Source organism: Nymphaea colorata, chromosome 6 (assembly GCF_008831285.2).
Source record: "Nymphaea colorata isolate Beijing-Zhang1983 chromosome 6, ASM883128v2, whole genome shotgun sequence".
Taxonomy (NCBI): Eukaryota; Viridiplantae; Streptophyta; class Magnoliopsida; order Nymphaeales; family Nymphaeaceae; genus Nymphaea; species Nymphaea colorata.
Window position 1 is genome coordinate 2480110 of NC_045143.1, and position 71050 is coordinate 2551159.

At 39.4% G+C, this 71050-nt stretch overlaps 5 protein-coding genes and 1 long non-coding RNA gene across 8 annotated transcripts in view; all 6 read left to right on the plus strand.

Moving 5' to 3' along the window:
* The first annotated feature begins 296 nt into the window (after positions 1-296).
* Positions 297-8355, plus strand: LOC116256273 (probable WRKY transcription factor 57). Its single transcript, XM_031632592.2, has 3 exons — positions 297-693; positions 2013-2252; positions 7756-8355. Exons 1-3 carry the CDS (start codon positions 344-346, stop codon positions 7922-7924), a joined length of 759 nt encoding a protein of 252 aa, XP_031488452.1. The 5' UTR covers positions 297-343; the 3' UTR covers positions 7925-8355.
* An 11050-nt stretch (positions 8356-19405) lies between these two features.
* On the plus strand, positions 19406-37302 carry LOC116256084 (protein GIGANTEA). 2 transcript variants are annotated; one of them, XM_031632252.2, is made up of 16 exons: positions 19406-19668; positions 19779-19832; positions 20863-21244; positions 21967-22038; positions 22187-22241; positions 22375-22517; positions 22707-22981; positions 25515-25573; positions 28380-28620; positions 28699-28849; positions 32943-33152; positions 33424-34968; positions 36009-36077; positions 36210-36428; positions 36687-36779; positions 36869-37302. In XM_031632252.2, exons 3-16 carry the CDS (start codon positions 21158-21160, stop codon positions 37166-37168), a joined length of 3519 nt encoding a protein of 1172 aa, XP_031488112.1. In that variant the 5' UTR covers positions 19406-19668; positions 19779-19832; positions 20863-21157; the 3' UTR covers positions 37169-37302. The 2 variants fall into 2 exon arrangements, with proteins under 2 accessions (XP_031488112.1, XP_049934335.1); XM_050078378.1 differs by lacking the exons at positions 19406-19668; positions 19779-19832; positions 20863-21244; ... (2 more) ...; positions 22375-22517; positions 22707-22981 and adding an exon at positions 23216-23310.
* A 7356-nt stretch (positions 37303-44658) lies between these two features.
* Positions 44659-48705, plus strand: LOC116255822 (protein BRASSINOSTEROID INSENSITIVE 1-like). Its single transcript, XM_031631854.2, has one exon. It carries the CDS (start codon positions 44806-44808, stop codon positions 48340-48342), a length of 3537 nt encoding a protein of 1178 aa, XP_031487714.1. The 5' UTR covers positions 44659-44805; the 3' UTR covers positions 48343-48705.
* Positions 48706-52123: 3418 nt separating this feature from the next.
* LOC116255419 (uncharacterized) lies at positions 52124-56474 on the plus strand. Of its 2 annotated transcripts, XM_031631222.2 has the most exons (4): positions 52124-52333; positions 52430-52557; positions 53439-53519; positions 55567-56474. In XM_031631222.2, the coding sequence occupies exons 2-4, from the start codon at positions 52453-52455 to the stop codon at positions 56050-56052; spliced, it is 672 nt and encodes a 223-aa protein (XP_031487082.1). In that variant the 5' UTR covers positions 52124-52333; positions 52430-52452; the 3' UTR covers positions 56053-56474. The 2 variants fall into 2 exon arrangements, with proteins under 2 accessions (XP_031487082.1, XP_031487080.1); XM_031631220.2 differs by having other exon boundaries at positions 52125-52557.
* An 8021-nt stretch (positions 56475-64495) lies between these two features.
* On the plus strand, positions 64496-69658 carry LOC116256364 (uncharacterized). The gene is made up of 2 exons (XM_031632717.2): positions 64496-65583; positions 69281-69658. Exons 1-2 carry the CDS (start codon positions 65033-65035, stop codon positions 69348-69350), a joined length of 621 nt encoding a protein of 206 aa, XP_031488577.1. The 5' UTR covers positions 64496-65032; the 3' UTR covers positions 69351-69658.
* A 1000-nt stretch (positions 69659-70658) lies between these two features.
* LOC116255421 (uncharacterized) overlaps positions 70659-71050 on the plus strand; it is a 3599-nt gene continuing 3207 nt past the window's right edge. The window contains exon 1 of the long non-coding RNA XR_004172857.2: positions 70659-71050. This exon is cut by the window's right edge and continues 304 nt beyond it. This is a non-coding gene — a long non-coding RNA (uncharacterized LOC116255421).

Below are 71050 nucleotides of genomic sequence, written 5' to 3' on the forward strand. Positions count from 1 at the left end.
CCGGCACTTTTTCTGTTCCGGTAAGAAAAGAGTCGGTGGTGGTTTGGAAGGTCAGGGAAAGTGAGGTATGAAAAAATGTTTTTGATATTGAAAAGAAAGAGAGCAGAATTAAAGACGGACGGAGATTTTAGGGTTGTATTGTATTATTCTCATACGCGCTTTGAGTACGTATGTTTACTGACCCTTCCATCTATAGAGAGAGAGAGAGAGAGTGGGCCTACCATGGGAGTGATCAGGAGCCGTGTATCACTTTGCCGCGGGAGAGAGAGAGATGGACCTATGAAGATAGGGCCTTATCATATTTCAATAAGAGAGAGAGAGAGAGAGAAGAGAGAGAAAGAGAATGTTTCAGAATCAAGAAGGGTGCTACGAGGATCCTTCTACCACCGGAGATGGGTATCACCAGTTCGTGAGGGTGGAAAATGGAGGGCATCTTCTCGGCGGCTACCACCACCACGCCGCTGCTTCTTCTGCGGTGATGGCGGCAGACTATGTCGGCGTTGGAGGAGGAGGCGAGGCTTTTCCGGCGCAGGCGGGCGGCTGGCGGGGACCTTGCAGCGGCATGGAGAAGTTTGCGGGAATGGTAGGGGAGGAAGGAGGGGGTGCAGGGTGCAATCCCCTTCTCGTGGCTGCCAAGGAGATGGGATCGGCTAGATTTGCCTTTCTTCAGAAACACTCCACTGATTTTCCTTGGTAATCTCTCTCTGTCATATTCTCTCTTCCTCTACTGTGATTCTTCTGCTCAGCTATCGTCTTCAGTTCTTGCTGTACTCTCTCCCTCTATCTGATGAGGTGCACGGAATCCTATGAGGTCTCCCCTCTTCCTCTAGCGCAGTGGGTATCTGAAAGGAAGACTGTCTCACGAGGCACGCACAATCCCACCCAGCAGCTGCTGTCTCGTCGAGTCCAACCACACTAACTAAACTAGAAAACAATGACACGGAGCACGAGAGGGACAGAAGAAGACGGCAGATCCACTAGTTGCAGCGTCGTTTCTCTTTCTCTGCAGATGTCTTAAAACACGATCCCACTGGTACAGTACGGACACAAACGCAGAAGACGCGTCTCCCTCTCTCCATCCCTCCCTCCCTCTATGTCTATGTGGGCTCGTTCTTTTTATCACTGAAACCTTGAAGCAAGTCATGGAGACAAAAATCCACTGGACTCTATCGCCATCAACACAATTAGAGCTGATCTCTCTCTCTCTCTCTCTCTGCGTAGAAGTCTGTCACAAAACACAAACCCTGCCATGTGTCCTCAACAACATCACAATCCTAACGGCTCTCTCTCTCCTTCAGCCTTGTTAAGTCTGCCGAAAGACACAGATTAACGCTACCAATGGCACCATCAAGAACACCATAATTCAAAGATCTCTCTCTCTCTCTCTCTCTCTCTCTCTCTCTCTCTCTCTCTCTCTCTCTCTCTGAACCTTGCAAATCCGCAGAAAAACATAAAGACTAGCATGTGCCATCAAAAACACCATAATTCAAGCAGATTTCTCTCTCGGTTTCTCTCTCCCTCTCTCTCTCGCATGGACAAAGTAGCATATGCTCCCTGACTTACCATCCTTCTCTTTACATGGCCCAGACCGGGCCGCAGCGGGTTATATCGTCATCATCATAGGCGATTTCACGTCACAATTCCTAAGCATCTTACTTCGTGACGATCTCCCTCACATATGCCCTCGTTCTGCCGAGAGACTGTAAAGCAACCGATCTGCCCAACTCCACCTTCCAAAGCAAACAAAAATCTCTCAACAGTCCATATTAAGGGAAACAGTTTCTCTCTTCTCTGCGTGTGTGCCTGTAAAATAATTTTTTTTCTTTTAAAAAAAAAGGCTATCGAAGCATGCAAATGATAGATGTCTACCGTAAATATGAATCCCATAGAAGTTCCAACGCCACTACGAGAACATGCAAGAGACGTGGTACCAACATAAAATCCGGATGTAGATGAATTGAAAGAAAAGAATAAAAAAAAAAACAGTGATAAAAGAACTGCTTGCGTTACAGGTCGTGGGGAGAAGAAGGGGGTGATCCTCACCATGTCGCCAACAAACGAACTGCACCTGCGGCTCACGACCACCATCGTTTGGCAGCTGCACCCATGAAGATGAAGAAGGTGAAGGCCAGGAGGAAGGTGAGGGAGCCAAGATTCTGCTTCAAGACCATGAGCGACATTGATGTCTTAGATGATGGCTACAAGTGGAGGAAGTACGGCCAAAAGGTTGTCAAGAACACCCAACACCCCAGGTATCTGTGCTCTTCCCAATATTTTCCACCTTCTTTCTCATGCCTTCATATGCACAGTTCTTCCTTTTAGTTGCAACCTTCTGTGCTTTTCCCCATATTTTCCACCTTGTTTCTCATGCCTTCATATGCACAGTTCTTCCTCTTAGTTGCAAACTTCTTATTAAAAAAGCTTCAGGGTTCTCTCTCTCTCTCTCTCTCTCTTATATATATATATATATATATATATATATATAATGACTTGATCATGCATGATATCTGAAACGCCAATTTCTATATCCGCCAAAAGGAATTTGATGCATACTGATGGTCTTATAATCAAATCTTTCCAAAATATGTAGTACTGTTATTCCGATGTATCTGAACCACAAATTTTCATTGAATGCCATATCTGAGCACTTGTGTGTTTTTTTTCCTGGTATCACCCAAAAATTATAAAATATCTCGTGAATTTAAACAGAATGAGGTCTACTCCCACCTATGGTCATTTAACCTGAACTTGTTAAACAGCTTGCCTTGTGGTCAATGATTTTCGGGACGGAGACTCTCTTGATCACTTGGGACTCTGTGCTGAAGCATATAAATGATTTTTCTTTACCGTCATCAGTAGGTTTGTCCTGCTAGAGATCCATCTTGTGAAAAGTTATATGAAAATAAAATATTCTTTCCCGGGTAATGAATCCATCGGATAAAAGTGGACGAGTAATATTATACACTTGTTCGCTTTTTCCACAGCGCCAGCAAAGACATGTAGGTTAAAAAAGGGGAGTAAAAGAATAGATTTTATTCCACAAGCCCAGGGCTTCTCTTTCTTTCTTTCTCCTTTTGAAACGAAGAGTGAAAAGATGATGGTGTTCTTTCTTCTTTCCTTTTTATCCTCCTTTTACCTTTTGTTAGAATCTAATGACTTGGAAAGGTGCATTCTTGTTGAATCTTGTTCCAGTTGGTGCAAAAATGCCGTCGCTCGAACTGAAGTTTTCTTTCTTTCTTTTTTTTTTTTGGCAAGAATTAGAAGGATAGGCATGTGCCTTGCGGTTTATGTGGATCATTAATTTTATCTTTTTGAGCCTGCGGATTTGTTTATGGTTACTTGTTCACTGAATTCATGCTTTGGTTTTCGTTGATAAAAAAAAAAAGAAAAGAAAAGAAAATAACCTGTAATCATTCGTTATAAGCTCGAGAAGGACCTTAGATGATTCCTACTTTTCACTGAATAAATAGATTTATTATAATGAATATCTGTGGTTATAATCATGAAGTGGCTAATGGTTAGGTGCTACTCTACCTGTGGTTGAAATCTAGCTAGGTGTTCACCTGAGCATGTGGCCTCATTTTGAACCTGAGGGAAGACACACACATATATATAAGATTCATACAATATATTGATACAGAAATTGTATGGACTGTATGGATCATTATTTATTTTCTATTATGTGAGATTTAATAGACAAGATCCGTGGTGAGAGAATAAAAAAATATATGGGTATTCGAATTTTAAGCATGTCTCAACTGCTTATTTCATTTTTCACATTCCATACATTTATTCATTGCATATAGTATATGAACCATGTAAATGATTTGTTTTCTAAAACTGTGACATGCCCCATTTGGTTAAGAAGAACAAGTTGTGTAATGAAAATCATAAGTGATTCATAATAATAACTTAGTGGTTCATATGAAGCTGGTTATTTAGGCACAATTTGGTTTAGAAGACTCAGTTCACTTGATGCACAATTGACTACCTGAAAACTATTTCCTTTAGCTAGATATGTGTATATTTGTATGCGTGCGAGTTTGAACTGAATGTATTAACATAAACAAACATCCGGCTCTCCTTGGAAACCAAAATAACTCTCTCATCTCTTGTAACAATGCGCTATTTCGAGGTTGTACTCGCTTCTCCTTAGGACCTTCACAAATGAATGTCGGTATTGCATCTAGCTTTACACCTCTCGATTTTCCGACAGATCATGGCCTTTTGTTTTCTTTTATACGAGGGAAAGCTCCAACTATTTGGTGGTTGTACTCACTTCCAGTTGAAAATAATAATAATAAAAGAGAATAGAATCGCCTCTTGATTATTTATTCCTCTCATCAATTTCCAGATATATTGATGACCTTTCCATTTTCTTTTATTTGATGGTACAGCTTGAAAATAGGGTGTTCTCTAGAGAGAGAGAGAGAGATCCCTAGCCATGTGGGTCTCCGTCCAATCACAGATGTAATGTATTAGATAGATGTGCACAATGCTTGATGCAAACCTAGGTGTATATATATATATATATAAGAGATATGGTGAACTCATCTAGCCACTACGTGAAATGTGTTAGACAGAGAAGTCCAGGAATTATATAGGAATTTTCCTAACTAATATTTTAGTTTTTTTCTCTCACCACATTGCCATGTTTCATTCTAGGAGTGGATTCATAGGTGAGTACTAAAAGTTTTAGGTATTTGAGTTTTTAATTCTTGTCAGTTCCTATATTCTGGCCATTTCAGGAGTAGGTTTTGCATTTTCAGGAAAGACTTTGATAACTAATTTCTACAGCCTAACAGCACATTTTTATGCAATTACAGCACCCCAGGTTGTGAATAATCCTCACTGTAGGGTCTTCATTGTGCGCACACTTTATTTTTTCATCGACTTAGAACTTTGTGAGCAGAAACTATTCCATGGGTCATTTTTATACCTTATGTACTTTTGTGCTTTTGTCATTTCCATGTACTTGGTGTATTAAAGCATATTATATATGATACAGTTATACATGCGGTTCACTTGCCCACCGGTGCTTGGATGTGACCTTTTTTTTTAAACATTTTGAAAGGGCTATGTAAAGCTTCTGGGGAGTGGGGAGTGTTTGGATGACACCTTTAAGACGTGTTTGAGTGATTGGTTGAAATGGCCTTTTTTTCTGATGAACCCAATCATAGCAAAATAGCATTTTCAAAGAGAGTGAATAACCTCCCCTCCCCCTGCCCACGCAGGTTGTTCACATAAAATGTCGCATTGATCAAGTTCTAAAAACTGATTAAAAAACTAAATTGTCACAATACCTTGATTTTATGACAAAATGTCAACTTTTAAAGGTGTCTCTAAGCACAACCTTGAGATCTTTTACTTAAAGGGGCCTTTGATTACCTCTGGTATGCTCTAATCACAACATTTCATATGTTTCATCTCCGTGAATCTGCTCTATTTTCATATTCTTAGAGATATTGAGATTCACGGGATTAATATCGGGCATCCCCCTCAATCTATATCAGTCAAACTTTTGGGGGCATAAATAGTAACTTTCGAATATTAAGTTTGGATCAGTTAAAGTATCTTTCGATTACTGTATCATATATATTGTTGAGGATTCCTTGCTAAACTAACAACTCTATACTCTTCTTTACCCCCCTTCGCATCCTTGGGCTTAACCTTAGCTTGGGTGAAGAACAGTACTTGAATTGGCAGCTTTAGAGTTCATTGATAGAACCCAAGATTTTAACATGAATTTGTAAAAGAGTTAGTGGGCAGTTGATCATAAGTTCGAATATCAATACTGTTAATTATGATTTCCTATTGTTTGAGCAGCACTTCACTTGCTTGCATGAAAACTCTTGGAGGGTATAAGTGGTCTCTACCTTATCACTTAACACTGTTCTTGGGTAGAAAATTTTTGAACGTTTAAATGGTCTCTTCCTTATAACTTAGTACAGCTCTAGCTTCAAGAAAGTTCTCAGGGGTTTAAAGCTTCTTCACTTTATAAATACACTGCTAAGAAAACCATCGTAGATATAGCACGTAAAACCAGTAAAAAGTTGCAAAAGGATACACAAATCTCCTACTTTAAAAGAGTTAGGATTGATGGGTTTTGCCTTTAGATACAACGCAGGTAGTTTCTTAGTTCAAATTTTGAACTTCATTGCATGCATTAGAAGAAGTAGACTTCTGCTGAGAAAGGAACGAAGAAAGAAAAAAAGTGTCTTTCATCTCAAGAATACAATAAAAAAACACAGTGATCCATTAGTACTATCACCCGCTACCTTGGAGCTTAGGTTAAAACTGATCATCTTTTGCATATATGAATACTCTTGGAGTAGCAATGGGTTCTTCTAAACAAAAAGAATTCTGCCGAGAAAGATGGCACCACCTGCAGTTGAGTTTGGATAAGATCGATCCGTCGGTCAATGGAAAAGTGGATCTTCTTTTTTCAAAAAACTAGAAAATTCAATGTTTGAAAAGGCGACTTTTCGCGGGCATAACTAACGAAAGCAGAGTCATTCTTTTCGTGTATATAAAAAAGCAACAAGTGGAGGTGACACGGTCGATGTGACCTCACAACGAGCATGCTATTCATCAATCACACTGAGCACTCTGATATTATTCACTTGTCAAAAGGGTTGCTGCTGGTCTGACATCAAAAAAAATGGCCCGACCGAAGCATTCCTTTTTCTCCTCTTCTTGCCTTCCCCACCTTCCATGAACTCAACCTCACCCAAGTAAAATAAATATCTCGTGTAATTTTTGGGCGCTTCTTTTTCAGCGTGGCTGATAATGTGGCTCATTGTGTTCTATATATATATATATATATATATTATACAGAATGCTTACATGATAATGTTGATTCTCCTATTTGAGTTCATGATTAGAATACGGAGGTCTCTTTTCCAGTTATGGCGCACATATTAGTACCAACAACAGAAACGTTTATCTTACTATGAGATGAGGACATTGAGGTTTATAAATGTATACGATGCATTATAATTGATCAATGTGAAGATATATAAGAAATTAAAACAACAAACTGTGATGGCTATGGGTTCATTTTCATATTTGATATCGTCTTTTATTTGAAGAAGTGTTCGTTCATTTTTCCTATATCTATTTCTTCAAAGCCGTAATGCAGTTTTGCTTTAGAGCACCGCAGGTGGAAAAACAAGCCTGCAGCACCGGAGGGGAGTTGCAAAGGATCTTAGGGTTAAAATGATTAATGTTGTGAACATGAGAAGGCTAATCAAATCTGATCAGAGGCTGCTGATTCATCGAATCGGTCAATCACTGGTTCACTTAATTAATCAGCTATGAATTGGCAAAGAAAGATCATTATGTACACTTGACTTGTTTTGAAAAATGAATAATATATAACAATTCATTAAAAAGAAGAAAGAACTTCACAATATAAAAAAAATAATGAAAAGTAAACAGTGTATATGATTGGCATAACGAGTCGAATCTGATTTGCATCCATTGAATTTGAATCAACAAAATTATTCTGGCCGGTTAACCCCAGTTTTTACAATAACATTAAAAACTTAATCCAAGTTAATTTCTCTCTTGACATTATGTAAACCATGGCACTCATCTTGAGTTTGCATCTTAATGATCTGCACTATCTTAGCATCATGTGGGCATCTCTTTCATCACTGATGAGCAAAATGAAGGGATAAAGAAAGAACTATGTCTATACATACACACATGCCAAGACAAAGAACTCAGGCAAGCAATCTTATGACCATGCAGGAGTTATTACCGTTGCACTCAAGACAATTGCCGTGTGAAGAAGCGTGTGGAAAGGCTGGCTGAGGACCCGAGGATGGTGATCACAACTTATGAGGGGAGGCATTGCCATTCACCATCCCATGACATGGAGAATTCGCCATCATCATCTCACATGAGTTTCTTTGGATAACATGCTTAATTTGACTCTATTTGATCAAAAATAGGTCCAGATCAGAACCAAAATCCCTTTATTATTGTGTTTCTACTACCTTTTATCATTTTCAGAATACAAACGTACGTTCGTCATATGAGAAATATTGGCGTCACATGAAACGTAACCAAGTTCTTGAACTCTAGGTCTTAACAGAATACTTGTGAATGAGTTCATGAGCTTGGTCATGTTTCACATGATCCCAAACGTAGCTTCATTTGTTATAAAGTACCCATACTTGATTTTCCATTCTTTTTCTACTGTACCTTTCTACTTACATGATCTTGAGTGATGGTAGAGATCTAGTTCATGAACTCTGTCGCTTAATTCATGTTCCCCATGTTCCCCTTAGTGTTAAGTTAGATTTGTAAGAAAATATCGTGACACTGTGTGGTTAATATATTGCTGCATTTTGGCTGTTAATTTGTTTTATTTTGTATTTTCAAAGCACGATGATGTTGTTGTGATTCAAATGATGGTAGTCCTGCCCCCGCCGAGTATGTTTGATTCGTTGTTCCTGTGCTGGAATGGAACACGCTGTTTCATTTCTGGGTCATTAATGTCTCATGAATCTATTTAAAGACGGGGTACTAGTTTTCTAGTATTTCATGTATCTTTCTCAATCTTTAGGGTAAGTTAATATGACACTCACATACTGTCCTTGCTGCCAAACAATGCCCTTGAGTGAGGTGAACGAACAAAACTTCGTCACAGATTCGCAGAATATCTTTCTGCACTTTTCAAGTTTTCAACATTTTCCCACATGCCAAAGAACTCGAAGAATGCTGGCATTTTTCTTTGATTTATGCTTCTACGACTCTCGTTCTGATAATAGCTAAGAATGATGTTCAGTTCTCGTGTTGCCGGAACAGCAAATTAAACACTCTCTTAAGAGTATCAAGTGCCAACATGAGTTTTAGATCCTTGATGACGAGTTAATTAAAATATGTAAGACATAAAATCGTATATGCCAGACAACACAGAGTTCACTCTTTCTGGTCTTTTCTAGTGCATTCAAAGAGAGAATAATGAAAATCGAGGTTGTATGATAATCTAGTATATATGCATGTTTATGTAAACTTTATTAAAGTTCTTACTTTTTAATTAAAAATAGATATATGCCAGTTTTGTACCCAGATACTGTGCAATCAGATTCCGTTTATCCTTTTGAAAAGGGATTGGCTTGTCTACTTGATAATAGCCAGGTTGATTTTCTTTTCTGACTTTTGCTGGGAAAAAGGATCATTCATGAGCACCGGCTTCAAGTTCGTTTCCTCAGCTTTTATCATTACATGATCCGGCATATATAACTTAAACTAGGCTTTAGTGAAACCCCACATCCTGCCAAGTTTTTATTCTAATTGGAAATGTTAAGTTCGGCCATGAACTTTATCTCTAGGAATCTATGTTTGTAACATGCAGAGCGTAGTATAGCTGATCGGCCTGAGTTGTGTGTTGTCTATTGTTTTTAGTTTGATTCTCATATATGCTACTTCTTTGAACTACAAACGGTGGCATGTGTGACACTCGAGTTGAATGGTATACCATACACCTCGACCTCTCACTTAGGTAGGCAGCAGGTTCCCTCCTGCTCACTCGAACTTGCCGTCTTTTTTGAGAGGCAAGTCTCGCAATCAATGATTTGAGCACTTAAATGTGTCCATCAAGAACAAGAAGCCTAAGCTCTCCCACTCTTAACATCTATGATCTAGGACTGCATCTGCTTTCGCAAACAGTTGATGCCCATAAGAATTAAACAAGTGAGTAAGCCACTAATAGTGGGCGAAGGAGCTCCTGTTATGGAGGGTTGGGTTCAAACTCGATGCAAGATCGAACATCAACTCTGCCAGGTTCAACTTTTTGGTGAGCATTAACAACTAAAGATAACAAAAACATTACTATTATATCGCGCCGATGTGCATCCCTACTGCCAACTAATAACAAACTATACAAATCGTTCCATTGCGGTGTTTTCTTCCACTACAATTATACATTGTAGGGTAATCTTTTGAGCTCAAAACGATCATAAACTAAAGCGGTCTTTCCTACACTGATCGCAAATAGACCAATCAAAGATCACATGACAAAGATAAACTAAAAACACAAGACATATAATCACTAGCTCAGTTATCCATAAGAACATTGATGCTCCCTCCCTTATGCTGAGATTCGAAAAGCAAGTCACTCGATGAAAGTGCACGAGGTATCCAATCCATCAATATATTGATAGCAGTTGTACAACAGAAGGGAAATATTCCCACCAACTTGAGATCCGTGACTAGCAACCGGATTGAAAAGAACTCATGCTTTCTTGTATCGTGTGGAATATTGTCTCACTTGGGGAAGTACATTACTGTATAAATTCTACTATTCTTTTTGGATGCATGTAAAGGAAAATGAATAGGACGGACCAAGCCAACCTGACAGGAAGATGCCAGGCTCGGGCCTTCATGATTCGTCCTGCCGAGTCCAGAAACACGCTTTCAGTGGGTCAAAAGGAGCATGCACGGCCTAGGTCGGCTAGGTCGTGCTGTTCATGAGGGTCGGCCTTGGGCGTGCTTTCGTCATGGTACTGTTTATTCTCCATGGGAGGACAGAAAAAACTTTCAAGCATTTTGAGGAGATGAAAATGCGCTCAAACTTCTGAATGGTCGATCGAAAATATTAAAACAACCTTTTGATGATTGAATGCAAGTTCATCAATCGTGCCCTTATCATACCCTTAAGTGGACATTTGATAAGAAAAACATAATGTTTCTGGAATTCATGTTCTTATTGCACTCATTGGAAGAAGAAGGCAATGTTCCTGTTTTGAACAAACAAGATGGTTGTGTCCATCTTTTGATTGATAAATTTATAAACCACAGTCACATCATTTTTTTCTAAAACAAGAGTATAGTGCTTTTAAATTATATCTTTTGATAGCTTGTATTCCAAAAGCACATTTATGTTCTTATCAAACACCCTTTAGGGTGACTACTTTTTTCACTTGGAAAAGTAAACTTCATACATCTTCTTCAACTCAACTGTTTTAAGAAAAATATTTTGCCAAGTCTGTGAAAGTTAGCCCTTCCAAAGTATGACAATGACCAATCATTAGACTAATCTCCCAAGATATTGGGGTAATAATGGATAGGGTAGAGGCTAGTAGCCGTTGAGTTTATGAACCGGCAACTTCATCTACAAAAGGTATGCACTCGTATGCAAGTTGAAGAATATTACTCCAAAATGATAGAGGAAAGAGTTGGGGTTTTGACTCTTTTGTTCATGTATCATTTTCCTCACGAACGTGTTCTCATTGGATAAAGATTTATCGGTCGAGTTAGAAATCTAAGATCCCAACCAAATTAATCAATTCTTGACTTGGAAACACTTTCCTAAATCAAGCCAAACAATGAAAACCTGACTTCTTTTCCAAGGCAATGAGGAAATTGCACTACCCAAATCCAGCATCGCCATTAAAATGCCTCAACATGCCGATTTTTTGCTTAGGAAAACCACAAACGAGTACTGCGTGTTGGAAAGAGAAGTCAATGAAAAGTATGATGACATGCCCTTGATTTTGAAGACCGAGCCGGATTGACCCTTGGCTCGGCCTGGTCTCCGTTTTCTCGTCTCGAGGCTAGACTTGGCAGAGACGGGTCCAAGCCTACTAAGCCAGATTATCTCAGGCCACGATGCAACTGGGTCCACTTGGAGAGGCGAGCCCTGCCAAACAGATTCTGCTAGGGCTTTGTGATCTTCTTGCCGGATTGAGCGCGCAAAGAAGAAGGCTCACTTGGCAGCCTTCTAGCCAGCTTTATTTGTTCGTACCAAAGGGTGTCCTGCCATTTCTGCTCTTCCAAAAAAACTTTTCTCTAGGTCAATTGCAGGTCCAGGCACTGTCGGAGACTTTTGATTAATTAATTTTTCCAAGTCAAATCCATATATAGTTGTCATATATCTTTTCTAAAGTTTATTCTTTATATAATAATTACATATCAACTTTTTCAAATTATAAAAATCTTTTGATTGATATCATGAAAGGGTGTATAAATTCTCATTTTAAACAGAAACTTTGTGTTCTTCACAACTAGAAAATTTTACAAGCCCACCAAAATGAGCGATTAGAACAAAAACAGTCAATAATTTTTTGCTTTTGAGAATGGTTCGTCGTTCTATATAATTCTCATAGACATTTGCTTATGAAAGTTAAAGGTTGAAATAAGTGAGTAATTTATAAAATTAATGTTTTCTCTAAAATGAAAGGAAGATAAAAGAAGAGAAAACATCGTCGTCAACCCGAGCCCTCGCCGACCATTGAGATAGCGAGGGTCGAGACGTTGACGCTCCTTGGTTGAGATGTCGTCATGGTTGACACCATCAAGCGTTGCTGGACGGCAGAGAAAGAAAGAGTTGCGCGGACGGCACAAAACATGTACATCAAAAGAAAAAAGGGTATGGGATATTTTGGAAATTATTGAAGAAGAAATATCTTTTTTAGTCTTTTCATTTTTTATACTTTTTTTTATTAATTCAGAATATTTTCATTATTAATCATACTAAAATTAAGAATGAAGTGCATAATAGCATCTTCTTGTTCAAGAAGCTCTTCTCCTTTCTCTCTTGCTCTTGGTGTTAATAACGATTTTTAAATTTAGGTAGAAAACCGTACAACCATGAATTAAAGTGTCGCACATCTACCTTTTATAGTCCATAAAAATCATGCAAATTGACGACAAGACTTTCACTTAGTTAAAAATAATGCATGAAAATTAAGAATGAGGTGCATAGTTATTGGGCAGTTGGCCGAACATCGTTGTGCTGACTCATGTTATAAGGCGAGCATCAGTTCCTCAAGAAGCTATTCTTCATTCTCTCCTCATATTCATCATGGTACAACTATCAACTAAAGTGTGATACATCTACTTTTTACAATGCAAATTTACGACAAAATAGTATGATTCACACACTTGTTGGGTAACCTTTCACAATTTTTAAACGCTTTTATGGGAGCTTGGTTTACAAATGAATACGATATAAACATATTAGTGGCTTAAAAAATGGTTTAGTAAAGAACCTCGTTAATGAATATGAATTGCAAAAAACTGCCTCTGCACAATCTTTGCCTTCGAACAAGTTCTAAAATTTGGAAATCTTCATCTTTGGAAGACCGTGATCTTTTAGTTTTAAAGCGTTTAGGCTTTTGGAAAAAGGTTCTTCTCTTTCTCTCGTCGTTGATGGAAGCATCGCGAACTCACAAGGAAAAGGAAATGAACGCAGGAGAAGATACAAAAGGTCGTTTTCAACGTCCATCAATGAAAATCATGACGGGAAAGGAATTAAAGGAATCGAGATCGAGAAATCATCATTTCCAGATTTTATAATGCCTGAAAAAGTGGGAAGCAAAGAAGCTTTTCGGTGAAAAGCCTAATGCCAAACAGAACCAGTGCATGATATCGTGACAAGAATAATCAAAAATTTCATCTGATAGTCAATGAAAGCAAAAGGTTATACAAAATAGAATCAAAATTCTAGTGATCATTAAAAACCACCCACGTGTTTAAGTAATGTCTCAAGATTGGTTGAAGGAGCACTTGTTTAAAAATAATCATATATAAATGTTTAAAAATAATCACAAAAATAAAATAAAAAATTAAAAGATTGGTCTAGGCAACTGCCCACACCAGTCACCATGTGGCCACTGCTCACTAATTCCAAATATGTTGTAAAAAATTAAAAACTTTTTGCATTGGAGCACCCTGATAAAGGTTTATATAGTTTTATATCTTATTTTTGGAATCAGTGTGAAATATTTTAGATCTTTTCAGTATGAATCTAATAAATATCTGACATCCGATTTCCTATACAATCCAAGATAAAACTCACTAACAAATTAGGATCCAGATCTGATGAAGTGGTAAACATTGCTGGAAGACATAACTTCAACTTTCTAGCTGACTAAATGGTGGAAAATTTTGTTACGAGGTAGTTGAAAATCAATGGTGAGAAAGACAAGTTCTCTACATACAAACACGATCAATCACGTCCTTCTCACTCGAATTGTATCAAATCGAAATTCCAGAAGAACCCCAAAAGCGCTCTGGGGATGTTGATGGGTGGAGAAGTCGCGGGTTCGTCAACCTGGATCCCAATCCGTTCACTTGGATCCGGTTGAAAGGGATCTGGTGGATACTAACTGAATTCGGATCTGGTATGTAAATATGTGACTAAATCCAAGTTTGAGGTCTGACAATGATCCAACCTTATTTGAGTCCACACCTGTTCGATCTGGATTCACTATTTAAAAAATCCAAATCCAAATCCAAATCCAATTAACAAACAATAAACAATAAATAGTCTTGTCTGGTGTGCCACTCCATCACTCCACATTCATCAATTAAAATATTGTTATAGTGGCAATTATTCCGCACCACATGAAACATAATATATTCATTAATATCCCAACAAGTCGGAAGTGAATCTTGACCAGGCTGCAATTGCCTTTCCGATTACCCAAGTGCCCTCGGATTGAACCCCACTTTCATTGACTAGCGAAAAAGCATTTAATCAATGAAGCCGTTGTCTTAAACTTTGTTTAAAAAAATGCAATTGGGCTTGAGCTCACAATCATGGAGATAATAATCCACAAACTAAGGATACAATCGGGTCCGTTGGATCGCCTCAGATCATTTTTCCGGCAGTTTTGGAACCCTAAGTTTCGCCGGAACAAAAACTCCGGCAACAAAGTGACGGACTTAAAACTTGATTTGGACTTATATTTAAACAATATTATTTGAACATAGCCGGACTTTTGTACCAGATCCAACCCATTTGCAGCCCTAATAAAGTCCATCGGCCGGTGGAGATGCGCCCTGTGGCTTTTAAGTATTGCAGCCTGCCATGCCGACTTCTGTCACATCAAAAAGTGTAAAGCCAAATGGCATCACGAGCTTCTAGAGTCTTCTTTCTTTTTGTTCTTCTTCTTCACTTTCTTTATTTACAATCACCAAACTTCTGAAATATCTTAATCCATGCGACATGTCATCTCTTTCTGTATTTTCAATTACCAAACTTATGAAATATCTTTATCAACGCCACATACCCTTTCATGGATGCAATTCGTAGGTTTATCTTCGTGTTTGACAAGGGACAGAGAGAACTAACGAGATTTAAACGTCTTGGTGTTGGATTTGATTTGATGTGATCTGTGTACTTCAAACTTAGATTCAAAGAGGATCAGTGAACACAATGTTTCAATTCATAGAACACTAAAATAACTTGTTGAAAGAAAATTTTATGTTTTTCATATTTTACTCTCTTTCACACAAAAAGGCAACTGACATCATTTTTTAACCTATTCCTGACATTTTTAATTAGGGTTGAATGCTTCAAGTTTAAACTGCAAAAGAAGAATTCAAAAGAAGAAGTAAAATTGATTCAACATTATATTTTGGACATGTATTATCAGATTATGAAATGCATTCAAATATAGACATAAAGGTGCATATAAAATCTGAATACACATAAAGCGGACACGGTCTTTTCCAGTCTAACGACAAAAACTTCTCTTGAATATATTTTCACGTTCAAATCGAACCCCATTTGAACAAGTGATGCTCACTGTTTGTTCCATAAAAGGGAAAAGAAGAGAAAAAAATGGAGGATAGACACTAAAGGCAAATTCGTACACGACATGGAAAAGTGGCACCATTGATATTTTCAAAAACATTTCAAAAAATTTTTAAATAAAAATATCGCTCAAATTTCAGTTGTATTCCACCTTTTTACCTTGATTTCAGATCACTGCTCATGATTTTTTGTTTTTTCAATGTGCTAGCAACTAAATAAAAGAAGCCTCGTCTTGAAACAAGCGAAAAAAAATTATGTTTTTCCAAAACGCTCTTTAACTTTTATAAAGGAAAAGGGATGCCATCAATATCTGCGTCCTTAAATCTTAATAAATCCAGAAAAACGAAAAGTTGACAACGGTTGGTGAAAGTGGAGCTCGTATGAGGAAAATGAAAATATGAGGCCGATCTCTGTAATTACGTCGAAAAGTTGATCCTCCCAATGAAAAAATTCGCGAAAATATCTCCCATCATCTGTCGAGACAACGCGCCACGTCACGCACACTGATGGCAAGTGGCGCGAAGACCGCCAAGTTGGGCACGATGATGATGCGAGGCTGCGAGAGCATGTCTAACATGACATGGTGGCCATGCCATCATCAAGAGCGAACATGCATCCGTGAGATCGCTGGGAGATATAAAACCTATGCCCAAGGGATGCCACGTGTCACGATCGCGATAATGGATCCGAAGCTGGGAGCTGATTGGGTAAAGCGGGGCGCTTTGAAAACGCCAGATATTTCCCTGGTCCCCCACCGCTCGGGCCAACCGGAGCCACCGATTTTGCGCCACTTCAGCAACCGGCGCAATCTTGACCACACATTTAAACCGGGTCCCCGGGACCGCTACTCGCCCCTCGCAGATCTGGTATCCGAACAATTTACATTTAAAGCATCAAATAAATCACCGATTTTTGTATGGAATGACATTTTATCAAAAAAAAAAAATTATGAACAAAATCAAGTGGATCAGCCAATTCACCGGTCTAGTTGAATCGGTCGTGAATCTATCAAGAACATTTAAAATTGAAATGGCTATGGAAAGAACAATGTAAATAGACTTGATATATCTAAAAACTGATCCAATTTTAAATCTGGATCTGGTAAAAAAAAATGGGGCACTAATACTAATCAGATTTGGATTTGATATGTGGTTTTATGACGACGTTTAAACTTAAATATGGTATTCAACTAAGATCTGATAAATATAATTGAGCATCGAGTCTGAGTCTGAATTTGAATCCAATAAAGTTGAAGTTTCGTATAAAGACCGAACACATCCGAAATCCGAAGTGTTGCGCATCGCTCGTTTAAAGTTCTAATGAACCATTTGAGGCAATTAAGACCAAGCACTTGGTGAGGAAGGAAGACCGTCGAAAGTGGAGCGTAGAAGAGAATGTGACCGGTGATAACGAATGGCGGTGGTGGTTCCACCGGACTACCTTTTTGGGCTTTGTCACATCACTCTAGTGACCCACCCACCCAGCATTAAGAGGCAGCTTCAGACTGAGCCCAGCTCTGGGCTCGTCTTCTCCTACTTTTGAGTCCGGACGACTCGGGTTTCAAAAAAGGACGCGTTTGTCCTCATGCACGGACCATGTGGAGTCCATTTCATGCATGCCTACAAAAGAAGTTCCGCGATTGAGTACAAAAAAAAAAAAAAACAAGGCCATGTGTGTCCCGACGCGACGGGTGTGATGCAACTAATTAGGTGAGTAGCAGGTGGCTGGTTAGTTACATGTATGTCTCGAGGGGTAGGGGTGAAGTCTAGCACGAGTTCAGTTAGCTCGAGCTCGGCTTGACTAATGAAACCACAATTTTGATTCGACTCGAACTCGAGAATAACTCGACAGAAGCAGTTCGAGCTCAACTCGGCAGTTACGTGTGGAGTTGGAGCTCGACTCAACAAAATTGTTTGGTTAAAATTGATATTCATCGTTACGTGTTGAGCTCGAGCTCGACAAACTCGTTTGAATATATCAACTTGATTAAGGCTCGAGTTTGACTCGACAGTTATATGTTGAGGTCGAACTCAACTCGATTATTTGAACAAGTCGACTCATTAAGCAAATGACTCTGCTCGAACTCCCAATCATTGTTACGACGCAACTAATGAATGGTGTTTGAGTGTTTCACGACCCAACCGAACGATGGAGTCTTTAATACCATGGTGGTTTCTTCTCATTAAAATATTAAAAAATGGCAATGCATAGAATAAATGGATTTAAAAAGGAGTGGGGATTTTATATTATTGGGATTATTGACACATTTATTTTTTATTACCTTCTTTACTGGCTTTACGTCTCCTTGCATACGCTAGATAAGGGTTTCAAGTCATCATGTTAAGGAGAAAGACAAAAAAATAAAAAAATAAATGGTTCCATCTAGTCCTTATTTTAAGTTGAATGGTTGAGTATTTTGCTTGTACACAAACACTGGGGAAAAAGTTGGAAGGGCTCTTTCGTTAATCCCTATACAACCGAAAGGCTACCACCTAACCTCAATTATCTCTTCGTCTTTTTTCCCCAAAAGGAGTTGACGCTTGAACCTGGATAAGAATTCAGGTGCTCTGGAAATAGAAGACAAAACATCACGGATCTCGAGTCCTCTTTTTTTTAATGGAATCCGCACTTAATTGTCCAATAACTTGGGATCTGAAGTCCAAATATCTAAAATATCTTTGAAAATCCAAGATATTTGCTGCATCTGTTCCTCAACAGATTGTTTATTTGGCCACAAGTCATCGTCTAATTTAATAGCATACACGCTATCTAGCCATTTGAAAAGTTTTACAAATTTAAGTTGCCAAAAGTTTTACAAAAGTTTTTTATTTTTCTTTCACTTTTAGTTTTTAAAAATTTTAAAAAATTATCGTATTTTTTTTTTCAAGCTCTCCATATTATACCTGAGAAAAAACTCGTCGTTTAAAGCTCCGAAACGTTATTTGTGACTATGATAAATACCGAATGAACTTACCTTAAAATGATGTCGAACCCATATCGTCTTTATTATGGAAGAACTAATCAACTTTTTATAAGAACCAAATCCCAATAAGCTTTAAACAAATTAAACCAAGTTTGAGTTGCTAAGCCCATGTGTGAACCCTAACAAGGACTAAGATCAATTTTTTCGAGCCAGCTATCAACAAACATAGAATGTCAATCAACGGGTCGTATTCTAATCGGATATCTAATTCAACCATTTTGAATCAGTTGGATGTCGAAAAAAAAAAAGTTTTAAAAGCTGAACAAACAAACAGATCAGAATTCAGATTTGGTTTTTGGGGAACAATAGTGGATCAGGTTTGACTTTGAACTCGAATTTGTTTTCATTTTTGATCGGATAAAATATATTTTGCATGCCTAGCCCGTTAACCTTTTTGTGTATAACAATATTAACTTAACCTTTGAGACCATATATCCTAACTAGCTTGACTATCAAACACGGGATCAGGATTGAGTTGCACTGGATCCACCAGTGAAGTCGGATCTGAAATTCAACATGGAAACTATTGGATTGATGGAAGGTACAGGTGGTTTGAATCCAACAGAATTATCAAATTTTATTCCTCCAAAAAATGTCTCCATAAAAACCGGAGGAAAAACAGAAAAATTAGCTGCTGGGGTCACCGACTCACCGTGCTCGTCCTCTAGTATAAAATGCTTTGCCGCGTTTCTCGTTCTTTCGGTGCGACGTGGCTGTTCCCGCGTGACCAGATGCACCGCACCCGACTGTTGAAGAATGGGACGATGATGATGATGGGGCGAGGATGATGGACGTCGATGCATGTGCAGCATCATGGGAGAAAATATCAACGCCACGTCAGGAGGGATCCTTTGGGACGTCGTGGGTGAACGCTGAGCTGCCAAATGATTTGCACCCCCAAAAACCGAATCAAAAGAAGGGCGAGGGGAGACCCAAGCCGCGGCGCCAACGCCTTAGATGTCCTGAAAAATATGAGATAAACCTCGATAATTTTTTCTTTTTCCTCTGTGGCTTTGCTCGTTTTGCTTCATCGGAGAGAGAGAGAGAGAGAGAGATAGCGAGAGAGCGAGCGCAGTTAAGGAGAAAAGAAGGGGTCCGGAAACCCTAGAGTCTTTGCTTCCCGAGGAAGGTAGACGAGGCTAGTCTCTCGTCGCAGATGTTTTTATTTCTTGATTTGCTTGATTTTCCTTTATTTTGCCGAGAGCTGATGGAATTTTCTGGTCTGCGAGATGGTTTCAGTGGCGGAGAGAAGGAGGCGGTAGCAAGGTCGGATTACGGAGAGTCGGCGATGCTGTATGTGCTTTTATTTTTCATTTTTTGGTTGATGAAGTTTTTCTTTTCCTGGGGAAACATTTTAAAGTCGTGTTTCTTGACTCGGTTGGGAAAAGGAATGCGTGTGTTTTGATTTGCTTTTAGAATCTTTTGGTTTTTCCTTTTTTTTTTTTTTTTACACATAGACACATACATGAGAGGACATAGAATATGAGTTTGGGAATACTGTGATACAGGGCTAATTAAGGTTTTTGCTACAAGGATAACGAGTCGTTTTTTTTTTTTCTCTGCCGTCCGGTTGAGAAGGAAAATAAATAGAGCAACTCTTCGGAGTTGTCAGGAGTTGAATGTGAATTGTGTTCCTCATTTTAGATCTGTTTGCCAAGCAAATCTCTTAGGATCCAGATAAAAGTGTACTTTTTGGGGGTCAACTGAGTTATTAATTTTCTCTTTATCTTTTACTGCCGTTATTTGTCCAAAATTTTGCATTTCTGATACTCGTTGAATCTTGGCTGGTTATTGAAAATAACATTATTGACAAATTCATGTTTATATAGAGAATGTTCTTTTTCCTTTTTTAGGTGAATAGTTAGATTTTTTACAACATTCCCATTTACTATGATTTATGTTTCTTGCCTTCAGTAGAAATAAGGCTCTCAGCATGGTTTCTTTTCTCTCATGATCCCTGCTGTTCTTTTTTCTATGATTTTGGAATTATGATAGTTTCTTTATCTATCTAGATTGTTCAGAAACTGATGCTCCTTCATTTAAATACGGGAATTGAAGTTCCCTTGGATTGCTTCCTTAGGAATGTCCAGGCTAGTGCTCTCACTTGTGGGAGCCGGAGCTTCTTGCATTCTCCTTCTTGGTCGGTCACTGGTGCTGTCCGTGTGATGATAGTTTCCATTTCACAATTTTGTTTGCAGAGGCTTTTATTAATTTTGATGTTGAACTATAGTGTGAATCTTTTCTTGCTGTGCTAAATTTGTTGCTGAGATAATATTGCTCCTCATTTTGTTTAATTGGTTTGTAATGGCACAAACTTTTCCAGGTACTTTTAAGATTCGAATCCATTATCATGGTCAGAGATTAATTGGAGAAATGATATGAAGAAATAGAAAAGTAGGAAGTTTGGTGGTTAGTTCTATTTGAATAGATTGGCAAAGTAATAAATTTGGGGGTAATTATTCTTCTTGCTCCCTTTCTCAAAGAGTTGAGGTGCGACTAATTTGACCAGTTTTGGAGTTATGTATTACGACAACGGTTGATCTGGAACATAGGTGGCTGTTCAGGGACATTTTGTTGTTTAATTTCCCCGTTAAGAAGAATCAGTTTAGGGAAAAGTAATGTCTGCTTCATGTAAAAGGTGGATTGATGGCCTCCAGTTCTCATCCCTCTTCTGGCCTCCTCCACCAGATGAGAAACAACGACAGGTACCAACTAGTTTTTTCATGATTCTATGGTGGTTACGATTGTTATGCATGATGTTCATTAGTTCTTGCTCCTGATTTTCTTATGTGGTGGCTAGATTTAGGCCTGCCATATGGGTTTGAAGAAAGTTGGTCTAAGACTAATTTTACCTGGCATGTCTATGTAGTTTCCAAGGTTGAACTCAACAATCAATGGACTGACAGACTTGCACCCTCACTCCCATAGTAAAAGGATAGAGCTATACGTTGTACACAGTATTTTTTACTATGAAAAAAATGCATCTCTAAAGAGAAATAAATTTTGCTCCGCTGCAGGTGGACTGGATCTGATTTAAGGTTTTTTTGTTGTAGTGGATCTGATTTTGGCCCAACCTCTGATGCCTTTTGCTGTACTGGATCCAATTTCATTCATAAAACTACTTAGCTTTTAACAAAAGTTTCATTCATCAAAATAAGTTACTTACAAGGCACTAAACTGTAATAAGTTTCACTTTTAATATGCAAAAGTGATAATTAATAATATCGAGAAGTTATTCCTAAAATAACTCTAGTTCTAATGCTAAATAATAACATAATCAAGCTAAACTAAAAATTCAATCATAGAGATTAAATCATCAAATTAATTGCTAACCTAATACCTTCTCTGCAACTCTGCACATTCTTCGTTCTTTTTACGCTAGGCTTTATGCATTAAGGCCTAAGGCAATTGTGGTTTTACCTTTCAGGCGCAGGTTATGGCTTATGTTGAGTATATTGCTCAGTTTACTTCAGAGCAATTTCCAGAAGATATTGGAGAGGTAATTATTCTTTTTTCATTTTTCAGTTGAAAAATTTGATGAATTTCTGTTTCATGCCCCTTCACTCTGAGTTTGGGTGATCCTATTTTGCAATTATGTTTGTTTAGTTGGTAGATGTTGATTTATTGTCTCTGAAAATTCTTTGCAGATAATACGGAAGCGATACCCTAGCAAAAATGTTTGTCTTCTAGATGACGTACTGGGTAATGCAACCAAAGCCTTTTCAATCCATATTTCCTTGAGCTTTAGGGTTCACGTGTTGTCATTTTGCTGCGAGGTCCTTGTTTTCTTTAATCTTATTATCAAGGTGCACTAAATATGAAATATCCTTTCCAGCAATCTTTGTACTTCATCATCCAGAGCATGGACATGCTGTTATTCATCCAATACTTTCTTGTATAATTGATGGGACATTGATGTATGACAAGAATTATCCTCCATTCAGCTCTTTCATTACATTATTCAGCCCAAGAAGTGAGGTATGGATTTCAGTACCAAAATCATTTTTGTCATAGTATTTTCTCTAAAATGAACATATCTGATTGGGGAGATTGAGGACCAGCATCCACTAGGGCATATGAAGTTCTTTCATTTGCATTTTTAGTCATCATTTTTAAAGTGTTACATCCTTACATGTCCACATATCAAATGGCTGTTCCCATTATCAGGAGGATTATTCCGAACAATGGGCTCTGGCATGTGGTGAAATTTTGAGGGTATTGACCCACTACAACCGTCCAATTTACAAGGTTGAAAATCAAAATAGTGAAACTGAAAGGAGAAGCAGTGGCAATCATGCATCAACCAGTGACAGACTGGAAAAAGAGCCCAGTCATCCTCTTCTTCTTGAGCATGAAAGGAAACCATTCAGGCCTTTATCTCCATGGATTACTGACATCTTGTTAGCTGCCCCACTAGGTATAAGAAGTGACTATTTTCGCTGGTAAGGAACTATCACACACCTTATTGTTGTTTAGTGTGTTATTCTAAGTGGTGTCATTCTATTGGATGGGTTTCTTGTTTTTATTTTCAAAAGAGTAGCATAATGTGCAGGTGAATCGTTAATTTGATTTTCACCTTGTTTTGGCATAAACTGCTCAGGCTTTAGTATAGAAGTTCTTTCGTGTATATTTCTTAAAGCTGTGATCAGCATGGTTGCAACAGGTCTTGAGAACACTAACAAGATGATAGATCTATTTTATGAGTTCTTGGCTATGTCACATGGACACGGCAAAATGGGTGCCGCACCCATGTCGACACAGCTGGACACAGGTGTGGGTTTTATGGTGATATTTTTTTTGTACCTTTTCATTTTTGAGTTTATAATTTATGAATATAAATAATGAAATATGTTGTTGTTCGCTTCAAATCTTACTATTATTATATTATTTATGTATATGTAATAAATATAATGTAATATAGATATATAGTGAAGTTCTATGTTGTCGTGTGCCAGATGTTGTCATATGGCTAAAAATTAAAAATTTAACACTAAAAAAGTTGTCAGATGAGTGTTGCTGGTGGCTTACAATGCAGCAACGATTCATGGTGTTTTTAGCAGTGATTATGGTGCTTTTAGTGATGGATTTTTAATTTTTGACCATCTGGTCTGGCACATGATAACATAGAATTCTCCTGGACATATATACAGATATGTATAAATTAGAGGCATGCCTTGCACCCAAGTTCTTAAAAATCGCCTTGCAGTACCCACTCCCATGTAATATAGGTTCCTGGTGTCCTCTGCCCTTTTGTTTTGTATATTGTTTTTTTTCTTTTATGTTTTTAATCTTTCCAAATAGTTATGAGGCATAGTGTACACAGAGACATAGACACACACAAAAAGGATGAGGCTTTGAGTCCAAATTGTTGTGTCCAGAGCTGACAAGGTTTTAGTTATCAGGAACATTGTTTTTGCTAGGTACGGGCGTAAGGCCTTCAATGGAGTGGTGTTGGTGTACCTTTAGTGAAGAGAGCATGACAATGGAATGCTTAAGCCACTGAGTCTTCAAAGGAGCATAACTAAAGTTATACATGGTCCAAAATAACCAAACAATGAAGTTTGTAATGTTGGATAAGCACTCTGTGTAAAAGAAAATTAATGAAAATTACAGCTAGACTGACATCGATATAAGGCGGCATAACCTTTTTAGATCATGCTCACTTATGTCTTGGCACAGGAAAAAGTCCCAATATTATTAGCATTTCAGAAAGGTACTTAATATAATAACACAATGAATACCATGGACCAGTTGTTGGGCATTGGAGGTGTTGCAGAAATATTTATGAAAAATCCATTTCCTGAAAGAATTTGGTTACGATCTAATTCATTCTGTAAGAAGCTTGTTTGTACATTTTGGCAGGTAGTAGCGTTTCTGTTTACTGAAGAGCTCCCTAGTATATATTATCTATTTGCACCCACATTGTTTATTTGCTTGCAGTCAAACATGAAAAGAAGAGTCTAGGGAGGAGTTATCTGCTACTGCAGGCAGGTTTTCACATGATATAAGCCTAGCCATCAGTGGTAATGTGGGAGGCTTTGCTACCATGTTAATTTGCATTCAACATAGTCAGACATCCTTGCCTCAGGTTTGAGGCTTGATTAACCCCCGGAAAAAAATTAGATTGAAGAAACAAATATAGATAAAAAGATAGATACATTTAATTGGGGGATAATATAGCATTTAGGTCAGTCTACCTTCTTCTTTCAATTCTGAAGGAGTTACTAAAATAGAAAAAGTTGCTCCACCAGCATTGTCCATATTGTACATCTTTAGTCGATATGCCCTTTTAACATTCACTGACTCAAGGCCCAAAGGTCATTTCTTTCCATCTGACATGCTGTGATTTCTAAGCATGTTTTCTTAGATAAGATGCTACATAATCTCTCTGTAGTAAAAATTTCTGGCCTCATGTCGAGTTATAACATCAAACCTTGCGAAAAGGATGTCTTTTTGTCCTTCTAAAATGGCAAAACTGAGAAATAATTTGGTCCACTTTGTGTTACCATGACTTCTTTAGTTTAAAACTTTAATGCCCATGAATTGTTAAAATATGGTGTAGGAGCATAAAGGTGATTGGTAAGTCTAGGTGCTTCTTAATAAGTGGATTCCTCTATTAAGAGTACTGCTGCATTATAGAATATTCTTAATATTTTGACGAAACAAGGCCTTGTCTATTCAATATTCGTAAGTGGCTTCATATTGAAGCATCTTTTTTATGATCCTTGTTTTTACATATTGATGTTTTGACATTTTTAATTTATTTTAGAGATCTTTCCTTGGCTTTCCAGTGAAATGTAAATTCTTTAGTTGTTTCTTGACCATGGAAGTTGACTTGGTGTTTTAATTTATATTTTTGCATGAACGACTAATGTAATATTAGTTGACTATTTATACTCAGCATATTTTGCTGAGTCTAATTGTTTCTGTGTTGTGCAAATTACTAATGACTATATTCACATTTTGATCAATTAGGTGTGGTGGAGTTATGGGCAAGTATGCTGCTAGTGGAGAACTCAAACCACCAACAATTGGTTAGTGAACTTCATACTTTGTTATTTTTTTGGTTCATCATGAGGGTCTTACTCTTATTCCCTTTTGTACTCATCTTACTGAAATGGGTCAATTTTTTGTTTTTCTGTCATATGCTCCTGGTAGTACAGGAAGCCTCAAATTGCTTGTACTTAGTTCATGAATATCCTATTTCTTACAGCTAAGATATTCAGTTAATGGTATGGTGTATTTGTCTGGTTTGTTTTTGCTCATGTTGTAGAGGTCTAGATTTGCTAGATATGTGCTGTAACTATTGTTCAGTCTCTCTCAGTTGCGTTGTCAGTATCAGTTACAAAACTTGTAAATGCAAGGCACAATGATAGTACTTTGTATCATAGGTGCATCAGCAACTGGAAGCACCATCATTAACAAAGTAAACTGAACAATTTGAAGCGTCCATTCTATGTTGATGTCAGGGGGAGCTTTGGGCCAGGCCCAGCTTGTTGTAGCCCCACATCTGACTCTAAGACACTGCTGCTCATCTCAATTATGTATTGTTTAGGCATCAGAAAATATCATATAAAGGAAGAACCAGAACAGATTGATTGGGCAAAGGCGAAGAACCAGAACAGATTGATTGGGCAAAAGCATTCTTTTGCAAGTCCTTTGTATTTTACTAGAGCTACATCAGCAATTTGACTGGCTCATCAACATCCCAACTAGTCTCACTTTTTTTGCTAGTCAGGTCAACCAACTAGCTGATTGCACTTTTCTCACGGATCTAAAAATCTATGCCGTATGTCATTCCTTTTCTTTTCTTTTCACGTCTCTTAATATATGTCCCTTAGGGTGTGTTTGGGTGGGAAAGTGGCATTTTTAATGTGAGAGTGTCATGAGATGTCATCCGTGGTTTTTGAATGTGGAGGGTACAATCAAGACAACAAGTTTGTCTCAGATATTCTCTACCGCCAGCCAGACACGATCTTATTATTGATGCTAACTATAACGACCTGGTCTACTCTCCATTGGGCTTGGGCTTCTTATTTGGCAGATCCCGACCCGTCCTTTAGTAGCTTCAGTTTCAGCCCCAAAAGGCTAGGAACTAGAACAACTAATCACTTGAGTAACCTCCTTGTAACACCCCACTTATTATGTGTTTTAGGACTAACAAGTTTTGAAGTTAGGCTATTTTCTTAAACACATAAAATAATTAGTGAGGCTGCTAATCTAGTTTTAGAACAACAAGATCTTTGTTCATTGAAAACATAAAGGAAGATGGATGAAAATGGAGGCCACGGTAGGGCAGATTATAAGGGAGTTCAAAAGAAGAGAAAAAGTAAAAAAACTATTGTTGAATTGCAGCCTTTGGCTAGGTTATTTTCAATTCGAGCTCACAGTGTTCTGTTTTGAACTTTTGCCTGTGTGTACCCAACATTTGACTGAATAACTGCACAGCTGATTTGGAGTTTGCTATTCCATCTTGATACATCCTACTTTGATATACTAAGTTAACCTGGTTGGACATCTAGAAGCATCAAAGTAGGATGTCATATACTAAGTTATATATGTGTGTGTGTGTGTGTGCGCACGCCCGTTTGTGTCGTGGAAGTTAGATCCTGACAACTACAAGCATGATAATGCAAGTAACATCTCTTTTTGTCTTTGCATTGTATGCCTAAGTCACGCGGTGTGCCAAAAATGGTGGTGCACTTGAGTCGATGGGGGGTGTGGGTGCGAGTAAACCGAGTTCGGTGTTGCTGACTACCCACTCTTTTTTTTCTCATACTTTACCCTCTTCCTTCTTCCCTTTTCTCTCTCTTCGGCCCCCTCCCATTTTATTTAATAAAATTTTGAATTCTGTATGAGACTAAGCTAACCTTGAAAAGAAAAATTTAAAAATATTGACAAAATAAATTTACTTATATAACAGATTATATTAAGTAGACAGCTATGTCGCATGGACTCTTCAAAAAAGGAGCAGCACTTGCGTTAGGTGCGGATGTGGATGTGGCTCCGACATGCATCCCCAACTGCACTTTCTCTTATTCATGTTCAATTTTTTTTCATTTTTTTCCTACTCTCTCTCCCTCTATTTCTTTATGTACAGTAATAAAAATGAAAAACAAATGACAGATTAAGCTAATAGACAACTATATAATTATATGTGTCTATTATAAATACATATATTTATATACATATAGTAAATAAATATATAAATATATATACACCCTCACTGCACCCCTGCACTCAAATTTTTTAGGATGTGTTGCACTGATACCTGCATCTGCACCGCACGCTCATGTGACATATGTGGACGGATGACCAGAGGAATCCAATAAACCCATTTATATATGTATGTATGTATTATATCTGTGTGGATGTGTAAGTTATTTATGTGGAACATTGAAGTATAAGAATATGTGGAACATTGAAGTATAGGAATACTGGTTACATGGTTAAAGCTTGGCATTGTCACAGCCACTTTCAGTCTTGAGTCTGTAAATGAGGAAACATCACTGGTTTTGGTGGTGAAACTGTAGACCGTTGGTTATCTTAACACAGAAAATGTTGAAGCATTGATCCTGCATAAGGCAGGGATGGTGTCACCTGATGCCTTTTTGGCATTCATAGTGATGTGTGTGTCATGCTTTTGAGAAGGGATAGCTAGTCTTTGCATCAGAATTTTGACATTTATGTGAATGCAGACTTGTGAATTCAAAGACCATATTGTTTTGACATGCCTATATTCTCATGATTTCTGTAAATGCTATGTGTTTTTTATTCTTTTGGTTGCTGAGGCATGTGCATGGACCATGAAATTTATCTCTTTCTGTTGCTTGTTTTCAGCTAGCAGCCGTGGAACTGGAAAACACCCTCAGCTCATGCCATCAACTCCTAGGTGGGCTGTTGCGAATGGAGCTGGTGTGATTCTGAGTGTGTGTGATGAAGAAGTTTCCAGATATGAAACTGCAAATTTAACTGCAGCTGCTGTCCCTGCCCTTTTACTACCTCCTCCAACAACAGATCTGGATGAACATCTAGTTGCAGGGTTGCCTGCTCTTGAGCCATATGCACGCTTGTTTCACAGGTATAGGAGCTTGAGTTTCCTCTTCAGTCTGGATACAATTTTTGGAGCTATATTGAAAAGGATTAGCATTTGGTTTAGGTACTATGCAATAGCTACTCCAAGTGCAACACAAAGACTTCTACTTGGTCTTTTGGAAGCACCGCCTTCTTGGGCACCAGATGCACTTGATGCTGCTGTGCAGCTTGTGGAGCTTCTTAGGGCAGCTGAAGATTATGCAACTGGAATGAGGGTTAGTCTATGACTGGTGGCATTTGCTTAGTGCTCTAGTTTAGAGTTTCATAATTTATGTTTATCTGTTTATTAAAATCTTTTGTGTTCACTGAATTGTGATTGCAATTTAATAGTGTAAGAGGTGCACAAGGTTGTGATGCCTTTTTTTCCTTTTTCTTTTTGAGCTTTTATGAAAAGGAAAAATTTCCAGATGTTTCTACCTTATGTGATGGAATAATTACTGAGAACTTTCTGTCACAAGATTCCTTGTTTTCCATTAATTTGGGCTTTTCTTCACTCGTCTTCATTTGTGATTGTCACAAAATTTTCTTTGCTTGTGATATGGAATAAATCTTGGTCACTTTTTCGTTTTTTTTTTCCCTTCTCTGATTTCCTGCATTTACGACCTTTTTGTTAGTGCTTTTAGATCTGAGATGTGCTTAAATTGTAAAAGGGGATCTCTCTCTGTCTCACACACATGCATGCACATGCATCAATTCATATACTTGCAGATTTCATTTTTTCGTGGTGTAGAATTCTAAGTTGGAATTTTGGCCTCTACATACCACAAACTCTATGGAAGATATGCTTTTGGACATTAAAGACATGCAAAAAACTAAAGATGCATGGCAACTTGTGCTTGTTTTGGATAGATTTTAGAACATGGCATAATGCACTTATTTATTTGTTTCACTAAGACCTATGTTCTTAAAAGCATTAGACAGAGTATGGGCAATGGGTAAAGCCTAGAGTCCACGCATGCTTAGGCTGGAGTAGGTGATTTAAGCAATTCTAAAAAAAGAGAAAATTGTAAAGCTAATAAAATGCAACACTAAGGCTTTGTTGGTAGCCTGAGGTGATTTCACATCCTTGAGTCTTAGATCTGAGGTCTTAAGATCTGAAGATTGCGTTTGATGGGTTAAACGTGATCCTCAGGTCTGTCACTTTTTCATGAAACCCTTGATGAGAGCCTTGTTCGGAGCGCTCCTCCTCACAGTGCAAGCAAGACAGCCATGGCCACCATCTTTGAGGTGCGTTTCCTCTCCCTCTTTTAACTGGCTGGAGAAGGCTTCAAAGCCCTCTTTTTCTGACAAAAAAAAGGGTTTTGAGTCCCTCACTGGTCAGCCAGAACAGAGGGTTTCGAGGCTCTCTCAAGCCAGGGGAAAAGAGGTCTTTGAATTTCCCTGTTCCAGCAAAAGGAGAGGGCTTTGAAGCTTCCATGGCCAGCCCCACCCGTTCCCTCTCCCCCACCCCTCCCAGCCCCCAATCCCCCACCCACCAAAAAAAAAAAAATGCTTCAGGCCTCTCCAGGAGTGAGGAGAATAAGGCTTCTAACCCATCCAAAGCCTTCTTTTTCCTACAGAACGAGAGGGCTTCTAAGACCTGTTTGGTCGACTGGAAGAATGCCTTCAAAGCCCTCTTGTTTGCCAGAAAAAGAGGGTCCCCCCCCTTTCCGATCAGAGATCTGCAGATTTTAGGTCACTTGAAGATCTGAAATCTGCAGTTCTCAAATGACGAGTTTGATAACTCTCCACGTCTCCTTGCAGATCCGAGATCAGATCAAAGATCCGGTGCTATCAATGGCCCCCTAAATGTTATTATATATGTGTGACATATATAACGACATACACAGTGACACCAAGATTTTTAAAATAATATAATTCAAATAAACTCACAGAGTCCTATATAGATACATACATACATAATGCACAAATGTGCACACATAAACTATGTTGTTAAAAACATTAGGTACAGAAGGTAAGATGAGCCTTGGCAGTCTAGGCACATTAAGTGGGCCATCCTCAAAACGGGAAACTGATAAAATGCAATATTTGTTATGAAATTAGTACTGAAATTGAAGCATTTCTTAATGGAAATCTATAACTATTATGACAATAAAACAGTTACATCAAAACCCAAACGCATTAAACATTTCACAAAAAAGGTGTTTTTCAAAGTTATATTGCATACAAATTCTTACCATTTCCTAGATGACAACTGCCAAGTCTCTACTTCTATTTTGTGAAACAGATATCCTGAAACAAAACCTAAAGTTGCTAATCAAATAACAAGAAAGTACAAATTTTCAGTATGATCATAGTGCATATTAACCTTGGTTTCCATAAAATTATCTTCTATTGCCAGTGTTGTACGTATCGTACGATATGGGGCCGTATCGTACGATACGTATCGTATCGTTTGTAAAATACGATACGATACACCTCCTGTATCGCAAATGGGGGTGTATCGTACCTGTATCATACGATACGTGCGATACGGGCCCCTGTATCGTACGATACGGTGCGATACGGCCCGTATCGTACGATACGGGCTGATTTCTAAAAAGGAGACTTGAACCCCATTTTTTCGAGTTTTTTTTATAAAAACCCACCCCTTCCTCATTTCTAATCTATAGATTGTACCATTTTAGAGGGAAATCATTGATTTTCATTGTGAAATCATTGATTTCCATTGTGAAATCATCGATTGTCACCGTGAAATCATCTATTAAACCATGGATTTGTGCATGGGTGGCTGATTCCCATTGAGAGGAAATGGTTTTTTTTTAAACCATGAAGATAAAGATGAAAAAGAATGATATTGTTATGAATTTTGATGTCTATGAAGTATGAATGATGAACCGTGAACGTGTAAGTTTATAGCATTTAGCAAAATAATAAGTCTATCATTATCTAAAAGACTAAACCATGTTTTCTATGAAGAATTTATTATTTTTAATTTTTTCTGATTTTTTATGAATTTTTTGATTTTTTAAAAAAAATTTCTGATTTATTATTATTATTTTTTTAAAATTTACGATACGGTTACGATACGTTACGATACGGCGTATCTTAAAGCCCGACCGATACGCCTTACGATACGCTTTTTACAACATTGTCTATTGCAATTCTAAAGAAGATAATACACAGACAAGTGAATTTAAAACTTAAAATGACATAAAATATTCAAAGTATAATAATATACAAATTGTAATGGTAACTGTAACCATAAGTATGCATGCACATGCATACAGATATAACTTAATGCAAAATCACATGCAGCAACAAAAAGTGAAAAAACTGCATGGCAACAGAAGAAAAAGAAATGTCTTGAAAGAAGGAAAAAAATAAGAGGGGGAAAAAAAAAGAAAAAAATTAAGTTGTCAATGAGAAAATCCTAGGCATCTTAAGCGATGTTCTAGGCATTTTCAAATGGTAGATTGCCTTAAACCAACTAGGCATTTTCAGGAATGTATGCACATGGCAATCAATAGTATCTGATTTATTTTAAGTGCATGTTTCTGTCAATTGGCCATTGAAATCCACTATCGGAGATCAGGTTCCATGGCATGAGTTTGCTAATTGCTAATATAGGGAGTGGTTATAAAGAAAATTGATACTTCATGCTTTTATTTCTTGAAAGCTAATTCCATTACTTGGCTTAGGTTGTTTATGTCCAGCTGTAATTTACAATCTTCAACACTTTTATTGAGGTAGAAAGGAATAAGCAGCAGGTTTTCCATGTTCTTGATGAGTAACTGGTTTCTTGATGTATTTTCGGGGATTTCATGTTCAACAACTATTAACATTTCCTTATTTTGCATGGTCTCTTGCTGTTTGATCTTGTCATTAGTGTTGCTGTCCATGCTTCATCATTCCTCTCTCTCTCTCTCTCTCTCTTCTCTTTTTTCTGGTTAACATTGCATTGGTCGTGCAGTATTTTTGTTTTGTGATCTTGCTTGCCAGTAATCTTTCACTTTTTAGACCAACTGATTATCTTCAACACTTTTATTGAGGTAGAAAGGAATAAGCAGCAGGTTTTCCATGTTCTTGATGAGTAACTGGTTTCTTGATGTATTTTTGGGGATTTCATGTTCAACAACTATTAACATTTCCTTATTTTGCATGGTCTCTTGCTGTTTGATCTTGTCATTAGTGTTGCTGTCCATGCTTCATCATTCCTCTCTCTCTCTCTCTCTTCTCTTTTTTCTGGTTAACATTACATTGGTCGTGCAGTATTTTTGTTTTGTGATCTTGCTTGCCAGTAATCTTTCACTTTTTAGACCAACTGATTATGCAGCTGCCTCTGATTTCCCTTACCTTTTGTCATAGCTCCCAAGGAACTGGATGCATTTGCACTTCCTTCGTGCTATTGGCACAGCAATGTCCATGAGGGCAGGCATTGCTGCAGATGCTGCTGCCGCTTTACTTTTCCGAATACTTTCTCAGCCTTCATTACTTTTTCCTGCTGCTAGACCAACTGAAGGCATAGGTGTCCCTCGTGGACCTCTTGGTGGTCTGCCTTCGTGCTATAGTAAACAGGTAAAGTGCCATTCCAACATTTTTTTTGCTCATTCTGTTCAACAAGTGTGTCCTTTTCCATCTGTCTAATATAGAGAAGGTTCATGTTCAAGATATATTTGCACACTTGCTTGTGTGCCCATAGTTGCACTAGCATATTTGCATATATGTTTTGGATTTATCCATGACTCCTGGTAAACTTCAAAAGTAGTGACATAGTTGATGCATTTAGTGGTCCATGAGTCAACAAATAACTGCTACCATGCCTTGAAAATTTGGAATGTTTATCTAGGTTGAAGTTCCTGCCCTGGATGCTACAATAGAAGCTACAGCTCAAGGAGTTGCATCACTTTTATGTGCCCATGGACCTGAGGTTGAATGGAGAATCTGTACAATCTGGGAAGCTGCATATGGCTTACTTCCTTTGAGTTCATCAACTGTTGATTTACCTGAAATAGTGGTAGCCACCCCATTGCAGCCACCAGTTCTATCGTGGAATCTGTATCTTCCACTGCTCAAAGTGTTGGAGTATCTCCCTAGGGGAGGGCCTGCTGAAGCATGCCTTATGAGGATCTTTATAGCTACTGTTGAAGCAATTCTGAAGAGAACATTTCCTTTGCATCCTTCAAAAGTTCAGGTAAAGTTGTCACGCTTCACCAGCAATGGTATATCTTCAAATTCAAAGGGTCTTGCCGTGGCAGAACTTCGTACAATGGTTCATTCTTTATTTCTCGAGTCAAATGCTTCAGCAGATCTTGCCTCTCGTCTATTGTTTGTAGTGTTGGCAGTTTGTATTAGTCATGAAGCTCTGCCAAAAGGAAGTAAAAGTCCCCCTGGTGATGGGAGAGGTACAATTCATTACTCAGAGATGGTGTCTGAAGAAACAGTGAATGAAAAATCCGCAAACATCCGAAACCAGAACAAAACAAAAGGACCAGTATCAGCATTTGATTCGTATGTGCTGGCAGCTATATGTGCTCTGGCATGTGAGCTTCAATTGATTCCTCTTATTTCACAAAATAACAAAGCACCTAGTTCTAGAGACTTGACTAATGCCAGGACAGCAAAGGTTAATGGAGCATCTTCTCATTTAAGAAATGATACGTGCTCAGCAGTATGTCATACACGTAGGTTTTTGGGAATTTTAGAGGCACTATTTTCAGTGAAACCATCTTCAGTTGGCTCAATGTGGAGTTACAGTTCTAATGATATAGTAGCTGCTGCTATGGTTGCTGCTCACGTTTCTGAGCTCTTTCGAAGGTCAAAGCCTTGCATGCATGCACTTGCTGTTCTAATGCGGTGTAAATGGGACACTGAGATATGCAACAGAGCCTCATCACTCTATCACCTTATAGACATTCAATGGAAAACTGTTGCCTCAATAGTGAATAAGGCAGAACCCTTGGAAGCACATGTACTGCGTGTTCCTGAAAGGAATGAATCTGATGCGTGCTTCCATGTCAGGAAACAGTTGAAGTCATCAAACATTGACAGTTTGAAAGCAGGTGAAGAATCATCATCCGAGAGGGAAGGAGATAATGTATCAGATATGTTCTTAAAATGCAAAAAGCCAACGGTCCTGAATGATGCAATACTAAGTACATCTGGAAAAAGTGTAGCAAATCTTCCTGTAGATGCATTAGATCTTGCTAATTTCCTAACGACAGATGGATATGTTGGATTTAGCTGCAATGCACAGATTCTTTTAAGATCAGTGCTTGCAGAGAAGCAAGAATTGTGCTTCTCTGTTGTATCTTTACTGTGGCACAAGTTGATCGGTGCACCTGAAATGCAAATGAGTGTTGAAGGCACATCTGCCCAGCAAGGGTGGAGGCAGGTAAAGCTTGACCAGCCCTCGATGTTCTACTCTTGGTTTTTCACTGAATTACTTACATTCAATTTGATGAGCTTATCTGTTTCTCTTTTGTTGTCATATTAATTTCCATTTTGTTCCTTTCACCTGCACATTTTTGCTGACCATATCATGTGATGGACACCATGAATCTTGCCTCATGTGATGGAATTATAATCATCTACTAGAATCAGTTTCTTAAATTAATTCCATGCCTTGAAGGAAAAGTCTGAGCCTTTGGGAAAAAGGAATGAAAGTTGAACATTCTATATAAAGTTTCCCACATTTGACATCAAAATCATTGTTGCCATGGATTCATGTGTGTGCACGAGTGCTTGCACCATGCATTTCTTAGTGAGGAAAACTGTTGAATTTCGGACCTGTTGGGCTTGTCAGTTGAGAAGCTCTATCAACCTGGAGCTCTTCCCACATGTTATCAATCTCGAAAGGATCTAGGAATTTAGCCAATCCATCTAAGCCCAGTATGCAGAGCTCTTGTTGGTAGTTGGTACTAGTGATAATGTAGGTTATGTTTGATTTGGTGCATGAGAGAGACTATTTGTAGTAACATGAAAGAAAATTTGTGAATCCAAATGACTAAAATTGATCCTGGAGCGATGGACTTGATCAATGAGATAGGTGTAAAGGTGGCACCTCCAAAGATCGATGTAGAGGCATGGTTCTGGCAGCCAAGTCTTTTTTGAAGTTCTGATATCATGAAAAAAAAGATCACAGAAAGCATGTGTCAGATGAGTTACGAGAGTATTTTCATCAATGTTAGAAGGTCTAACAAGTTGCTATTAGCAATTGACAATTAGCTCTCGTGGCTGACGAATGCTTCATTAATATTGTTAGGTTTGCTCAGGTATCTTTTCATTTTTCATGTTTATGTGGCTTTTGATGACTTTGTGATTTTTGATGTAATTCTCATACGTGGCTCTTAGTTTTAAGAGACTTCTCTGCCATTATTCTTCCTTCTCTCCAGTGTTTGAAAAACTAACTGGATATTTATTCACACTTTTTAGGTAGTCGATGCATTGTGCAATGTTGTATTGGCCTCACCAACAAAGGCATCAACGGCAATTGTCCTTCAGGTGCTAAATTTTTCAAGCCCTTTGGTTTTGCTTGTTTGCTCTGCCATTGAGATTATTTTGGTTCCTTGTCTCTTGTAACTTTTGTTTGCATGTTTCCTGAGTTGGATGACTAGCATTACCTTGTCATTGCAGGCAGATAGAGATTTGCAGCCTTGGATTGCAAGAGATGACGAGCAAAGCCAGAAATTGTGGAGGATCAATCAGAGAATTGTTAATTTGCTAGCAGAACTTCTTAGGAACCATGGCACACCAGAATCGTTGATGATTATTGCTAGTGCTTCGGATCTTCTTCTCCGAGCTACTGATGGAATGCTTATTGACGGAGAAGCATGTACATTACCACAGTTGGAGGTACATTTCGAATCGTATGTCTGCAATATTTTGTCCAATAAATCTGTGTGCACAATCACACATAGGGTCACCAAATTGAGTTTGTGGCTTAGCAATTATTATTTTAGCTTCTTTTTCTTTTATCATGTTTGTTCTATGTGTATGGATATTGGCATCTAGCTGTTCGTTTGTTTTTTTAATTTCATCTGCTTGTAGGCAATTCTTTGCGTGTTTCTTTTGAAATTTCTGAATTCTTGTATAATGTAACGAAATTTACAGCTATTGGAAGCAACAGCTAGAGCAGTTGAACTTGTTTTTGACTGGGGTGAAGCAGGATCTGCTGTTGCCGACGGCCTATCAAATTTATTAAAGGTGACTGTAGTTGACATTTCGACAACGAAACATGCATGCTTTATTCGTTGTAATGCTTCATCTGAAATGGTTTCCTCGTGATAATGCAGTGCCGTCTTCCTGCAACTGTTCGCTGCCTGTCTCATCCCAGTGCACATGTCCGTGCCCTCAGCACATCGCTTCTGCGAGACATCTTACATATCGATTCCCTCAAATCCAATCCTGTACAAGAGGATGTAAGGGGAATTCCCGTGCCTCCTTACCGCACCTTAACAATCGGTACCATCAACTGGCACGCTGACCTTGAGAAATGTGTGGCATGGGAGGCACACAGCAGGCGTGCTACTGGATTGACGCTCACTCTGCTTGTTGCTGCTGCGAAGGAGTTGGGTTGTGTTGTTCCTGTCTGAATTCTCCGTAGTTAACTATGTTAGATAAGCCAATAACTCTAATATCGTGTTAGAAAAATTCAAACTCAAGAACATCGATGAATGAAAATTGCGGCAAGCGGCAGATTAATAGAAGTAAGAGAATTTCCAAGAGAGTGATTCTCAAATAAAAGAATATTCTTGGTGGTAAAAAATGGAACTAAATGTAATTAAAAATATAAAACCAGAAGGCTAATGCCCTTTTTGAAGAACCCCGAAAACTCAGGGGAAATTAACTCAGACCTTCTAGAAAACTAATTCAAATGGAAGTCTTAACGCCATTGGTGAACTAAGAAAAATATTTGTGGAGGCTGTGGTGGTGCAGAAACGAGGGGAGCCTGGGAGACTGCCGCCCATGACCGTGGAGTCCATTTTTCTCTACAGTAAGGAGAACTGCCGAAGAGACGTTTTGTGGTTTGAAGCTGGAAGAGGATGAGTTAAAGGCTTTATCAATGTGGAAGATGATTGGTATTATCTGTGCAGGCCATAAGCGAGGTTCAATGAGGCTCATAATGCCTTTCAGGCTGTACTTTGTAAGAAGGGGAATGGTGACATCTTGATGGGACTGTGGCGGATAAGGGATAGGGTTACCAATAAATTCTGTGACACTATGGCTACTGTATATGAGGCAGACATGTAGATTCTTAATGGCTGGTTGGGATCTTTAGAGAGAAGAGGGAATCGAGGGACCTTTAGGTGTAATTTCCAACAATGTAGGATGGAGATGCAAGCTAAAAGGAATGCTTGAAGGGAGGAGACAGAAACCTCAGCCACGGGGTCAAGGTTCTCTACGACTTGCGCACGCTTGAAGTGGGTGAATATCTGCGCAGATTTGGGGAAGGAGATAGACGTGATGGTGTTGGCTAGGGAGCTCTTCCAGGTTCCAGTTATGTTGCTGTTGTCTGAGAATCTGTTTTTGTTTTTTGAAGGGCATATCCTTCTGATGTGACGTTCTTGGTCTAATTTTGGGGCAGATGGGTTATGTTCGACAGCTAGTTTTTTTTTATTTTTGCTGTGCTGTTGATGCTAAGCATTTTGTACATCTTTTCTCTTTGTATATAATCTTCTTCTTCAAAATAAAATGGAATGGAGCCTTTCTCCCAGCAGCCGTTTATTAGCACTTGAATAGGACACGTTAAACTCCAAATGGCTTTAGAGGAAGTAAACTTCAACCTCCATCGTTCCGTTTTAGTGTTGACTCTACGCTCATAACTCTGGCCACCTTGCAACCTCTCAGATCTAGACAACATTCTAGATATCAACAATTTGGCAAGCTAGGAAAAAAATAGCCATCCTTGTTGCCTAATGGGAGCAGTGTGAGTCCGCTCTTACCCGGTTGTGAACTTCCAACGCGGTCCTCAGCTCACAAGATATTCATAGTATATGCCAACCTAGTTTTTGTGTGTTTGTCATCAACAAAACCAAGCAAAGAAATGCATTAAGTGGATCCAATCCAGAAACAGGCCTCATTCCCCTGAGTGGTGCACTATCTCCCCTTCATCAAGTTGCATTAAATCTGTCCAACTCATGCCGTTGGGTCCGAATTGTTTAGTACATCAAGCTGATGCAATTGCTCATAGACTCTTGTCGACTCGCAATTAGCCATTGCTGGAGCACCACCAATCTGGTAATATACGCTTCAGTATGTTTACCATGTAGACCCATGCTATATGTCCATTCATACAATCTTGTGAAGCAGCACCTCTAGCTAGATTGCACCGTTTAAGTACATAAACTTACCAGTGACATATATTAGCTCAACCACCTTTTCACGGTAATATGTATTTTCCATCACAAAATTAAGAAGAGATGGTCTTTAGTAGACAGGCATTGACGTGTTTTCTTGAAAACCTTAAGGATGTATTTGAATGACAACATTAAAAAAACTTTCTGAAAAACCAGGTTTGCATGAGAAGCTGGTTTTTTTTTTTTTTTTTTGAACTTGTTTTTAAAACCTGGTTTATGTGTTTTTGGATGACAAGACAAAAAGGACATTTTGTACTTTGCCATCAGTAATTGCTTAAGTGTCATCACAATCACTAACATTGAAGGGCATGTAAAAGGTCAGCTAGTCATTGACCATACAGTTAACAAGCATCTGAACCATTCCTAAGAATCAAAACATGCCCACATTTAGTTACTTATAAGGCTTGACACATTTTTAAGAAAGAACTACTGCAAACCACTCAAAGAAAAGGCTAGCGTGGGGTCTCGAGGGGGCTAATGTGGGGATGGAAAGAGGTGAGCCATCGAGTAAGATGGCGCCTGGGCGATGGTAATTGGTAGAAGTGCTAAGCTCCAACCGGATCATTTCATTATACCTGGTGCAGGAAAGCTTCATGCCTTGGTATAAGGCAACTCAAACTGTATAGTGCATGGGATGGTGAGTTGGGGGGATGAGGCCATGAGGGGCAGACCCAATAAATATGAAGCTCTAACGACAGAGGATACAGCTCTAACGACAGAGGATGATGTTATGGAAATAAGGCAGCACGCATGATAAAAAGAATGGAGATCTACAAAGAAATTAGGTTGGTCAAGCCTAAGGATAGATGGCTGAAAGAGGCCTGGAGCAGTGAGGTACTCCCGAGGGCGAAATGGGTTTCACTATCTGGCCATGGAATGCAGGATTTTGACGACGGATGCAGTTTTTAGGATCAGTTTGGTAAACAGATGTGCGTTATCTGAAATATAGGTGGAGACTAATGTCCCTCTGTTTCTGAAATGTGGAAAATGAAATGGTGCAGCCTGTTTGGAATATGATTGCAGAAAGGTTCGATGTCCCATTGAAACTGAAGAACTCGAAGGAAGCAATGAAATGGTGGTGGGGAAGAAGATTCCTGGCGTTGCGGGTAAGTGCTGGAGACTATCTTTTCCTTCAGCTTTATTGAACACTTGGAAGCCGAGGCATGCTGTTATTCTTGAAGAGAAAACAAGGGTCCGGGGAGACTAACTGTATGTGGGATGACATCAAGACTGTAGTCTATAACGTGGATTGGTCTGCAAGATATAAGGAAGATGTAATGATTTGGATGCATTCGGGGATCCGGCTGGAGCCATGGCCTTCTTTCGCTAGTCTAGTTGCGATATGATAGTACCATCAATGGCACCAAAGACCTATGTTTGAGAATCCAGTGGTCTGAATATTGTAGACTCTCGTTTTTTCCTTCTTCATACTTTCCTTTTTTATTCCTCTTCTCATCTGTAAGGGAAAGGAAAGAGAGCGCAATTCACATCAATCTTGCATCGGTAAGGCCGCCACATCCGTGAAAAGATTGTTGCATAAATTATTGCAACTTAAAAGGAGGCTGGCTCCAGACTTTTGTTAACGGATTCCCCTGTCTGCAGAGACTGCAACCTCACATGCTGAAGCAGGTTGTTTGGAACAATAGTCAATTAGTCATGGAGTCTCAAGCAGCTATTATTACCTAGAAGGAAGATTGTCTGAGAAGTAGATCCCCATTCAATCATGAGAAAATTTGACCACAAACAACTTTTCTACAATGGTGCATTTGTTGCTGTGGGCATGAGGGGGCGTTTGTTCCCGTGGGCAGTGGTCCGTGACATGATTTTGATGGTGCTTTGTCCTTGCTGTTTGTTCCAGAAAACAAACGCTTGTCATAAAACATTTGGGATGCGAGATCATATGTTCGTGGTTTTAAAATCTTGTGACATGCAAGTGTGTTGTTTGTAGACAAGACGTTCTGCAACCCCCCATCCATGGCTTACAAACAAGCCTGGATGGCCCTGTGTTCAAAAAAATCCTTTTTCTGCCATGAAAAAGTTCCTCAAGGTGAAGACTTTACCATTTTCTTTGGGAACAACGACGATGTAGACGACAAGACCCTTTGAGTCGAATCAGCAGCCAATCTACTGAGAAAGGACGCCTAAGACTGCTCCCATGCTACGCTCGGGAAACCAGAACAAATTTAAGAGCATATATATTCAAAAGATAAGGAAAATGCACATCAATAAAAGAAAGAGATGGAAAATCTTAAGAAATTTTCTTGGTTTAAAGAATATTCATGGTACCCAAAAGTCAAGTTAGTTTAATAAGATAAAGGATGCAAAATAAAAATCGGCTAGCGCCTTATTTCTATAGATCCAAAGACGGAATCTCAAAGGCAAAAAAGTCCCATAGTCCATCTAGGAAACCAGTTTTCTAACTCAAATGGGAACACTAATCCCGTTGGGAAGTTTATTCTCAGAATTCAAATACAAAAACGAAAACATTGCAGAAAAATACATATCTAAATGTGCACCATTCACATAGGACAAATAAGTTACCTTGATCACGTTTCCAAGACGAATTATATGTAGGGGGGGTCGACAGGAAAATGCCAGTAGGAACCAAGGTGCCACAAGAAAAACCAAAATCTAGATGCTACTACACTGCCTTTAAAGTGGCAGGATTAACCCCAAAAAATCTTGTTTTCCTCTAGTTAATCTTGCTCACGTTCGCACCTTTCTCACGATGCATTGGCATACATGAAAGTTAGAAAAAAAGAAACACACACACACACATACTTATATATATATATATTATCCGAGTCATGTAACTATCTAACAATGACTGTCCAAATGAATCAAATGAAGGACTTCAATGAATAGTTAAAAGAAAAACAAGGAGAAAATGTCTATCATTTTGTTTTTGTCATATTTATATGTGTGTGTTCAACAATGTGAGAAAGAGAGGGTTGCAAAAGAGAACAAGAAATTAGTGTAGCCTTAAAAAGACCTTTTCCTTTTGACGAGACATGGGATTCTCCCAAATCCACAAGGAATACTTTTAGATCCAAATTTTACATATTGTCAGGTCGGATCCTGAGTGCGCTTCTGATTTGGATCTAAAGTCGTCCATCTAAAACTATGTACCGAGTTCCTCCAGGATTAGAATTTACTTTTCTTTACCAGCTCGAAATAACGAGTAGGTAATTGGATTTTACCCATTCCTTTGGCTGTGCGGTGCGGGCCTTAAGAATAGACATATATTCCTTCGTCTCCTCTACTCCAACTAGCATGAAACAAAAACACGCGTGTACAACTTGTGTATACATTGGCTTCTCGGATGTGGATGGTCTTCATAGGCTATTTGTTTATTTATTTATTTATTTTATCGGATTCAAATTTTTACATTTACTCAACTAAAAATAAAAGCAAATTACTCAACTAAAAATAAAAGCAAATTAAAACAAAATGTGACAATTTTTTTTAAAAATTTAATAATAAACTCCATTTGGGTCTACTTGGATGATTGCCCAAGAAACATCTCATCAATTTGATTCTGGTTCATGCTATACTTTTGGATGGTAAATGGTAGTTGCAAAACCCGTAATTTACAAATGTATCTTTTTTACTTTAAGTCACCTAAGCCTAAATATCCGAAGAAATGGAGAGAAGCTTGGGTCTCTACAAGGTACCTTTATTTATATATATATATATATATATAGAGGTTGAACAAAGTTTTCAGATTCAATAGGGGTCAGTTCGTGGTCCAAACCTGAAATTTGACATTGACCCGAACTGAGACGTGTCCGGATCAAACCCCTGAAGGGCGTGAGGGTCCATGTCCGGTTAGAGGGGCGTCGGATCCTGGGTTAAGATCGCGACAGCTAAGCAGTTTGGACGGTTATGATTGGTCAATGTGTTTCTCGAGCCTTCCCTGATCAGGAGCCGGCCACGTCCTCCAAGTGCCACGTCACCAGGACAGCGGAACGTGCGCCGTTCCCATGCGGGGCCCACGGACTTGACAATCTGTTCCTCTCTAGAGAAAATTCCATTAAATTTTGTGGGCCCCCCCCCAGGTATTTTGGCCGGCGAAAGCCAATAAAAAAACGCCAGCACGGCGCGGACTACGTGCGGGGACCCACGTCGATGGGATGGTTTTGAAACCCATCAGACCCGGTTGAATAGAACACCGCTCGATCCATATCCAAATCCAGAAAAGAAATTTGTGAAAATGTCCATGTAAGCGTGTTTTTATGTCTAGAATTGTGAAAATTTACAGCCACGGTGAGCTTATAAGCCAAGATGATTTTGACTCTTGATTCCTACACTTATTGTAAACTCACAATTACATATTTAAAATTGTGGTTTTTGTATGAATTCATAATGTTTTTGGTCATAAATATCATTTCTACTTAATTCATTTTACATGAAAATGAATACAAAATTAAGGTGACTGCTCTGTTTAGTGAAAAAGGCTCAATCTCTCATGTATTGTGACAATTGAAATAAGCTGGCTATTTTTATTATCTACTGATTTCAATTTTCTTATATATATATATATATATATATATATATATATATATATATATATATATATATATATATATATATATATTTGAATGTCTGCGATTTTAAAGTGAAAGCAAAGCCTAAGGAGAAGATCGCAACTTTTTTAGGGTTTTTGTGCCAAAAGCCATCTGTCTTGTTTTAACTTTTTATCGTGACGGTTCTTGTCCAAGTTCCTGTTTCCTTTACACATTCCTGTTCCCCCTTTGGCCGCTGTACTTTCGACTGTTCAGGAGAACAGAACTGGACCTACGTATTGAATATCCAAATCGAGCATCACGTATGATTCTCCGATTTGGATCCTTCATGTACAACTGAGCTTCTTTCTTTCTTCCTCTTTTACCGATATCAATAAAACATTCGTTTTGAACTTGGATTCATATCGACCTCCTTAGATATTCATGCCACATGACATCAGTCGCCAAAATTATTGCAAGTACACACAGTTGAATAAAAAAGTAGGGCCGAATCTGGGTCCCCACGGGGCATGATACACGAGCTTTTGGATCAGGTAGTTGGATCTGGATCTTTTGGACACCGTCCATGAGATGGGGGACACAATGTGAATCCACATATTGCATGCGTGGATCGGTCCTAGTGTTAGATCTTGTTTAAGACAAGTTGAAAGATTGAGATTTAAACGTGCACGAGAATAATGTTGATAAAAAATCTTTGACTGGATCCCAACAACTCAACGCGGGCCAGCTCTAGGGCTTCTTGGAGCCGAAGAACATTGCCATAATTAAATCCAGTTTTCAGAACACGTTGTTCCTGTTTGAATGAGATCCGATGGGACGGTATTGGATGATAAAAATGAAAATTCCAAGACGATAATTGGAAGCAATAATTGTTGGGCCTTGGATCTTTAGTAACACGGACGACAAATTCATTAAATTGATGCATTTTGGATAATCACAAAATAGTGGAAGAATATATTTTTTATTTCCCAGAAAGCGGCCCAATGTGTCACTGTGTGCATCGGAAAAGCATGTTGAGAATAACACGTGAGGAGTAAGCGACACGATTTGTTGAAGAAAATGTCACTCGCGTCGCATGCCTTGATTAGAAAATAATGAGTAAATGTGGGTCCTGTTAAGAAAAATAAAATTGGAAAAAAATTCCAGCCGAGCCGACGGAAGCTGCCAAAAATCCGAGCGAGCACATGTGACTCACTCTGCCTCAAGAGACTATAAATAATCTTCCCGTTTATCTGCTGTTCGCTTCGTCTTTGTCGTTCTGCAACTCTCTCTCTCTTTCGCGCGCGGTCATGGCGGTGTGGTTTGCGGGATCAGAATGAAGGGGCACAGGGCGGTGCAGAGCTACTCATGAACACTTTCAGAGCCGTCAGCGTCTCTTTCCTTCTTTTCTCAGTCTTCTTCTGCAGCTTCGAGGCGAGGGCGTCGTTGCAGCGGCACTTGTCTTCCTCCGCCAATGGCGACGACGACGCCCGCCGGCTCCTGGACTTCAAGGCTGCCGTCTCCGGCCGCGACGCGCTCCCCGATTGGCTTCCGGGCAACCGCGTCTGCGACTTCCACGGTGTCGCTTGCACCGCCGGTCGCGTCTCGTCTCTGGCGCTCAGCTCGAGGCAGCTCACCGTCGATCTTCGACACGTTGTGGAGTTGTTGATGGGTTTGGATGGGTTGGAGAGTTTGCGGCTGAGCTCCGCGAATGTCACCGGAAATCTCTCCGCCTTGGCTGGGATGGCCTGTCCAGTGGGTTTAGCTGTTCTTGACCTTGGTGGGAACTCCATATCCGGCGACCTCTCCGGCATCTCTGGCCTGAGGTCTTGCTCCAGCCTCGTTCATTTGAATTTATCCGGCAACGCGATTTCCTTCTCGGCTGGAGGCAGCGGAGCATTGCCTCCGGCGCTCGAGGAACTCGACCTGAGCTTCAACAGCATTTCCGGCGAAGGGGCGCTTACATGGATACTCTCTTCCGGGGGTTGCCGGACGCTTCGGTTGCTCTCCCTAAAGGCGAACACAGTTTCTGGCGGGATCTTGGTCGCCGAGTGCGCGAACTTCTGGAAACTAGACCTGTCGGCGAATAACTTTTCCGGCGGTATCCCCGATCTAGGCGCCTGTGCCTCGCTGGAGTATCTGGATCTCTCTGCGAACAGGCTTTCGGGAGAGATCGGCGATGGTGTTGCCCGGTGTGGGCGGCTGAAGCACCTCAACCTTTCGACAAACGCCTTCTCTGGCGGGATACCGTCGGCTGGCCTCGGCCGGAGCCTCCGTTACCTCTCTCTTTCCGATAACCATCTCCAAGGTCACATTTCCTCCTCCATCTTCGAGTCTTGCTCGTTCCTTCTCGATCTCGACCTCTCTATAAACAACTTATCCGGTGTTTTGCCGCCCTCTTTCGCCCGTTGCTCGGCCTTGGAGAGAATCAACCTCGCCAGAAACAACCTCTCTGGTGTCCTCCCTGTTCGGAGCCTATCACTCCTGGCCAACCTAAACAGCTTAGTTTTATCCTACAATTACTTCTCCGGCAAACTCCCATCAGACCTCCTGGCGAACCTATCCATGCTCGAGACTCTGGACCTTAGCTCCAACAGCATCTCCGGTACGATCCCATGGGCCATCTGCCAGAGCCCTCAGAACTCACTCCAGGAGCTCTACCTCCAGAACAACCAGCTCGTGGGCTGGGTTCCGGCGACACTGAGTAACTGCTCTAAGCTCGTCTCGCTTGATGTCAGCTTCAATTTTCTCACCGGGACGATTCCGTCGAGCCTCAGCAAGCTCACTCGCCTCCAGGACCTCGTGATGTGGCTAAACCAGCTAAGCGGCAACATACCAGTGGAGCTCTCGCAGATTAGTACCTTGGAGAAGCTCATCCTCGATGACAACTGGCTCACGGGAGGCATTCCCTCCGGCTTGAAAAACTGCACCAACCTTAATTGGCTCTCGCTTTCGTCGAACCTCCTGTCCGGCGAAATTCCGGCGTGGATTGGCCTGTTGCCGAATCTTGCGATCCTGCAGCTCAAGAATAATTCCTTGTATGGAGTCATTCCGCCCGAGCTTGGAGACTGCAGGAGCCTCATCTGGCTCGACCTGAACAGCAACCGGCTTACTGGTCCGATCCCGGGTTCGCTGGCGAAGCAATCGGGAAGCATCGCTGTGGGCCTCATTTCCGGCAATCACTACGCTTACCTGAAGAATGACGGAGGCCCCACCTGCCACGGTGCTGGAAGCCTCCTCGAATTCGCCGGAATCCGGCCGGAGCAGCTCCTAAGGGTGCCTTCTAGCCACGCCTGTAACTTTACGAGACCATACATAAGCGACACCCACTATACATTCAATAAAAATGGCAGCATGATCTTCCTGGACCTCTCTTACAACTTTCTGTCCGGTTCTATCCCGCCGGAGCTTGGTTCCATGTACTATTTGAACGTTCTCAACCTCGGCCGCAATTCGCTCACCGGCGAGATCCCGGACGAACTGGGAAAGCTCACGAGGATGAACGTGCTAGACCTCTCACACAATCACCTGCAGGGGCCCATTCCTCCTTCCTTCTCCGGACTCTCCCTCCTCTCTGAGATTGACGTCTCCAACAACAACCTGAGCGGGGCGATCCCTACCGGCGGCCAGCTCTTTTCGTTTCCGGCTTACCGCTTCGAGAACAATTCCGGCCTGTGCGGCCTCCCTTTGCCCGATTGCGGCGACGGTTCGTCGTCCACCTCCTCCCCTGCCACCAGAAACAAGGCCCGAAAGAAGAACGCGTTGCTGGCAGGGCGCGTGGTGATTGGCATTCTCTTTTCTTTCTTTTGCATAGTGGGGATTGTGATTGTCGCCATGGAGACCAGGAAGCGGCAAAGGAAGAAGAAGCCGGCCGTCGACGACGTGTTGGGCGACAGCCGGTCATTGGAACGGGGCTGGAAGTACACTGGCGACATGCGCGAGGCGCTCAGCATCAGCCTGGCCACCTTCGAAATCGAGAAGCCGCTGCAGAAGCTCACCCTCGGGGACCTGATCGAGGCCACCAACAACTTCCACTACGACAGCCTCATCGGCTCCGGCGGGTTCGGCGACGTTTACAAGGCACAACTCAAGGACGGCAGCATCGTGGCGGTGAAGAAGCTGATTCACGTGAGCGGCCAAGGCGACCGCGAGTTCACCGCGGAGATGGAGACCATTGGGCGGATCAAGCACCGGAACCTAGTGCCCCTTCTTGGCTACTGCAAGGTTGGGGAGGAGCGGCTCCTTGTGTACGAGTACATGAAGAACGGCAGCCTCAGTGACGTCCTCCACAACCCGAAGAAGGGCGGTGCGGAGCTCGACTGGACGGCGAGGCGGAAGATCGCGGCGGGTTCGGCGAGGGGGTTAGCCTTCCTCCACCACAGCTGCTCCCCCCACATCATCCACAGGGACATGAAGTCGAGCAACGTGCTGCTGGATGATAACCTGGAGGCGAGGGTGGCTGACTTCGGGATGGCGAGGCTGGTGAGCGCCACGGAGACCCACCTTAGCGTCAGCACGCTCGCGGGGACGCCGGGGTACGTGCCGCCGGAGTACTACCAGAGCTTCCGGTGCAGCACCAAGGGGGACGTCTACAGCTTCGGGGTGGTGCTGCTGGAGCTGCTCACGGGGCGGAAGCCCACTGACTCGTCCGACTTCGGGGACAACAACCTGGTGGGTTGGGTGAAGCAGCACGCCAAGCTCAGGATCGGCGACGTGTTCGACCCGGCGTTTGGGGCGAAGGGGAAGCCGGAGATGGAGGTGGAGCTGCTGCAGCACCTACGGATCGCCTGTCAGTGCCTGGACGACCGACCGTGGAGGAGGCCCACCATGCTGCAGGTGGTGGCCATGTTCAAGGAATTGCACGCCACCGTGCCTCGCCGGGAGGCCGATAAGAGCCCCAAATAGACCGTCTGCCTGCTCCGATAGAAAAAAGCAGAAAGAAAAATCCTTTGGCAATGAATGATGCTTGGCGGCTCCGGCGGACGGCCGGCCGGTCTTTCGCTTTTTCCCCACTTTTCTTCCCTGCCCTTATGATCTGGAATTTTTTGATCCCGTCTTCTCGGACCATTCCAGGCAAAAGAAGGAAGGTGAAAAAAAAAAAAAATTACCACTGCAGGGTTGAACATGCGGAAATTTTTTACACCAACGATTTGATTTTTATCCTTTTGCGTGTCAATTATTGTCTACTTGGTATGTACATGAACCGGTTTTTGTATAGATTTCTTATTGCCATGTTTAGACTGAAAAATATCGATACATTTTATCCTAGGGACTTTCACCTCCACAGTTCCACCGCTTCACTATATATGAAAATTGAATCTGACAGCTACTGTCGCGGGACCAAGAGATGGTGGAGGCCGCAGCTTTTCGTCCTGGATGACTGGCTAAGAGGACAAATTGGGCCACTCTATGATGATGGGGATGCCGGCAGGTCTACCGTTGTCCCTCTCATTCCGCATCCGAGGCAATGAGGCGTCCTTATCCGTCCGGTATCTGCCGGAAACGATTCGTTTTCCGGTCAGCCTTTCGAGCACAGTGCGGGTTGGTTGAATTTATTTGGCGGTAGCATTCTTTTTCTCGTTGGTATATATTCTGTTTCGTTTTCACTCTAAGATAATCATTAGTCACACGCTAATCAATAGACCTGGATTCATCGCAAAAATGTGTAAAGAGAACCATTACGATTAGCATGATGCTGAATAGTATCGCCATTGTTATAGTAATGTAGGGTCAGGATGATTGATTCACATGAACATCTTTTGAATAACTTCTGTATTTTCAGTATTTTCTTACATGTTGTTGATACATGAAACATTTATAAATTCTCGTCGCACGTCACGACTGTGGAAAACGTCCCGAGAGAGGAACTCACTTCAAGGACTCGCCGGCGGAATAAATGCGATGCAATCGCGGTCGGTGAAATCAGAGTTCGCGGACCAAGAGGTACCCATATGCCACATTCGCGATGAAAGGACATTCATTTAATTTCAAGCAATAAATATGTTCGATGAATTTGTTCGTGATCTGCACAATGCCATTGGTCGTCTAAGATCATACTGAACTCCTGACCCTTTGTACTTTAGACAGCAGATTTTACTGTCATTCATCAATGGCAACGACGCTGACTGCAACAGTTACAGTTCACCTTCTGTAAAAGGGCAGAGCAGTGCGTTCTCTTGTTACAGTTGGAGAAGTAAACCCACTGACTTTAATTTCTGCCCCGCTTCTTGGTGCCTATCCTCCTGTAATGGCCGATGACTTCGATCGTATCGGCCTACTGAAATGTGTTTTTATTTTGTTATAATTTACTTATAAATTTATGCTAAATTGCTAATACATATAATTTTAAGACCAAATTATGTTAAATCACAGTGGCAGTTTAAATTGAAATTTTGAGATCCAATTGTTAGTTTTACGTAGACCAATTAAGAACTTTGTTCTTCACAATTGGTGGCCTTTCTGGCTCCTCCTCTCCCACTAATGCTGAAAAAAAGAAGGGCCTTGGAACGGGCATTAATAACATGTGGCTGAGGATCTCCATGGTCTACAATCTTATTTGTCTGAGAGGAACGTACATCACCACCATTATCTTGATAATAATTCAAGCATCATTCTGTCCACAAATTGTCTCTTATATAATGGTTTTGCAGCAAGGAATTATTGCACCTCAAGCATGGCCGAAGGTCCAAGGAGTCTCTCTTAGAAGTAAGCGAGGGCATCGGGCCCGGCCCAACATCTAAAACTTGGGTCTGTTTCAACTCGAAAAACCCGAGTCTTAGCGCTGCCCGACCCAACCCGATTATATATATATAAAGTTTTTTCATCTTTTCTTCCCACTAAAAATTTACATATATACGTTCCATTACTTTAGTTTCTAGCTCTTGCCACTAGCAAACTCAGTGGGGACATGTGTTTCCTTAAGTACATTGATCACCTACTTGAATTAACACTAAGCCAACTTACATATGTCACCAGATTTGTCAAGAAGCATTTTGATATCCTTAGGATCTGAGAACAGTAAATCTAAGGTCAAACGGTCTGCCCTTCGATTTTAAATCCAATCTTTTTTTTCATTGTAAAAAAGTAAAAAGATTTTAAGTCTAGATCTTCTGTCTCACATAAAATTCTTAGTTTGATGAACCACAAATTTTAATGGGCATCATTTGCCATATTGATAAAAGCATGCCACGTCAAATTCATATCACATCTATGGATTTCAAATAAGAACCAATCAATGTTCCTAGTTTATGATGTTCGAAAGTAAATGTCTGTTATTGTTAATTTTTTTAGGGACTACTTCTTGCGGTAACACATAGTTTTTCACTCCCCTTTTCTCTTCTATTCTCGCCAACTTTTTACATCTTAAAGAAAGAAAAGAACCTAAAAGATCAATTCAAAAATGGGATTAGTTTTATTCTTTCCATACATGTGAGGGCTGTCGTATCAAATTGAATGAATGGTGCATTTTCCTTGATCTCCCTCTCTCTCCCTTGCTAAAATCCTTTTGGACACATATATACAAATGGTTTTTCGTGCTCCCTCTCAAATGAAACATACATGTGCGTTGCTTAGATAATTTTTTTGGCTCCATTACTAAAAACAAATGAGACCGGGAGAGAGAGAGAAGAATAATGTTCACTCTGCATTGCATTTGAGATTTGAGAGGAATGATCCTGCATATATATGTATATATATAAAATTGATGAGTTTGGTTTTTTAAAGTTACTAACCTATTTAATCCAGCGATTAATCAAGATAGACAGTTAAGAGAAAAACAACAACAAAAAAATCAATAAACATTTTCATCGTTTAATGTCAGTTTATATATTTTTTTTTTGTTTTTATCTTTGCCATCCATTTGTTTTAGATGAACGGCCTTGTTTAAATGGCTGAGTGACTTTGGATAACCAGAATATATATATATATATGGGTATATATGTATATATATGGGTAGCTACCAAACGCTTATGTATCGTAGTTGATGTGAATTATTTGAGTTGTTGATTTTGAAAGGTCAAATAGTAGAGATTGAATAGAAAAATATGAATACCCAATTATATTTTCAAGAGATTGAAATAACTTTCAAAGGAAAAAAAAGTAATGTATTGGAAACCCATTTGTTTTTTTCCTTTAAAAGGTAAAATACTAGAGGGTTTCCATTTTTCTTTTTACTTCACTGTAACACCAACCACACTCGCAGTTTCATGCAGATATCACTGGCAAACGAATTCTTATCTGCTGCATACTTCACCTGACGCTATAGACAACATGTTATTATAGTCGCATTCACACTTGGATTTTGACTCTTCCGACCGAACTGACCCGAATCTTATATCTGACTATGTTGCTCAACAGGACCTGTCGACCTGTTTACATCTTGAATCCGAGTAACCCGGAAAGATTGTCGCCCACTTGGACTCTGGTCACATGGACATGATACTTTTTTTACACATCTGGGTTCAACCTATCTCAGCCTTCCCATCTCCCCATGAATCGGCTTCCCTTCCATGCACAGCATAGGCATCGAACACTATCAAACATAGAAACTAGAGATAAACCGTTTTACTTCAAAAGCTCCTTTTCTTCGTATGACATATTGAGATTGAATAGAACAAATGGATTTCCTTTACCTGCAGTGTCATGCAGATTCAAACATGGTACCATAGCTACTTGAGAAAGGTAAGAGGAGAAACTAGAGCTGAACCGTTTTAGGCTGATGAAGAAGGAACCGTTTTATTCTGATGCAACGTCCCATATTCTTTTATGTACACGGCTTCTCTCCTTTTCTGAAGCTCCATCTTCCATTCTTCTTTTGATTTTTTGCTTTGAGTGACTGATTATTGACTACCAAGTTGAAGGAAATGGGGGTTCAGGTCATTAAAGAGATGTAATTTCGGTGAACAATCCGAGCTCTCTTCATCTCTTTTCTGCTTTCCGTAGTTTGTGGGGTCTCTGGAATCCATGGCTAAGAAGAGGAAATCGGACGTCACAGGCTTGGACGAGCTGGACAGGACCATGTACGCCACCTTTTGCAGCGCGGCCAACTCTCTTTCGCAGCTGTACACGCAGGCGCAGAGCCAGCAGAAGCTCATGTTTCAAGCCGGGGAGCGCCATGGAATGGTGAGAATTTGAGTCCACTTTTCTCTTTTTATCGATCCCATTCTGCGCGTGGGGTTTGTCGGACGCTTTGCCTTCGAGAATTCCGTCGAATATTTCGAGCACTATTTGGGTTCTTTATTGCTGAAACTTGACGCTTTCTGGAGGGTTTTGATTGAGGCGATATGAGTGGCTTTTTTGTTGTCCGGTTACCTTTCTTTGTTATATTTCGTGTTTCTGCGTTGTGGGTATTTAGAAATTCTCGACTTCCGACTTACTTGATGGAGCATAAATTGGAGTTGAAGATTGTCGATTGGCTGCAGAGATATTCTCCAATCTGCTAATGGTAGAAGCAATTCATACGGCTTATTCTTGTTACTTGATTAGATGGGGACTTACTTGAAGCTTCAGTTTTTCTGGTTTTTGAGACTGAAATGTCCATAGTGTGCATTTGGAACAATAGTTAGTCTTGCATTCTCCTCTCTCTCTGATAAAGGAAAGAGTTATCTTGTTTTTCCGCATAGGCTCCAGAACTTAAACCGGCTCATTCAAGCTACAGATTTTTGGGATTTTGTGACTTCAAATATAAGTTGGATTAAGTGGCTAATGTTTACTGCATATGGACTCAACTTGCGAGTCACCAGAAAATCGAAATGGCTGGGAAATAGACTAGTCAGAACACATATGGAAACTTGATTCTTTTGCGTTAAGGAAAGCAGTATAGAGAAGAACGTCATTTTATGGGAAAGAAGGTTAACCATCACATGCCAGTGGGATGACAATGAAGACGTTCGCTTGGTTCTGTTTAAGAGATCGCTTTGGATTGATGTTTGCAACGGAAAAGTATGCTTGTTGGTTACTTTTTTCCATTGTATCTCAGACTTATCTGTGTACTTTTCCATCAGGAGAAATTATATGAGTGGATATTAAAACAACACGAGGAAGGGTCAAGGGTTACTGCAGCAGATGTTATTGCTTATTTACAGGTACATCACTACTTAGATTTAGTTTTTTATATTTTTGATTATTTATTTCCCGGTTCTTATTAACTATGTCATTTTGCACCCTACCTTGTTATCTTGAATGAACATCTTTGTCTATTCATGCCACTATATTTGTCGCAGTAGGTTTTCCTTAATGAATGAGAATCTCCTCCTCAACTTTGACATCTAAGTTGGAGTTTTGATTTTCTTAATGTCAGGTGGATCACTGTTGCGTGATGCACACAGAACTAGCAGCTTCATATATTGTTTCTGAAATTCTTAATTTTCCATTAGCATACTGCACAAGATGTTAATTGGAATCCTTTTTCTGCATTCTTTCAAGGCAGTGAGCCAGAATAAACCAAGAATTGGTTATGCAAGCTTTACTCTTTCTGTTCTCCTTGCTGAGAAGTATAAGTTTCACAAGAGATAGTGTCTGGTCAATTCTCTAAGAACCTACATGTTTTATTATGTTGTGAACCTGCTCTCCATAAGTCAGAAACAAACACTAGATGGGCAGCCCTTTGTTCAGTGATCGTTCTCTGCTTCAAAACTTCTTTTGATTTTCTTTTTTAACTTCCATGAGATGGTGAAATATCAAGCAAGAAAGCGTTCTCACAAGAGACTAGCTAATTGTATTCAGGTCTACATGATATGTGAAGAAATTTTATAGCAACAATAACATCTTACAGTTTCCCACATCATGTGTTTTTCGTAACGCAAGAATCTGAGAGTATATCTGAGCTGGTGTAAATGGGAACTCCTTCCCATGCAATTATCTAAAACACAGAGTTGGCATTTGTTAAAATTTGACTGGCTTAGAATGATTAGAGCTTGAGAACTGGATGCAGCATTTTGGGATATCCCAAATTCAAATTTTCAGAATTATGGCAAATACTAGATGTTATCTGCATCATAAGAGAAGATTTTGTGAGGATGCTGGGCCTTCTTCTATAATCAATGGTGACATTGCATATGCATGCTTCGGTAAGTTCAAAGAACAGACTGATTGGCAGATATAGCAGCTTGAATAATAGTCAGGTAATGTAACTCAAAGGGAAAGGTTAAAATTAAATAGATCTTGTTAGTTGTAACGTTTGAGAGTAAGGAAAGGAAGGTCCTACTGTTATACAGAAAAGGTGGTCTCCATTGACAGGCTGCTTGTCTTAACACTCTTTCTAGATGAACCTCACACATTTTTTTCTCCTTTTATGGCCTGAGGATGGACTGTTTCTGTTCATCATCGTGTAGAAGTACCTTTTGTTGATATCGGGGCATCTTCATGTAGTTTATGTATAGGTTACGGTTAAAGAGTTCTGTTATTCATATTGAGGCTTGAGACTGATAGTTTGATGAAAGTTTTGTAGTTGATGCATTCGACCTCATTTTGTGTCAGGTCAGGTCAGGTCACATTTTATTGCTGTTATTTTTCCTTTTTCCTTTCATTCATTGTAAGGCTTCACAGCATGACTTTGAATCATTCATTTTTTCCCTGAAACATGAGCATTTGTTAAGCTAAGATCTCTTACTCATAGCTTTTTCATATATGTAAATGTAGTGTTCAATCTTGAACTTTGTAACTTGTCCGCGTCCATGATATGCTGCATTTTATATGTGACTCCAGGCTTTGTCAAGCTTGCCTATTTTCAAACGCATGTGGGCCTTGTAGGATTTTATGAATCCTGTTGTCAGGATAATCTGTTCCTTTTAAAACCTAGAAATTGGCATCTCCATAAAAGACAAGCAGGAGAAAATGGGTTATCACATTCATTCAAAAATACGATAATGTAGGTCTTCATGAAGCCAAACCAGAAAATCCCTGTTTAGCTTAAGTGTTTAGAGGAGTGGATGCTGGACAAAATTTCCTAATTACTGTTATTAGGCTACAAACTTGTCTATATGGAGACATTTTTGTAGCTTCCCAGGACAGAAAAATGCCAAATGCTTAGTTACCTCGTGTAAGAGGCCTGAGATTGATTTTGTTGGGGAAAAGGATAATCTTGGTATGTAATAGTTTTGCAGTATGCTTATTATTGTTCATGACTTGCAGAAAGAGCTCGATTATGATCTAGAAGAAACATCATCTCCAGAATCTCAGATGTATCAGCACAGTTCTCACCCTCAGATGATGCATTCAGATTCAGGTTCCTTAGTATATGCTGGTGGGCAGACTTCGCCTCGCGGTGCAAGACCTACTCATACTGACCAACACAAGAATTCTAATTTTTTTAATGGTTTGTCCACTCCAGTAAGGAGCAGCCTGCAGCCATTTCAGTTACCTCAATCCGAGTACTTCTTAAGCAATTCTGGCCAGTCAGGAAATGGAGGACGGAGGGCTGGCTCCTTAGACTCATATGGGAATGGTGTTTTTAATGAACTACATGGCCCATCACAAGATCATGATATTGGCAGCAGTGTTAATTCTCTTCAGATCTGCTATTCCCAGCCTCGTGAAAACTGGGAGGCATGTTTTTCTGACTCAAATAGTTCATTCATGGACATTCATGAGGGAAGTGCAGTTCGTGACTCTTACTGAGAGTCCAGTTTCAGATCGTGTTTGAAAATCATGCGATTTTAATTGATGCATGTAATTGGAAAACTATTTCAGCATCTTCTAAATTTCATTCAAGCTGCAACTCGACTGGCATAGTGGTTAACACAACTTGTTTGTCCTGCTATGATTGCAAGATTGAGAAAGAAAAGGTGCATCATCCATCTAGCTGCTCCTCCCTTGATGGTGTTGAGGTGTGAAGTTCTTAATGCAATTTCCTGGCAGCTGCTAATGTGCTTTGGACTGCTCATGTGGGTTCATCTTAGTTGTTTCTATAGTCCAGAGGTCAGCAAGTTCGGGTTGTTTCCAAGATAGAATCTGTTTCTAGGCCTTTTCTTCCTCTAAGGCAACTACATTTGACATGTACATGGTTATGAAGATCACAGCTGTTCTTTTTTACTTACTAATCCAATTCCTACACCTTGGTTGTTAGAAATCTTTGAAAGCGAGGGACTACACGTACTTCTGATTGTTTGCCGTGAAGTGGGTCAATGCTACTTGTCAAAGTTGTTAAGCAAGGACTTAACCATGGAAAATATTTATGCCCATTAAATATTTATCAAAGAAATGCTTGTTTCGTCTGTTTATGAACTGCCAACAAGAGCTCCATGCACCTGGATGAAACAGCAACCATCTGACGGTTGGTTAGATTTAAAGAGAGCGACATGATGGCTGGGAAAATGCGGTGCGCGGTCAATCTGCCGGTCTCGATCTGCCAGGTTAAACCTGCTTTATGACTCGGCGCTCTTGTAGTGGCGCCGGCAGCTGCAGTAAGTATGAAGAAGGCAAGAGTAGACGACGATATCCACTTGAAATCTCTCTCAGGAAGATTTAGGTTCTCAGAATATTAGGCTGTCCGTTCTTTGATAACACCCATTCCTATTTCTCAATGATATCCTAAGATTGGAACAATTGGCTGAATCCGGGGACAGCATTTCTACTTTGACATCTTTTTGGAAAAGCATTTTGGTTCTTGAATAATCAACATCACTTCTGTTCTAACAAAAGCTTTCCTTTTTATGCGAAAAAGACCCCTATAGATAATTATGATCTAATATATCGACAATTCCTTCATATCTCATTCATCACGACAAGGTCTTCTTTTGTGCATCAGACCATCAGTTTAACAAGAACATTTTTTTTTGGAGAGAGATAAGGTCTGATGTTCAATACTGGAGGTGCATCTCTTGGCACAGTTAATTAAGTTATATATTAGTTAGGAACACCAACCTAAAGTTCCAAACTTCCATGCAGCCAAAATCAGCATCTCCAAGAAATATGGGCCAGAAGATACAGATTGGACCCAAACCAGGACCAAAAATTTACAAAGAATTGAGTCTGAATCCAAACTAGCATGGTGAAATGCAGATCCAAGATCTACATACCAATACTTGATCAGCCCTAACAAGAAACGGAAGTAGGGAAAATAAAAGGCAAATAATAGTCTGCGTCAATGAAGTCGATCTGGATCTGAATGAGAAGACACCGAAACTAAAAGACGAAAATCATCAGTTTAGTGCTATCGATCAAGCATGAAGCAGGGGGAACTAGAAGTGGGCAAGAACAAGGAAGATCGAGATGGATCGAAATTTTTGAAGGGCTAATGCTGATCCACTGGAGCAGTCAACGGTAGAATTTCTTGGATCTATTCCATGGACAAAAAAAAGATGTGATCCAAATCTAGATCCAGATTCGGGCAGGTGCAATGGTGCGAATCAAGATTTTTCTTTCAGGTAGAGGCAAGGTCCGTTAGAATCCACTTAAAATTCAGTGGATGGATCTAGACATGTCGCCGATTCCATATTGGCGGGGACGGTGAAAGTCCAGTAATCAATTTGGTTCATTGGAGATTATGTTTTTGGACTGCAAACAATAGATGCGCTACACTCTAGTTGACGGATGTCCCGCTTTTCACTCAAGTTTTGAACTCTGATGATGACGATAAAATGGGAGCAGTTTCGGCCTCTCATTAAATCAAGAAATAAAAATTTAAAATAATAAAATAATAATAATTAAAAAGAAGAAGAAAAGAATGTGAGTGCTATTTGATGGAATAGTTGTGGGTCAGACATGCATATGTCAAAATCCTGCTCACATGGACGGTGTGGGCTTTTTAAAGGGGAGGATCCAACTTTATCAAATCAGTATCCGAAAAGGACTAGGTCCAAATCACATGGGACCCACCCACGTTCTAAATTTGAGAATAGGGAATTCATAAATTTATTTCCAACTTATTATACATGGGAGAACGGTACGTCCCGATCCAACGGGTCCTCTCAATATCCAATAGGGAACCGAATCTTTTTTTTTTTTTTCAAAATTTTCTGTCTTATAAATTTCAAAAATCTTATGCGCCAAATGTTGGCAAAGAATGAGGGAGAAAATCCATATGCTTGGTCACCAACCAAATGATATTTAATTTTTTTTTCATTTTGGTACTAAATCTTTAGAAGTTTTTGTGAACAAAAAGCCTAAAAAAGATGCACACAAATTTCATGGTAATGAAAAGAAATATTAAAAAATTTAAAATATATCAATGTTTGAAGAACCTTTTTATGGCAAAGGTATCCCAAAGATAAACATCTCCACATCAGAAAATTTGTCTGCTCATCAAACACGCCGCTAAAAAAAGCAAGCGTCGTAACTTAGAAAGAGAATTGTGTTTCTTTTTCATCCCATAATCCCATAAGGTCAAAGCTGAGTTTATTACTATCCTGTCGTCGTCAAACCGATATAATGTATCATCGCTTTGAATGTATGTGCTATATATGTATATGTTTCATATAATTTGGGTTGCAATAAAAACCACACCTTCCTAAGTTCTTGTTAAAATTGATTTTAAACAAAATATAAACATTTTACTATGTTTGTAAATACTAATTCAACATAAACCATGTTTTAATTCAAGTTGTTAAAAAAAAACTTGCTTTTCTACTATAAAATTTTTCGACTTTATTCATTTTTTAATGTTTTAAAAACATGTTAAACTCAAAAAATGACCAGCTTAGTGTATGCTTCTCACTAGAACACTGTTAAGATCATACTCTATATTGTTAGATGTATAAAAGAACGTTTTAGCAATCAATTTTGTATGGTTTGGTTTATATATATATATATATATATATATATATATATATATATATTCATTTTTACCTTATCAACTCGATCTGCAACGTATTTAGTTGTTACGATCGTCGTATAAAGGTGAAGGTAGGAATGGACACTCTATTATTTGAATCTGACCGCCCGCCCTTGGTCAAAGGTAGAGCAACCATACTTTAAAAGAACAGGAACAAAGATATTTCTGTTCCAACTTTTTTTAATTAAGAAGAAAAGCAAAGAAAGTCAAAAGAAGAGGAAGAAAGCGGACATAAAATAATTTACTCAACAGTTCCCAATATAATGTCTTTTTTATTATGTATTGTAAAAATCGAAGTAAGAATGTCTCGACGAGCAATTCTCAATAAAGGTGTTGAATTTCTGAAAGTAGGGAAGGCGAGAGCCCTTCGGAAGTATAAAGCAGAAGGCACTTTCACCTAAGTCTGTGTGAGCAGATGGAGTTAGGGGTACACACTAGCTGAGTCGAGCTCCTTATGGCAAGCTTGAGCTCGACTCGACTATATAAAATCGAGCTCAAACTCGACTCATTTAACCCATTTAACTCGTTTAGGTGTCAACTCGTTTAACGTTCAACTCTGTGTAAGCGTTAACTCATGTAGCTCGTTTAACTCATGTAACTTGTGAAATTTTGTTTTTATCCTAAAAGTTAAAACGGTGATTCGGTGAACCGTGGTGCAATATTACATAAAGTACCGGTTTGCAAGTTGGGTCGAGTATAAACGAGTCGAGTTCCTGAAACTCGAACTTGACTCGTTTATCGTTTCGAGTATCTTTGTAAGCTCAAACTCAACTCGTTTATAAACGAGTCGAGCACGAGCCGAGTTTTTTCGTGCGAGTTCGAGTCGAGCCCAAGTTGGCTCGGCTTGTTGTGCAGCCCTAAATGGAGTATTCATCATTCGCTCGGTCGAAGGATGAAGCCCTCTGCCCCTTATTCTCCTTGCTCCCGAGGTTGACAGTCAGATTTATACCTGGTGCGGCTTTAATACTTCATTTAGTATAATGCATCCACTTGTTTCGTACAAAGTATAGTGCCCATGAGAAGCAAATTGACAAATAGCTCGACCAACTAAGCTATGCCTCTCAAAACATTTCGTCTAAGTTATTGAAGGGCTTATAGACAAGTTTATAGAATTGTAAGGCGCAGTTTGGAGAACTTTATACCATACAACTAAGGTGATTTGAAATTTTAGAAGCTGAGATCTTAAATGTTTGAATTCTAACAATAACTCTTAGAAATTTTTTAGTTGAAAAGTATGGGAGTTATTACACCATGTATTCATAAACCTTGCATCCTGAGATCTGCAAAACTCAGGACAAACTCCTTTCACTTTGTATTTGAAGCCAAGGCCTAAAAGAAAACTAAACTTTTGGGATCTCAAAAAATGACGAAATATTGGACAAAGCGTAGCTTTCGTGGATGTATGAAGTGGGAATAGAACATGTAGGGTCGGCGACGAGGACCTTTCATGTGCCCTTTGGCTGGAAGCAGCAAAAGCTTCAGAATCATGGAGGCTTCAACGTAAGCTTTATGAGGAAAGAGAAGAAAAAAATATAAAAACTTTTTAGATTTCCCTCTTGACGGAAACATGAGGTCCTCATCATCCCACACAAAGCTTGAGCTTCACTTCAAAAAGCCAGAGAAAAGGAAGGAGGACCATGTGCTGCACATACCCATAGGACGTTGCATGGTGATGGTACGCATTCTTACCATGATGGGTTGCATTATCATGTAAAACATCACTATCTTCATTGTCACTGTCGTGTGAAATTAACATTGAGCAGCCATTATTGAGAGACATATACCATCATGCATGTGCCCAGGTACATGGTGTAACAATAAAGATCTTAAGTATCTCAACAAGGTAGTAGCATTTTCCTTCCGTCTCCATTGGCTGCCCTTTGCAGTGTTTGGTTTAAAGTGTGTTTGATGACATAAACGTTGCTTTCTTTGGAATACATATTCATGAAACACTAGTTTAGTTTTCAAAAGAAGACAGTGTTTTTGCTACTAAATGTGTTCTTTAAGTTCAAGGTCAAGTTGTCTTAAGATGTATAAGATAGCTGGTCCAGTTAGAGGGATATGAAAAGGTAGGTCTATAGTTCGATTCTTGTTCTTCATGTCTTAAAGTGGGGAGCCATGATGCCTAATTTGAAAAGGGTGCACCATTGTCATTATTGATGCCGATGCAGCTCTGAAGCTTAGAAGAAGAGGGAACAATGGACCTTTAGGCCTCCACAAATAGAAGTTCTAGTTCAAATTGCATGGTTGGAAGTCATTCGGATTCGGGTCGAGGATAACCACCCGAACATATTCGAGTCTTTTCTCACACTATATTTTGAGATTGTGTGTCCTAAAAGCTGTTTGGCATTAGGAACACCATATGAATGTTTCAAGAATTTGTTTTAAAATAGAGACAGATTCATAAAATACTTATTCAACTCAACTAATGTTGAGTTATATTTATAGAACGTTTACATAGTGTTCCGAATGCCAATCGACCCCCTGATGGTAGCATGGCAAACATTTTATAACGAAATAAAATGTTACTCCAAATGTCAGAGAATGCAAGCGGACCCATACATGGATCAGATGGTTGCCATCCGGTTAGGGTGCACGGGACCCAATGAAGGCAGGTGCAGGCTCATGGGGGCAGTTGCATATACAGACCCTTATACAATTTGTTATTATATATTGGTGCCCTTCAGCTATTTACAATATATTTGAATAACAAGGTTTAGTTCCTGTTTGGATGATATACTAAAAAAGCCTGGTTTTATAAAGACTAGTTTTTTAAAAGATTAGGTTTTTAATCGATTCTGAAAGACTGATTTGTGCGTTTGCAATAATAAGATCAAAACACATTTTTTCATGAATTTATTAACTCCCATTAGAAAAGCAAGTTTTGTCAAAAGTGAGTTTTGGCAAAAACTCATTTTTGGTATCATCCAAATGCTTTCGAAACGGCATTTTACAAACAAAATCATATTTTTACCTTCAAAATTTGGTTTTGGGATAATCGTCCAAACGCCCCCTTAGCTTTTCTGATGAGTTGGAAAGCATTCCAATTGTTTTTTTATCTTTTATTTTTATATAATTAAGATTAAAAAATAAATGTATTTTTAGCAAATCTTTTATGGGCATCAATTTGATTTTAATTAATCTGCAATCAATTGGATTCCAATAGCGTGCTTCAAGCCAATGATTAAAGAGTCACCTAGCTTGGTGTCCATGGAATGTTCATTCACATTTATATTCACCAAGGTTTCCAAAAGGAGTATAATGCACTCTAACAAGCCATGATTGATTCATAATGACACCGATATGTATAACCAATAAAATTGATTGACAAGATAAGCTAAGAATATAAAAATATAAAGCCACTGATATTATAATTTTGCTTAATATTATCACGTATATTGTCACTATTATATATATATATATATATATATATATATATATATATATTTATTTATTTATTTATTGTATAAAGCCGCTTTCACGATTTTCACTTATATTTATTTAAAAAGCTAGTAAGCTATTTAAATTTCATCTCTCCACTTTTCTATATAATTTTCAAATTTACAATATAAAACTAGTTCTTTGCGCAACTTTGTAAACACATTTATTTTACTATGGATCCCAGATCAGCAGTGAATTGAGATCACCAAGATTTCAGATCGTGGATTTAAGATCAGACACCCTTCCATTCGACCTTAAATGAACAGCTTTTTACATATAATGTGGACTTAAGATCCACGTTATTAAGATCCTGAGTTGTTTAAATTAATGATCTTATAATGCACCTTTTATTGCAGTTTATATCTCATAAAGCCATCAAACACTACTTTATTTTCTTCTGCACTATTAATATGAATGCAAGCCTTTGCTTAACCCATAAAGCAATCTTTTACTATAGCAATTAATTTTTTACCTTCTTTTGGATTTTTAACATTCTTTTGTTTAAAAAAGGATTTTAATAGCTATCTTAAATTTCGAAAAGCCATTTTTTGGTGCTATAAGCGCCGTTGGGGTTTTTATGCCCTTAGAGTTAATATTTATTTTCTACTAAATTAATTACAAAATCACATCAATAACGTTAGCCTAGAAAGGGCACATTAGCTTCCTTATTTTATCCTGTCACATTATATATATAATTGTAAAAAATAGTCCAATGTCATGGACATTTTTAATTTTATGTTTTCATAAAAGAAGTTAATTGCTTTTATAAAATCTTGTCGTCATCGGTCTTCTTATCAGACGTAGTTTTTTTAATTAACCACATTTACGTTGTTAAATTAAGTTATCATGCACTCACTGTTGGGGAATTATTTATGATCTCTTTCCTAAAGAATGAAGGCCCATCTACTTCTTCCCACATGAACAAAGTGTGTAGGTGGATTAAGTTTTTAGAAGTTAACAAATATAATCTTTTGAATAATTTTTTTTTTTTTGCAATTCGACTTCATTAACTTTAAACGATGCTGGGAATTAATTAGAAGACTCAAATCAATAGAAATTTTATTTCTCAATTCAGTAATTAAAAAGAAACCTGTGTTTCTATTTTTGAAAAAAAAAAAAAACATGTTAAAGGTGAACCTACATATGCCCACTTTAAAAAAGTAAACAAAACAAGAAGCTCTAGACAATTTAATATGCCACCACTGCTTTATGACAAGGAAAAGAATACATCTTACTGAGCTTAGATACAAAGCATTTATAGTAAACTAGCAACTTAGTATAGAATGGAGTGGCTGCGACAATGCCATCATCAATCACAAGGAGCGCAAGTGGTACAAATGACATCTTTGATCACGTAGCTTCTCATCCCTAAGATGTCAATCTGAATTTTAGATGAAAAAACTTTCCAATTTCTAATTTAAGTTCAAATTCACTAGTTATAAACTATTTGAAGTCACAAACTTGGATTGTAACTTTAGATGGTAACATAGTTGGTCGGATTGGCAGCTTTGAAGATCTCATATTGTCAGTTTGATTATGTGGGTAATATGTTCTTAGGTTTTAAGTTTTCATTCACTGAAAACTTTATATGATGTAACTATGTTGATTAAATTTGCATCAAACTCTTTCATATATTTATTTTTGAATGATATATTTGGTTCAACCATAAGGTAGCTATTTATCAAAGCCAAGTGGTTTAAGTTGAATTAGGTCTAATTAATGCAGGTGGATCAATTGTATAGGATTTGTCAAATTTGGTTACATGCAGAATCCATGTGCCATCTCGGGAGGAAGTTGATGGAATGACACGCCTTGTGATTTCTGCAACTTTTCTCTGTCACTTTATTAGGAGTTAAATTTATAAGAGAGAAGTTGGGTTTCATTTTTCTTGAGCTCCTTGAAGAGCCAAGCCTGGTGGTGGTTTCCGCCGGTTGCTGCTAATGTGGTGGTGGTCCGCCTTGTCCCCTTGCTCTTGCGCCCCACCCTGACTATGGTGACAGCTCGCCTTCCTGTAAATTATGGAATAATTGATTCAGTGGTGGTGTCCTCTTCTTCCCCTTTTTCTTTCTTCACTTCCCCAGTTTTCAAGAAAGACCCAAATTTGGCTCCTTCTTCCCCCACATTCTAGAGAGAGAGAGAGAGAGAGAGCAACATCTGAGAAATTTGATGCTGCTAGCAGTGGCAGGAAGTGGGAATCCTTTGTTTCTTTCTCATCTTAGATAGAGGGAAAGAGAGAGTACCAACATCAAATGTGAGAATTGATGCTGTCTGAGATGCTGTGTGCAGTAGATAGGGCGTTCGTATCGTCTGCGACTTTACCATTTTAGAGAGAGAGAGAGAGAGAGAGAGAGAGAGAGATCCCCAACATCAGATGCGAGAAGTGTGATGCTTTTAGCAGTGGAAGGCGGGTTCATCTCCTCGTCGGCCTCTGGCTATTCCAAGGGTCTCGCCTTCCTGCTCTTCGGGATCGGCGGGGAGAGAGATGAGAGATCCATGAGGGTGTCTCCCTGGAGCCACCACTATCAGCTGGTACACAAGGACATCAAACCCGAACCCTCGCTGGCTCCGCGCAAGAACGGCGCCAGGACCCACCGGGGTTGCGCCTCATTCCTCTGCTTCCGCCGCCCCTCAACGGGCATCGATGGTGCTTCGCCTCTCAAGGTCGAGCCCGTTGCTCAGCAGGACGGCCCGTCCGTCTCCCCATCTGGAGGGAACTCCGGCGAAGTCCCCAACGGGATCGGCGGCCCACAGGGCGTGAAGGTCTTTCTCAAGAGCAGTCTGAAGAAGCCATTGGAGGATGGTGATGGCGGCGCTTCTAAGGAGGAGAGGGAGGTGGAGAATGAGAGTTCAGTAGTGGGTACCGCTGTGAAGAGGAAAGTTCAGTGGACAGACGGTTGCGGCCGGGAGCTCACTGAGATCCGGGAATTCGAACCAAGGTGCCGTTCATCTTTCTACCCGGTTGTTTGTTTTCCTTCTCAGTCAGGTTTACTGCTACTGCCTCTCTTTCTCACCGATCTCATTTAGGCGTAAAATGTTTACCTTCTACTTCTTTTTCCTGCTGGGTTTTGCTACAAAAATGGGCTTTTCAAATGGACGGATAGTTTAAAAGGCATGTGATTGGCTTCGAACGCTACAGACATTGCGTATGACTTTATTAATGCGACACAAGAAAAATAGTTGGTTTTGTTAATGGTTTTTTTCATTTTTGCTAGATCGAAGTACTGGTTTTCTGTTGAGTACTCCGTCAGGGTATCATGTTCTTTGTTTTCTTCCAGAGACCATGAGGTTGGATACAGGAGAGGGAATTGCTTTCCTGTTTCCGATGTTTTGCACCTAATTTTGAAAAGATTTTCCTCGCTATCTGTATGTCACCAATAAAATGATAATTCAAAATTTCCAATTACCTTTCTTTTGAGATGAGAAAATCTGATACCTAGAATTAAGGTCGAGAAGTGTCATCAGTCTGGTGAAAGACCAAAAAAATTTCGAAGCGTCTAGCTGCATTTAGAACATGGATGAGCTGCCATGTGGAGTGGAGGTTAATATCACACCTTAGTTTGAATAGAAAATTTTCTGTATTATTTCCTCTCTTTCTTTTGTCATGAGCCATTCGCGGCAGAAGTTCGACCCCATGATCTTCATCTCTTTCGTATCTAGTTCAGGAGATTCTTTTCTTCATAAATTGTCAAAGATACATGGGATTTTCCAATATTTAAATAAGTGGCAGGGGCAAGAATCATGACTAGATTAAGAAAGAGAAAAAGCAAAGCGAGGGAAAGGCTGAATTGTTTTATTTGTTATACTTTATGCTATATCTCATCCATAGTAATTCGTTTCCCATCTACAAGCAGAAAAAGCGATCTTGATTTCTTATGAGTACGGAAACTGTACAATAAGGTGCATTAGCAGCAACTTGTCGGATGGAATACAGTGGTTGTGAATTGCAAGTTGATATGAGCCCCTTCCTACTTTTTTCCTATACGAACTTTTGAGCAGTTTGTGACCATATTAGAATAGGATAATAAAAGGAAATAATTGCAACTTCGGAAGCACACTCATGACATATTTAATTCATGCATTCTTTGGAACCAGTTCTTCCTCTATACAATGAGGAGAAGAACTGGTACGAGCTCAGTTTGCCTTGACTCTTCAGTAAAAGCCATCTTGTTTACTCTTGCCAAAAAATACCATCTGTAAAGCTAAGTACTTTGTCGATGTAGAGGCCTCGTTACCTTGGTAAATTGCAGTCGAGTTGCTTTTTTTTTTTGGTTTTCTGGAATTTGAAACATTTATGCATTGTTTTTTACTCTAAGTGGTTTTTGAGCGTATCATATATGTCAAGGTTGGATATCTTCACAACTGAATTATATATTGACCTTTCATCATGTCATTATGTTATTGCTCTTACTTTTTGAAAGCAATAGCTGCATTGGTTTTGATAGTACAAATGACAGAGTTGTCATGGAAACAACTCATACGCAATGTACGTCAAAGTACCCACATTGGTTTTTTAGTTCTTTTGAAACTTGTGGAATCTGTTTTTCTTGGTTAACAAGCACGGTCATGAACAGGGTAACTCTTCTTTCTGTGGCAAAGTAAAAGAAAAATTTGCAAAAGAAGGTATAGATCGTAGGAGCTGTCCTTACAGCAGTTAGTTGCTTCATGAATTTATGAAATTAAAAACAAAAAAGAAAAAAAAAGGATGCGAAAGGTCAACAGAATTACCTGACCCAAGTATTTTCACCAACAAAAGCCTAACAACCCCAGAAGTTTTTCCACTTAAAACAGCAAGAAAAGCTATTTTACTGTTACATGTACTGATCATCGTCACAAATGTAGGCAACATTCTTCTACTGAATGGAGAGAATTAGGAATAGAGATGTTTATAATAAATTTTATTGTTTGTTACTTAACATTTAAACATCATAACAGTGTTTCCCCTTTCCATATTTCAATCCCTTTTTCCACCCTTTCAATTGTCATATGTTCTTTTTATTCCTTTTTTTCCTAACCTTTTCCGCTTATGTTTTCGCAAGCAAAATAAATACTAATAACATTCTTAATGCTGATCTTTCTCCCAGTCTTTGTAGAGTTGACAGAGAAGCTTATAATATCAAAGTTTCTCCTTGACAAGGTATAATGAACTTTTAAATATATGATGATGGCATCTTACACAAATGGTAATGCAACATCCTAATGGCAGAGGCTAGGATAACTGCACCCATAAAAATTGATATAAGCTACTCGTAAACATGACGTTACAAAGCCAGTATTGGCTTTTTTAAAAGGTTTATTTCAAAATATGGAAATCTTCAATATGGAACCTTGATTTTTCTCCTGTAAATTTCATTTTCAAAAGTATAGTTTCCTTTTCCCTTTGTTCTTCTGAGAATGACCATTGCTTTTCAATGTGCTGCTTATGCACTTGTCAAAATTACTGCTTGACCAATATTTCGTGAAAACTTACAAGCTGAATTTGATGTGAAAGCGAACCAAGTCAACTCCATTTCCTATGTGCTGGACAATGAATAGAGAGGACAAAGGATTAAATACAAAGGACTTAAATAGCATGTATGAAATTTGATCAGCTAATTGGTGGCTGGGACAAAAATCAAATTAAACTATTGAGGTCATCAGGTACTTACTGGAATGACCATTCTTGTTCCATAGGTGTTCACATAATGTTTCAGCTCATCAAAATTGTCAAAAAGCAAAGTCAGTAAAAGGAGGTGGACACTAAGGACTGACTGGGCAAGGTGGAATCCACCTTTAGTCAACATGTAATGGATTTTACGATGCTCAAATTATAAATCAATGCTCCAGTAATTATGCAATGTAGCTTCACGTACTTTAATGCTTTTTTTTACATATAGAATCAACATGTGTCGAAAACATAATAAAAATTTAGGTGTGCCTTTATGATCAATAACGGAATTTGCAATGCTTACCCAGCAAGAAGGTCGACAAATCTCCATCTTCTACAAATTTTGAAGATAAAATGTGAAGCACGTTTACCTCATGCTTGCACTGTTGGGCTGAAAGTTGCTGCCTTTTCCCACATTTCGTGTGCCGTTTGATGCCTTTTCTCTCTTTATGAATCTCTGATGCACTTAACCTTGCTATGATTTCCTTCTCTATGTGAAACTTTTCTGGGCGTAAGTTACCGCTTCTGTTGCAAGTGGTGTACTATATGTGTTTCTAGTCTTAGCATGTCACCATTTCTCAGTTACACTCTCCAAGTATCTGTAATGATTGTAGTTATATGTGTTAGCAAATTTGTCCCCAGTTCAAGTGATAGATCCCTGAAGGTTGACCAGCAAGGAATATTTTGGCAAGGAATGCTGAGGTATGCAGATGGTCAGCCCGACTAGTCTTCATTCGCAATAAGTGGATGTTAGATTGGTTGCTCTCTTCCAATTCCGAGAACTACATCTGTAACTTTCATTTTCACCAAGAGAATGCATGCAAATTGTTCACGAAACAGATGTTATTTTACTTTCATGGCATGTTATCTTCCTTCTTGTAGAAAATCCAATGAACTGTAGACTGTATTGGCAACTTTCAGAATAATATGACAGCAAAATTTCCATGTGATTTTGCATCTGACAGTGGGCTTCATTCTTGAAATTCCAGTGAAGCAGGGGAATCAGGGGATGAAGGAGATGATGAAAACGGCCGAAGTTGCAGTTGTATCATACAGTGAATCCGTCTGAGCTAAAGCTTGGAGTTTTAAGTCAAACCACCATCACTTTCTCTGGTACCGCGATAGATGACCGTTCGAATTCACAAACCAAATCACGTTGATATTTTTGTCACGGCAATCCATCAGATTGACATGGGTAATATCTGGTTGATGGTGCCTTAACAACGTGACTTTTTGGAATGGGAGAGAGAAGGGTGGGTACGTATTTGTACAAGTGTATTTCATCTATTGTCCATTAGTATATTGTCTGATTTCAGTTCTGGATATATCAGTGTGTTCCTCCTTTATTATATCTGTCATTCTCTCTCTCTCTTTCTATACACAGACACAGATGCATGTATGTAGAAAGAAATGTGGTGCTGCAGAACCATGGTAACTTGCTGTGGTAACTGTAAATCCTATTATGTTTCCCTTTTAAGCGTCAGATTTTCCTGAGGTTTACAATGCAAAGAAAGTTTCATGGACACGGGAACTTTATATCAAGCGAGTACCAAGCGAGACAGAATTTTACTACTTTATGCTTTACCACAAAAAAAAAAACCAATTTTTTAGTGCAATTCGTGGTTTGAGGTAGCATGTTCTTGAAGCCTGTTCCTCAAACTAATGAACGAGAAAGCTGATTAGCCACTTTGAAGTGGCTTTCTGCCAATAGTATATTATGGTGCAGGTGATGTTTTCCCAAAAAAATTTCATGTAACTCGCTAAAGTCACTTTTATATCTTTCTCACATTCTCAGCTGTACATTTTTAGTATTTTTAGGTGGGTGAGATAAACTTACTACTTAGCAGCTTTCACTCAATACCTTGTCTTTCTAAGGTGCAGAGTATACTTTAGGGTTCTAACGATGCTTTAGCTATGTTATACTTTTAACTTTTGCATCAAAGAGGTTGAGCATCCTACGAGCCCTTACTTCAAATCTTTGCACCAACCCTTTAAAAAATTCGAAAGAACCTCCTTAAAAAAGTTCAAAATATGCTCTAATGCTAGTTAATGACCAGCTTTTTCATGAGATTTCTTAAGAGAAAGATTAGCTTCTTCATGAGAGTTTGGCAATCTTGTCAGCTAACACTGGTTATGGGAATAAAGGAATAATGGTCAAGCTTAATGAATCGTCAAAAAAGGAAGGTCAAAATTGGATGTGCTGACAACAAATTGAACTTGATTACCTGAATCGACCTCATGGTAGACTGGGAATTGGGTCTCAACTGGATCCGATACTAAAGTTTCACAATGTTACCTGGCTATGGCTGCTAATGCACAAGTTCCGGTCTTCTTTTTCCTAGCTACCAAATCTGATCCCAAACAGGTTTTTGTTCGCATGTAAGTAGCAAACCCGGATCCAGTCCATTTGTAATACGAATATAAACCTGAACTTCTTAATCGAATCTCTCAAATCTCATTTTCCCTGATACCAGCCAGATTTGGTAAACGTCAAACCCGACCCGTTCTCAGCCCCGCGTAGGCTTGCCGCCTCGGGATCCGACCTTCGTTGTGGTGGAAAAATAAAAAATCAACCGTCCGATTAACGCCACGCGTCCTAGATCAACGTCTCGGATGGGAGGCCGGCCGACCGCGGACCCCCGGTGGAGTCTAGTAGCCGTCACGCCGGTCAACGAGCCGCTTTCGCTTTGACTGCTGACTCTCCCTCTAGAACAGGGTGTTGTATTTTCCACGCTACGCTCCTTCCTGGAAGCCGCCGG

What these genes read in the sequence shown, in the direction of transcription:
- LOC116255822 (XM_031631854.2), top strand. Translation starts at nt 44,806, where the DNA reads ATGAACACTTTCAGAGCCGTCAGCGTCTCTTTCCTTCTTTTCTCAGTC.
- LOC116256273 (XM_031632592.2), top strand. Translation starts at nt 344, where the DNA reads ATGTTTCAGAATCAAGAAGGGTGCTACGAGGATCCTTCTACCACCGGA. An exon ending in CACTCCACTGATTTTCCTTG is followed by an intron (nt 694 to 2,012) that starts GTAATCTCTCTC and finishes CTTGCGTTACAG; the next exon opens with GTCGTGGGGAGAAGAAGGGG. An exon ending in AAGAACACCCAACACCCCAG is followed by an intron (nt 2,253 to 7,755) that starts GTATCTGTGCTC and finishes ATGACCATGCAG; the next exon opens with GAGTTATTACCGTTGCACTC.
- LOC116255419 (XM_031631220.2), top strand. Translation starts at nt 52,399, where the DNA reads ATGGCTAAGAAGAGGAAATCGGACGTCACAGGCTTGGACGAGCTGGAC. An exon ending in CCGGGGAGCGCCATGGAATG is followed by an intron (nt 52,558 to 53,438) that starts GTGAGAATTTGA and finishes CTTTTCCATCAG; the next exon opens with GAGAAATTATATGAGTGGAT. An exon ending in ATGTTATTGCTTATTTACAG is followed by an intron (nt 53,520 to 55,566) that starts GTACATCACTAC and finishes CATGACTTGCAG; the next exon opens with AAAGAGCTCGATTATGATCT.
- LOC116256364 (XM_031632717.2), top strand. Translation starts at nt 65,033, where the DNA reads ATGCTTTTAGCAGTGGAAGGCGGGTTCATCTCCTCGTCGGCCTCTGGC. An exon ending in ATCCGGGAATTCGAACCAAG is followed by an intron (nt 65,584 to 69,280) that starts GTGCCGTTCATC and finishes TTGAAATTCCAG; the next exon opens with TGAAGCAGGGGAATCAGGGG.
- LOC116256084 (XM_031632252.2), top strand. Translation starts at nt 21,158, where the DNA reads ATGTCTGCTTCATGTAAAAGGTGGATTGATGGCCTCCAGTTCTCATCC. An exon ending in TTCCAGAAGATATTGGAGAG is followed by an intron (nt 22,039 to 22,186) that starts GTAATTATTCTT and finishes AATTCTTTGCAG; the next exon opens with ATAATACGGAAGCGATACCC. An exon ending in ACTCAAACCACCAACAATTG is followed by an intron (nt 25,574 to 28,379) that starts GTTAGTGAACTT and finishes GCTTGTTTTCAG; the next exon opens with CTAGCAGCCGTGGAACTGGA.